The sequence below is a fragment of the Arachis stenosperma genome, chromosome 8 (genome assembly GCF_014773155.1).
Source record: "Arachis stenosperma cultivar V10309 chromosome 8, arast.V10309.gnm1.PFL2, whole genome shotgun sequence".
NCBI classification, from domain to species: domain Eukaryota; kingdom Viridiplantae; phylum Streptophyta; class Magnoliopsida; order Fabales; family Fabaceae; genus Arachis; species Arachis stenosperma.
This window is the reverse complement of record NC_080384.1, coordinates 39,760,234-39,832,322: the sequence shown is the minus strand read 5'-3', so window position 1 is coordinate 39,832,322 and position 72,089 is coordinate 39,760,234. Positions and strand designations below refer to the sequence as shown.

General features: G+C 32.1%; 5 protein-coding genes across 9 annotated transcripts; 3 read left to right on the top strand and 2 right to left on the bottom strand.

The window, feature by feature from the left end:
- Nucleotides 1-4,749: 4,749 nt before the first annotated feature.
- LOC130945982 (uncharacterized) lies at nt 4,750-7,408 on the bottom strand. The gene is made up of 7 exons (XM_057874666.1): nt 7,360-7,408; nt 7,023-7,258; nt 5,672-5,836; nt 5,341-5,397; nt 5,114-5,215; nt 4,902-5,021; nt 4,750-4,773 (listed from the first exon to the last, which is right to left on the bottom strand). Exons 1-7 carry the CDS (start codon nt 7,406-7,408, stop codon nt 4,750-4,752), a joined length of 753 nt encoding a protein of 250 aa, XP_057730649.1.
- Nucleotides 7,409-28,940: 21,532 nt separating this feature from the next.
- LOC130945979 (pentatricopeptide repeat-containing protein At3g62890-like) lies at nt 28,941-33,910 on the top strand. Its single transcript, XM_057874663.1, has 5 exons — nt 28,941-29,054; nt 29,376-29,397; nt 30,543-30,836; nt 31,591-33,467; nt 33,845-33,910. Exons 1-5 carry the CDS (start codon nt 28,941-28,943, stop codon nt 33,908-33,910), a joined length of 2,373 nt encoding a protein of 790 aa, XP_057730646.1.
- A 10,007-nt stretch (nt 33,911-43,917) lies between these two features.
- On the top strand, nt 43,918-47,128 carry LOC130943676 (pentatricopeptide repeat-containing protein At1g20300, mitochondrial-like). Of its 5 annotated transcripts, XM_057871662.1 has the most exons (3): nt 43,918-44,385; nt 44,708-44,755; nt 45,004-47,128. In XM_057871662.1, the coding sequence occupies exon 3, from the start codon at nt 45,196-45,198 to the stop codon at nt 46,786-46,788; it is 1,593 nt and encodes a 530-aa protein (XP_057727645.1). In that variant the 5' UTR covers nt 43,918-44,385; nt 44,708-44,755; nt 45,004-45,195; the 3' UTR covers nt 46,789-47,128. The 5 variants fall into 5 exon arrangements, with proteins under 5 accessions (XP_057727645.1, XP_057727646.1, XP_057727641.1 ...); XM_057871663.1 differs by lacking the exon at nt 44,708-44,755; XM_057871658.1 differs by lacking the exon at nt 44,708-44,755 and having other exon boundaries at nt 44,995-47,128.
- A 9,790-nt stretch (nt 47,129-56,918) lies between these two features.
- On the top strand, nt 56,919-57,513 carry LOC130945197 (uncharacterized). Its single transcript, XM_057873915.1, has one exon. The coding sequence runs from the start codon at nt 57,115-57,117 to the stop codon at nt 57,319-57,321; it is 207 nt and encodes a 68-aa protein (XP_057729898.1). The 5' UTR covers nt 56,919-57,114; the 3' UTR covers nt 57,322-57,513.
- A 4,021-nt stretch (nt 57,514-61,534) lies between these two features.
- LOC130945978 (uncharacterized) lies at nt 61,535-63,545 on the bottom strand. The gene is made up of 3 exons (XM_057874662.1): nt 63,537-63,545; nt 62,978-63,437; nt 61,535-61,638 (listed from the first exon to the last, which is right to left on the bottom strand). The coding sequence occupies exons 1-3, from the start codon at nt 63,543-63,545 to the stop codon at nt 61,535-61,537; spliced, it is 573 nt and encodes a 190-aa protein (XP_057730645.1).
- Between the last annotated feature and the right edge of the window lie 8,544 nt (nt 63,546-72,089).

The window sequence follows — 72,089 nt, the reverse complement described above, 5'->3', positions numbered from 1 at the left end:
GAGATAAATTCTATAGGCCTTGCTTGTGGTGGAATATCCAACAAACATTCCCTCATAGGATTTTGGATCAAATTTTCCAAGATTTTCTTTATTATTAAGAACAAAGCATTTGCATCCAAAAACATGAAAGTACTTAAGATTTGGAGGGGTTCCTTTCCATAGCTCATAAGGAGTTTTCTTTAACCCTTTCCTAATGATTGTTCTATTCAAAATATAACATGCTGTGTTCACAGCTTCAGCCCACAAAAATTTAGGAATTTCATTCTCACATAGCATGGCCCTAGTCATTTCTTGAAGGCTTCGATTCCTTCTTTCAACCACCCCATTTTGTTGGGGTGTTCTAAGGCATGAGAAATTATGAGAAATCCCTAAGTCATCACAGAATTTTTCAAAATCTTGATTTTCAAATTCTCTTCCATGATCACTTCTCAAATGGGCAATTTTCAAATCCTTTTCATTTTGAATTTTCTTACAAAGGGTGGAAAAAGCATAAAACGCATCATTCTTATGAGCAAGGAAAAGTACCCAACCAAATCTAGAGTAATCATCAACTACAACAAGACCATAATGTTTACCTCCCAAACTTTGTGTTCTAGTAGGACCAAAAAGATCAATATGTAACATTTCCAATGGCCTTTTGGTTGAGATTCCATCTTTTAATTTAAAAGAGGATTTTACTTGTTTGCCCAATTGGCAAGCATCACAAGTAAGATCCTTATCAAACTTGATGTTTGGAATTCCTCTAACCAAATTCTTTTTGACTAGCTTAGAAATTTGGTACATGCTAGCATGTCCCAACTTTCTATGCCAAAGCCATTTTTCAGATTCAAGAGAGGTAAAGCATGTTACATTTTGTTCCTTTAAATCCTCAAGAGTTAATCCATACACATTATTGCATCTTTTAGCTTCAAATAAAACATCCCCAGTTTTCTCACAAACAACCAAGCAAACAAACTTCTTAAAGATGACATCAAAACCTAAATCACACAGTTGACTAACACTAAGTAAGTTATGTTTCAAACCATTTACAAGAAGCACATCATTTATACAAGAAGAAAAGTTTTTACCAACTTTCCCAACAGCCACTATTTTTCCTTTTGCATCATCACCAAAAGTAACAAGTCCTCCATCATATTTATCAAGCTTTATGAAGAAGGTTGTCTTTCCGGTCATATGCCTAGAGCATCCGCTATCCATGTACCACATATTTTCCCTTTTCTTGGACGCTAGGCAGACCTACAAATTAAACTCAAGTGACCTTAGGTATCCAAATTTTCTTGGATCCTTTCACGTTAAACCATCTCTTATGTCCCAAATCATTGTAATCAAAAACAACTTTGTAAACTTTGTCACCAATCATTCTTTCACCAAAGAAGCATTGAACTGGAAAGTGACCACTTCGGTTGCACATTCTACAAAATCTTGGAGTTATAGTTTTGTTAAAGTGAGTTGGGTCTTGATATGTTACATCATTTGAAGATGAGGCAATATTTTCAAAATGTGATTTTTCAGATTTATAAAAACCCAACCCAGCTTTATCATAAAGAGGTTTTTGACTTGCCAAAATTTGGTTCAAATTTTCAGAACTTTGAGTGAACTTGGCTAAGTCATCTTTAAGTCTTTTAACCTCTTTGTGCAACTCTTCATTTTGCTTAAAACAGTTCACATATGCAAGAACAGAATGATCACTTTCACAGCTTCTAACTTGGGCTTTTAACAGCTTGTTTTCTTCCACAAGATCACAAGCAGTTTCGGCCTCTCTTAGTTTTTCTTTGAGAAAATCATTTTCAGCTTTAAGAATGAAATTTTGCTGTTCAAGATCTTGATTCTCAGCTAGAAAACATCTAATTTTTTCAGAAAGGTGATCTATCATGAGATGAAGGTCTTCAGTGTTAGAGTTTTGGAATGATACCTGATCTATCTCATTTGCCATAAGACAGTGCTGTGATTTGGTCTCAGACTCTTCATCATCATCATTTGTGTCATTTTCCAAATCTTCCCATGTGGCCATCAGTCCTTTCTTCTTTACCTTTTTCGGCTTCTCTTCCTTTTTCAACTTGGGACAATCAGATTTGAAATGACCCATTTCCTTGCAATTGAAACAGGTTATCTTGCCGAGATCTTTCTTTGTCCTCCTGGAACTGCTGCCTTTGCTTTTGAGCTTTGCCATTTTCCTGAATTTTTTTGCAAACAACACAAACTCATTTTCAGAAGAGTTATCACTGGATTCATCATCCAGAGGGTTAGTCACAGAAGAAAATGCAATTCCTTTCTTTTTTGAATCTTTTTTCAAATAGGAGTTTTCAAAAGCAAGTAAGTTTCCTCTCAAATCATCAAGTGTCATAGAATCTAAGTTACTACTCTCAGAAATAATTAAGGCTTTTGTTTCCCATTCTTTTGTGAGACATCTCAACACTCTTCTCACTAGCACAGATTCTGAATGTGTGATTCCAAGAGCATCTAAGCCAACAGTGATGATATTGAACCGTTCGAACAGTTCATCAATGGACTCTCCTTCCTTCATTGCAAACATTTCATATTCCCTGTTTAACATGTCTGTCCGAGACTTCTTTACAATGGTAGTTCCTTCATGAGTGATTTGCAACTTGTCCCAGATTTCCTTTGCCGTTGTGCACCGTGATACTCGTCGGTACTCCTCAAAGCTGATAGCACAGTTGAGCAGATTGGTTGCCTTGGCATTTAACTCCACTGTCTTCCTATCTTCCTCGGTCCAGCTTGCTTCTGGTTTAAGAGAGACTACTCCTTGAGCATTAGTGGTAGTTGGAAATTTAGGACCCTCCAAGATGATCTTCCAAAGTCTGTAGTCCACGGCTTGTACAAATATCTTCATCCTCTCCTTCCAATAGGTATAATTTTTCCCATTGAAGAGGGGAGGTCTGTTGCTTGATTGACCTTCAGCCAGATTGTATGATAACACATTTGTGCCAATGTTTTCTCCCATGAGGATCTTTACTCCAAGCTGCAAAGCTTGATCTCTTTGAGACCAAGCTCTGATACCAATTGATGGTTTCAGTGGCTAAGAGAAGGGGGGGTTGAATCTTAGCCCTCCTTTTAAAGACTGGCACTTGCTGAACTTCAGAGAAGACTTTTCTGTTTTTGCTCGTCACTTGACACGAGCAACTTTGTTTTGTCTCGTCCCTTGCCACGAGACTTTTTGTTTTGTCTCGTCACTTGGCACGAGATAATTCTGGCTTTTGCTCGTGTGTGGTAGAAAACAGAAATGGAGTAGAAAGAGAAAGAACTTGCACCCAGATATATCCTGGTTCGGCTGCTAAGTGCAGTGCAGCCTACATCCAGTCTCCATCACAAACATGATGGAATTTCACTATAATCAATCTGATTACAACTTGTAAAGTGCTAACCCAACTTACAAGGGGATTCCCACAGAATCATGATACACAACAAAGATGTACAAAGGAACTCTAAGACATCAATGGCTTTTCTTTTAATTTTGCACTCTCTGCCTTTTTCCGCTCTATGGCTTTTTCATTACAAACCTCACTTGTTTGCCTTTTTCCATGAGACTCAAGACATGACAAAATTAAACAGAAAAATACTAAACAGAATACATTGAAGGAGAAGAGAAATCTGTTAGCTCAGGTAGCTCTGAGAACTCTGTGCCTTGCACTCTCAAATTTTCTCCTTGCTTCAAACAGTGGTTGTCCACCCTTATTATAGAAGAGAGGAGCCTCCACATATTGAAGCCAAAAACCGAACCAACCTCTTCCTCCTTCAACAAACCGGTTCGGCCACACAGAGAGAAAGAGATAACCATGCATTAACCAACATGCAATTACCTCTAGTCCTTTCTTGATCATCAACCTTCATCAATCCGGGCTCTCCATCCTTGGCTTGCTCTCCAAGATGGATTTCTGGCCCTTGATGCCTCATGATGATGATGACTTCATCTGCTTCAAACTCTGCCTCCAACCATCACTTCGCCACTCTAGCTACTCCCTGTGGTGGTTGGTCAGATTCGAAGACAAGCCATGCTTCAAGAATCTCCCTTCTGGCCGAATCTTCTTCTTCCATTTTTAGCATGAAAGGCTCAAGATTGCTTCACCAAATCTAACCACATTTGGTAAGTATCTTAGCCACAGCTCATCTTTCTTTTGGTGTGTTTTCTTGCCATCATTTGCTCGATGGTCTTGAAGCATGCAACTCTTTCCTTTTCTTCGTTGAAGAGCTCGGCGTCCATTGTTTCCTGGACAAGGACCGAATAGAGAAGAAGAAAGAGATGAGAGAGAATGAAAGAATCTGAAAGAAAAGCAATACAAAGTGTTTGATCAAATTAATTAGGCATAGCTTGCTTTTACTTCCCTATTGAGTGGTGTGTAAGTCATAATAACCATCAATCACATCAGCTGAATTTTTCTCTCTCATGTTCCCCATGCATTAATTAACAATGTAATAGATTTTGAAATCCATCACTTTGTTAAGGCTTGGTTCCGTTGGAAGCACTATGCTTTCATTTTTCTTTTATTTCGGACCAAGCATGGAACCTATTCTCTTTAGCATAATTTGGGCTTGTGATAATGTGATCAAAGCTGGCCCATTTGGTAAGCATTTGCTTTCCTGATAAAATTGTGTAACGGATCAAGCATGGAAAGCAAACAATAGAGCCTTGGGCTTGCAACATTATTATTTATTCTGGCCCATTAATATGAAATTTCAGCCTCATGATATAATGCATGCAACAAGGCTAATTGTTGGGCTTAAGTCAGAAACTCATTTCTCGGCCCAACATAAAACCTGCCACAAAATTATTAATCAAAATATGTTAAATGAAAATCAGATTAATAATTTTGCAATTATTTATTTTAATAATGTTTAGTCATCACAAGTATTATTTTAGAGTTTTCCAAACTCATCACACTGACTGGGACATGGACCAAAACCGAGTCCACGAACTCTTCCTGGGTGCTCCTTTCCAAGCACTTGTACATATATGAAAATTCCTTGCTGGAGGGGTCTTGGCTCTCAATGTGTTCAATTGCTTCCTGCAAATATGTGAGATCCAGATTTACACTAATTTAAATTCAATGGTACTACTTTAATATAGAAATATGAAAAAGTAAAGAACATGATTTACCCCAACCAGACGCGCATCTTCATTCATATACGAACCATTCTTTTTTTTATGACTCATGGTCCATTCCTCTCCTCTACCAATAGGTCTTCCCTGTCGTAGCTTCTATAACAATCATCAACACAATCATATATCAGACAATACTATATTACCAGAAATACGTCACCATTCTGGAACCGAATTTAAATTAATTACTTCTTCGTGTCTCTTTCTTGCCATCGTTTTAGAACCTCCGGTATGTGTGTACAGTTGCTTTGAATGATTAGCAGCATTTTTTTACACTTCTCCTACACACAAAACGACAAACATAAATGTTATCGAGATAAATTACTATACTTTCAATGGTCTTATTAGTCAGGCATGTACAATATCAAGAAACACAAAAAAGAATAAGGTGATGAACTTTTTGGTAGTAGTTTTTCCACTATCACAATAAATTCAGCATATTTAGTAGTAATTCATGATGATTTAAAATCGAATACAATGAAATTTCAACTAAGCATTTGTTACCATTGTGTCCTCGTTCAACCGATATTAAAGAAACTTTTTCCAGTGATTTGCCTCTATTCCTGCTGGCTTACGCTTGAGGTTTTGGTCAAAAGTCAGTTCTTCGTCATAAACCTTATGGAACAAATGATTCCTTGCGTTCCTCCAGGAATTTCCTATCCTTTGTACAATTTTCCGCTTTATGATCCCTTTTCCATTGTCCTCATAGTGGAAGACTCGCTACAAGTAGTTCAGATCATAAGATAACACAATAAACATGATAACTATATTGACATCAGTGTTTTAACACCGTCATTCTAACTATTAACTTTAACTCCAAATCCATTCCACATCACAGAAGAACCTATATACACGATTCATCAACTCAACACACAAACAAATTTGATTGAGAAATTTTCACAATGAAAACTTTATCCTAAAGGCTAAGTTCAAAATGCAAGTTTCACAACCAATATAAGCATATAAATAGCATGAATCACCTCCAATATAAGCATGAATAATCACCTTCAAAGTATGAACCGAATCCCCCTTGCTGGACCAGCTTAGTAGTGATCAAATATATATCACTTCATTATTTAATGAGTGTAGTTACTAATACAATCTGTTAGAACTTTTTAGCAAAGGAACCCTTCAAATCCTATTAAAGGAATCAGGCTAAATCTCTTTTACAATAGCTTTCTACAAGCATGGACAACAATATCAAAGTTGAAATGTGAAGGTGTTTTTGGTCAGGAGGGTTGAGGAGGAGCATACCAATATAGTAAGACAAGGAAAAAATATAATAATTAACCACCTCAAACAGACTTACATATTATCAAAAGACACATAATTAGACATGAACAATTCTCAGCAACAAAATTCAAAGAAGTGAACAAAAAGAAACCCAACATGCACTATCCTTCTCTACTTTACCAGACTAAAACAAAAAAAATAGAAAACCAAAGAAATCCACCTACTAATAGAGAATTGCAGCATATAAAAATAGCAACCCCATAGCTAGTAAATAATTAAATAAATCTCTCAACAAATAATTAAAACCACAATACATTTCCAAAATTTCAAAGTTAGGAAGGTAACAGAATCAGCTTGTGCGAATGCGTTCCATATTTATCTTCCTGACATTTTCATTTAACTGGAAATCATAACCTATAGATACTCACTCTCTAATTCTTTACAATAGGAGCAGCTTTAACATTCTCCTGAGGTTTCTAAGTTTTATCATTATTATTGTTATTATTGTTATTATTATTACTACAACTATTAGTTACATTGCTATACACGAAGGACCAGATTAATTGTGGCTTAAGTTATTTAATAATGTACTGCAATTTAAGATATAAAAAAAAGCATTTGCGAACTAAGCATTGGTAACGCCTTACTTTATAAAAAAAAAACTAAACATTACCTTAAACTGGTCAAAGGCATGCTCCTTGGAAGCCTTGCTCGTTGTCTTCCAACTTTTTTCACCAATTGGCAACTGTTGAAAATCAGACGCCAATGTCCCCAAGAACCCGCTCAATAGGCCTGCTGCCTGACCAACTTGTTGCAACTCTCTGTTATGGTTTAGCATGATCTTCTTTTCCGGAGGAAGTGCCAATGCCTTCTTAACAGTCAGCTCCATACAATAAGTCACACCATTTTCTAACAGATGGAACAAACTTTAAATGTTAGTTTACTAAGCGAATTAGAATGCACGGAGAAGAGTAATTACACTTTCTAAGAGACAAGCATCAAAAGAATACCAATGACATCAACAACCCAATAATCGGTGTCTTTTTTTGCCGTTGGCATGGCCTTGGCGTTCAACTTCACGTGTAGCAAATAAGTCGTCCACACCTCATCCGCCTCCGGGTCATAGTCTTCATCTTCTTATTGGTCATCTACAACTTCATGTAAATCCGGCTGCTTTTTAAGGCAGCAGTGTAATCTGCAAGTATCGTTTGGGAAGAACCCAACTCTGACAGCCAAAAGAAGACGCATTGGTGAAGATGCAAATCAAGATGACTCGGTTTGGAGAAAGAGGAGTGTGTTCTTTGAACTCTCATACTGGAAGGATCACATGTTGCGTAATAACCTTGACGTGATGCACATAGAGAAGAACATTTGTGACAATGTGGTCTACACTATCTTAAACGATAGCGTCAAATCAAAAGATAATCTTAAAGCTCGCAAAGATTTACAAAGCATGGGCATAAGGCCTGAATTGTGGCTGCACGAAGGTGGTAAATATCATTAAGCAATATTCACAATGTCGAATCTACAGAAGGATGTATTCTTGAAGACTCTACAGAACGTGGTCTTTCCAGATGGTTACTCGAGCAATATTGCTCGTTGTGTTGACATCCGGTAGTACAAGTTGTATGGGTTGAAGAGTCACGACTGCCACATTCTAATGGAACAATTACTTCCAATTTTGGTGAAGAATGCATTGCCAAGTCCGGTATCGAATGTGATTGCGAATCTGTCCTCATTTTTTCGAGAACTCCATGGAAAAGCTGTAAATCCTATCCAGCTTGGTGCCCTTCAGAATCATGTTGTGCAAAATCTGTGCCAGATGAAAATGATATTTTCTCCATCCTTTTTCACTGTCATGGTTCACCTTACGGTGCACCTCGTTGATGAACTAAAACTTGGTGGCCCGGTACATTATCGGTGGATGTATCCAATAGAAAGGTTAGCATGCTACTAAATGCATTTAAGACATATTTTTCCAATTTCGTTACGTATATACTAAGCGTTATGTCGTATTTATATAGAAGGTACTTGGGACGATTGAAGCAATACGTGCGTAATAGAGCACAAGCTGAAGGCTCAATTGAGGAGGGATATTTATCCGAGGAGATTTTGACATTCTGCTCCAGATATTTGGAAAATACTGAGACTAGAATCAACCGACCAGCACGAGTTGACAATCGACCTGTTGATATTACAAATAATACAGGATGTAGTATGTTTCCTGAAATTGGAAAAGCTTCAGGGGTTGTATCACATTTTGTACTAACCCCAATGGAAAGAGATCAGGCACATCGTCATGTGCTAGTCAATTGCGAGGTCGTCGCTCCATTTATTGAGTAAGTATGCACATGAAATCATTAAGCACGATTATAACAATTTCAAATACTCAGTCATTGGATTAATTTCTTGTTATGTCGTAAAGTAAATTTAGGTCAGAAACCAAGCGAAAATTACGGGATCAAACAAGGTCGCACTCTAAGATAGACTGTATTGTGCATGCAGAATTTTCTCGCCGGTTCAAGCGTGAGGTTCGTAGAAATTTAACCTAACCAACTTATTCCTTTTCTAGAATTATAAATTGTAAATTCAAATTTTTTATACAAACAAACTCTAATTTATGGTGCTAGGTTCCAATGGACAGTACTGTACATTCGAAAGAAATGAAGTTGTTGGCATGTGGTCCCATGCTTCAGGCAAGACGGTTTGGGGCATACAATGTCAATGGGTACAAGTTTAGAACTATCACAAAGGAAGACAGGCTGAAAACACAAAATAGTAGAGTTTATGTCTCATCAAATACAAGAAGTTATGCCAGCATGCGTGACAACAGAGTGGCTGTTGGTAGTGTTCCATATTATGAAAAAATTGTGGACATAATCAAACTGAACTACAGCTGCCATTTCACAGTGGTTTTGTTCAAATGTATTTGGACTGATACAACTACGAGCAGAGGAATCAAAGAAGACCATCTGGGCCTTACCAACGTCAATTTCGCTCGTCCAATTCACACCGGTGATCGAAATGAGGATGAACCGTACATATTGGCATCAGAAGCTCAGGTCGTGTACTATGTACGTGATGAAGTAGATCAAGAATGGAGTGTAGTGGTTCATGTAAAACCACGAGACTTGTATGACATGGGAGGAGAGAATGAGGATGTTGAAGCTGCTTTTTCTCCTCAGCCCGGGTTAAACATGTCAGCAGCAGGTGACATCAGTGATTTACAGTTGACAAGGAACGATGATATAGAAGACCCAGTAGCAGATGTTTCTGATAATATAGATTATGTGCCATAGTGAAAATATGGCAAAACATGTGCACCATTTTTAGAGTATCTGTGTGTGTTTGATAAGTTTAACAGTGTTTATGATGTACGCAGTTTGCTGGTTACATTACTATCTGTGTTTTTGTGTTTGAATTAAGTTTTCATTTCAAGTTGATTTTCATGAATGCCACCAGTTCCTCATTTCTTCCAACGATTTTTGCTTTTAAAAGTTAGTTGTCAAGGCTTTGTTGTTCTCATCATCATTGTTATTGTTCTTGACCTCCAATAAAGAAAATTATGACATCCGGTAAATTATCTTGAATTACAATATTATTATCATTGACGAATATAGTTAATCTAAAATGGTGTTGTAATAGGAGAAATGAAAACGGAAGATTTCTCATCATGCTGTGCAGGCACAACATTCGCTAACAAAATGGCTTTGGCCTCTCCATTCTCTTCATTGGAACATGCAATTACGGTTGCCAGAGACATATAGTCCCGTAAGTTGAATGTTAGGTCTTGGTTGGAGGCTTTATCGGGTCGATCTTGTTCTAATGAATACTTGGAAATGGCGAACGAAGCTACTGTGCAGGTATGTTCATTAGCCGTACCCTTAAACACTTGAGTTAAACATTATTTGAAAAATAAGTATTTTAAGTTGCTATATGCTTATGACATTTAACCAGTGATAGTTGTTCCGTTCATGCTAAAATTTGTAGGAACTTCATGAATGGGGATCAAGGTACGAGGAGAAATTTGGATATGTTTTTGTAACATTTGTAGCTGGTTGGACATCTGAAGACATACTTGCTGAATTAAAGGTTGGAAATAAATTTCTAGCACAGAAAGTGAATTACAGAGACACAATATGCTTTACAAAATAGACCATCAACTATATATTTTATTATGGTGCATATGCGTTTTAATAACTCGCATGGTGTTGAGTTGGAGATTGCTTCAAAAGTGGAATTGAAGTATATAGAACGTGCTATTAGAGAGCTTCTTTCCAAGAAATCTGTCCAAACTACTGACAAAGGAGACGGTAATAGTTAATTTTGTATTTGTTAATTTTGAAAGTCCTCTTTTCATAATTCCGAAATTTTTTTCCTTAATAACTAGAATGACTTGGAAGTTATCATTATCTTTTAAGTAGATTAATATGTTGTTGGTTGCATGTTCATATATTCAGTGTCAGCTGAATATTCAGGCGAAATAGTTGCTGACACTCTAGATGGAGCAGACACTGATTCAGAAGAAGATTTAGATGCTATCTCCTCCGGTGGATATGACATCTCCAGGGATGTTGAGCTTAATAGGGTTCCAGAAGAAGACAATGAAACTTTAAACACCCAACACAGAGAAGATGTCGTGCATGCTGCAAAAAGGGGTTTCGATCTGAACAAGAAGCCATGGTTTGGAGATGACTTATCAAATCCGTTATCACGTCACTGTAGCGCTTTTTTGACAGAGTATTTCTGGCCAAGTCAATACGATGTTGATGAGTAATTTTGACTCAAAACTTGTTTGTCTACTTTAGTAATTCTGATTTTTATGCTTCATTGAACTTTGTTTTGAGTATATGAATTCGGACGTTCAGTTGATTTTTATGTTACTAGTTACGGTTAAATACAAACTCAAAACGGCTGATACTACAAGAGAAAACCTGATTCGTAAATTCGTTTTTAGTTATTCATGTATAATTTTTTTAATTAGTGAATTATTTTTTATGTAACACAAAATTGAAAATTTATTTAATGCATTAATTAAGTTGCAGTATTCGAACCTTATTTTTTTATTAAAAAAATAGCGAGGATTAGAACAGTTATAAGAAGGCAATAATGTTTATACAAAAAAATTCAAGTTAAAAAAAATATTGCAGCGGTTGAAAAAAATCGCTGCAAAACGAGTATCAATGTATTCAATAATTGGACATTTAGCAGTGGTTACAGAAAAACCGCTACAAAACGAGATTATTTAGCCACGTCTCCGCAAACCGCTACAAAAACCGCTACAAAACGGATACATTTTACAGCGGTTACCGAAAAAACGATGTAAAATATGATCATTTGGTAGCGTCTCCTAAAACCGCTACAAGAACAGCTGGCATATTGTATTTAGCAGTGATTTAATAAAACCGCTGCTAAATAACCGCTGCTATCTGCCAATTTTCTTGTAGTGCATTATATTTGTATAATCCATGAACCCAATTTCATTTATCCTATCATCAAGAATCGGATGAACTTTTCCAACTTATTTACATTCATGATATTGATAACATAGGCTGTTGGCTAGAATCTCCTCGTTGCAACTTTAATTAATACCCAAAAAGCTAAGATAGATTTTGTAGGAATCAGATGGCGTGGTCGCCCATAAAATTAAAAAAAAAAAACTTAACTTAAGGAGAAAGGGAAAGGATAACACCGTTACGAATAATATTGTCGTTTTACAATTTTCTTTGTTGGTCCTTATTCTTAAATAAATTTTATTAGGTCTAATAATTTTAATTTAATTAGTCTTTTTTATTAATTAATATGTGCTAAAGGTCCTTTAGGATAATTTTTTTCTAAAATCAATTAGGATTCAAGGTCAAATGAAAAAATCAAATTGAATACCAACAATTATTATATAGTTAAAGGAATAAAAATATAGTTGTATTTAACGAAATTCTGATTTTTATCCTAAAATGCTCAACTTTGCTAAAAAAGAGATATTATTATTATTATTATTATTATTATTATTATTATTGTATGAAATACTCAGACAAGAAAAATTAAAAAATTAAACAAAAGACTCTTCGATAATATCATCACAGATTATTGATCTGACACCAATAAACTTTATTACAGTTCTCATCAATTGCAATATCTCACTTCATCAGCCACTACTTTAGAGTCCAATTAGCAACACAAATCCACACAACGACGGGGGACATCTTCACTCCATACGCAACATGGACAATGGTTCACTGTAAAATATCGAAACACAACATTTTTTTGTTTCACCTTATTATATTGATATTTACGGCATTTAATATATACACTAGTAAGAATAATAATGATGATAATTAAAAAAATCAGGATAATATGTTTGAAACTTACCTTCGATATTATAATTCTCACGAGATTCATCATATTTGAACATATGCTTATTTGTTAGTACAGGCCTAGGAACCTTCACAAATATATTATCTCCATTTGTTGAAATAACTAAGAATGCTATACTTATGAAGACGTATGAGAAGAGAACAAAAGCCAGTGTTTCTTTTCTAACCATCTTTAATTTTCAATCCAATACAATTTTTGTTCTGGCTAACCTTTGGAGTATTTATAATGGTAAAAATTTAGGTACACTTAATTAATTTCATATGAAGTTAATAATTAAGACTCATTAAATATTTTATCGTTTGATTAAATTATTATCTAACTTTTAATTATTAAATTTACATAAAATTAACTGTGTATGAATTTCTGCCATTTATAATACTACTAGTATCTTTGATTTGTGGTATATTCAAATATTTTATGACACTAATGGAATGCTTTAATAACATACATGAATGGATGTTATAAACTTTAAATACGGAGATTTTTTATTTTAATAAATAATTTAAATATTTTATTTACGGATATAGATAATTTATAACATCTATCTATCTACTTAATATATTAAAATTGGGTTTCTCCCTAGCTAATAAAGATGGCGTGTGATCTTTCGTAAGTCCGTTTTCCCTTCAAAATGAATGAAATTTTCCATCTATTCTAAATTATTTTATAAAAAATAGCTTTATTATAATTATATTATAATTAATATTTAATAAATAATATATAATTATATTAATTTAGGAATATATCTTCATTATAATTATATCAAATCAATATTTAATACACTATTAAACTACTTTTCAATTATCAATTAAAAATACTTTTAATCATTTTATTAATAATAATAATAATAATAATAATAATAATAATAATAATAATAATAATAATTGTAAGGTATTAATTATCAGATCGTAATTATTGTTATTATTATAATTATATAAACTAAAGTCAATATTTAATGCATTATTAAATTACTTATCAATCAAAAATATTAATATTAATTATTAAATTATTATATTAATTGTATAATACTAATTGTCAATTATTAATATTTTTTAATTATTATTTTTAATCAAACATAATTAGTGACGAATAGATACATACATTAATGGTGAAAAATTAATATCGACATCAATTAATAATAATAATAATAATAATAATATAATAATAATAATAATAATAATAATAATAATAATAATAATAATAATCTATCTTCTATTATATAAAAATTAAGTTTCTATATTTACCGATGAAGTTGACGTGGCATGCTTCTGAGAGTGTTTCTTGGTTTATTTCTTTTAATTCATTAAATTTAATTTATTACAATAAATTAATTATATCAACTAATTGATTTGATTAGATATTTAAATATCACACAATTTATTATAATTTATATCAATCAACTATTATCAATTACTTTAATTCATTACTTTATAATACACATGACAAAATAAATAATTTATTATTTATTCTAATTGAATGTAATAAAATAATAAATATATATTAATTTAGTTAAAAAAAATTACTTTCTCCTGTATAATTTATTATAGATATTTTTATATAAAATTAATAATTAAAAATTATTAAATAATATTAAATTATCAACTATATGTCAGTTTTTAATCATTTTACTACATATACATAATTAATAACCATGATATTTAGTAGCAAAAAATGGATATTATAATGATATTAATAAAAAAATAAAAAATATTCCAAGACAAAATATTAATGATATTATATGGATATAAGAGATTAATTTGTATTATATATATATATATATATATATATATATATATATATATATTAAAAATAAGTTAATCAAGATATATATAAATATATATAAAATAATTAATTTAGTGTTGTAAATATAATATTTTAAAATATTATAATTATCTAAAAATTCATACTTATATTTGACTTTCGTAAATAATAAAAGAAAGAAAAGATATGGGAATAATGAATCTAATTTAATATAATAAATTATTATACCAGAATCATAGTAAGAAATTATAATGTGAATAATAAATTATTTTAATGGACTTTCTTATTCTCGAACATATAAATACCTAAAGCCTCCTAACCGTGGTTCTTCATATTTTTTTGAAGGTGATTTTCTGTTTTACCTTTTTTATTTTTTTGTCCTAAACAATTTCACAAACTATAATAATAGCTGCATACAAAGTTGTTTATTTTACTCTTCGATTCTCATCACCATCTTCTCTTCTTCTTTCTTTTCTTTTTTGGTTTTAGGCTTATTATTAACATTGTTGTTTCGGCAGCACTTTAATAGAAAAGAGGTCTTTTCTTACGATTCTCAATACTTACCTAACACGTAATGATATTTACAAATTAATGTTGTGCAATAAATCAATTTTTGGTCAATTCAATAGTCCTATTGTATTTGTGACCAATAATATATATGTATGTGCTGATGAATATCTTTCTCTCTTTCATTTTATATAATTTAATAATTAATATCAGATCGTAATTATTTTATAGATAATTATTGTAAGGCATGAAAAATTATTAAATTCTAACAATAATTATTAAGAATAAATAATTATTATAATAAAAAATAATATCAATTTAAATGATATACAAATAAATCATGCCAAACATAACAACTTAAAATAGTTATTTTTGAAAGAATATAGTTTATGATATTTAATTTTTTACTATTTATTAAAAAAAAGCATAATTACTTAACGATATTTATTTTTTAAATTCACTATGTATGCAATTTTATTCTTTTTTTAACAAAATTTTACTCATGATGGTAATTCTTCTAATGGTGTAAATGCATATAATTATATTTTTACTTTTTGATATAATCGATACATTATTAATAATAAATAGTAATTAACTCCTCATATTTTTAATCAAAGCATTTTGACGATAATTTTTATCTATAGATATTAATGGATGATTTTTTTTAAATAAAATGCATTATAATTTTAGGTTATTTCATAATTAACAATAATATTTGATTATTTCTTTAAAAATAAATTGCATTATGATTTTAGACTATTTCACAATACTAATTAATGTTCATAATATTGAATTACTCTAAATTTTTTTATTTTCTATCGTTGGTAGTTAATCTAAAATTAAAAAGATTGTGTGAATTGTTGAATAGTCCAAGTATAATCGGAATAAATTTAGTTTATTTATTTATTAATATAATTGATTGAAAGCATAAATGTTAAATAAGACAAGCAAATAATTATAAAAATAGAATGTTAGTAATTATTTAAAATAGATAACAAAATAAGTTATATGGTATTACTTTATTTGAATTATTAATAATTAAAATAATAAAAGGTCAGTAATTATTTTTAAAATGGACATTAAATTTAGTTTTATGGTACTAATTTATTTGAGTTGTTAATAAAAATTTATAATTTTTAGAGTTATATCTACTTATTTTATGTATTTTATTTTATTCTACTTTAACAAAAAATTGAGATGTGCATTTTTAATTATTTATTTAAAAAGTATAGCAAAATGAGTTATATCAATTATAATTAATTATCGATAATAACAATCAATTAATTTATTGTATTAATTTGTAATATGAATAACGTATAATAAATGTTGTGAAATTAATTATAATAAATTAATAACTAATAAATAAAAAACTAAAAGGAAGTTTTTTTATTACTTTTTAATGGCTACACATTTTTATAATTTCACTCTTTTTTTATCTCTTCCTTTCATATTTATTTCTTTTAATTTATTAAACTAAATCAATTATACTAATTATTTATATTAACTAATTAAGTACTTTTTAATGGATTATTATAACTGTGCCTTTAGACCATAAGTTAAAAATATTATAAAAAATATTTTATAAAAATTATTGAAAAATAAATATTTTTAACATGTATCCTTAAGAAACAAATTAACTAAATTATTTTTTAATTTTATGTGTTTGATTCATTTAATTGTATTAATTATAACTAATCAATTATGTAATTTGATTTTATTAGGATAAATATTTCATCATTTAATATTTTATTTGATTTATTAAATTACATTAATTATAACTTCAAATATTTAATTTAATTAGAGTAAATATCAAATTATTTTAAATTTTGTTTGATTCATTAAACCAAATTGATTATAACATTTGATTGAGATAAATATTAAATTATTTAATAAATAATATATAAAGCAATGAAATAAATGAACTCAATTAATTCAATTTATTATCTTATTATTTTATATATTCTTTTTTTCTCTCTATTTTATACTTCAAATAAAATATTTGTAATTTTTTATTTTTAATTTTTTATCTTAATTTTGCTAATATTTTTCTATGATTTTGTTTTATATTAATTTTTTATTTATTTTGATTAATAATTCTTAAGAGTATTATTATTTTATTTAAAGATAATTTAAACTTTTTGTAATATTTTTATAAAAGTTGATTAACATATTTTTTTAAATTTTTTTAATAAGATCGTATTTAGATTTTTCTCTTTCATCCTTTGTATTAATTAATTATATTAATCTTCTATTGCAATACATTTTTTATCTACTCAACACATTATCTTTTATATTTTCTTTTATTTTTTAATTGTTCTTTCTACTTTATTTTTAATTATTTATTTTACTTTTACTTCTCATATATAGATTTATTATAATTTATCACAGGTTATTTTTTAATTTAAGTAATTTTTTGGGTTATATTTTATCATTGATGCTTTTATTTAGTTTAGTGTGTTTATTTTAGTCTGTGTTCAATGTAATAATCTGTAAATATATATTCTATTATATAAAAATTAAATTTATGTACGATAAAACTGTCATGGTATGTTTCTGAAGGTGTTTTTTAATTTATTTTTTTAAACTCATTAAATTCAATTTATTATAATAAATTAATTATATCAACTAATTTATTTGGTTAATTATTTAAATATCATACAATTTATTATAATTTCTATCAATCAATCAATTGTAATTTAAATTAAATGATTATTTTGTTATGAAATTATTATTTTCTAATCTATTTATAAGCAATACATATATTAATTATAATCGTAAATTAAGCTATTTTAAGTTAAATAACTTATATAATGGTCATCTCATTTATTATCATAAATGCTGAATCAAATAAGTCAGTATTACTTTTGATTTAGAATCAAATGAGAATAAAACCAGAGATACTATTTTATTTGGCCTTTAGGATTTAATGGGTGTCACACTCAAATATAAATAGTGACTTCCGGATTTTGGTCTCCAACACATCAAAGTCACCTCCGTAACTCTTTTTCCGTAAAAGGAATTGCGATTCAACTCTATCAGATCAGGAAGACAGAAGGTTTTCAAATAACAAGAAAATGGTTTGAATTTGCACAAATTCTAAATGTTTGAACTTACGATATTATTTCAGTTGGTTGTCGTTACGAAAATGACTCTAATCTATATGTGTCTAAGGACTAGAATTGATTAAATATTATTTAAGTAATTTATTTCTAATATTGGTATTTGATTAAATTAGTTTTAGAGAAATTTAAATTGTTCACTCAATTTATATATTATGTAACACCCTAACCTTTAGCACGTCATGATCGTACCAAAAGTATGGAGTTACTAACATGTTCTCCTTATTCACTATTTAATATTGAGCCTTTAGGTCGATATCGCGTTTCAATTTATAAGAAAATACCATAAAATTATTTGTAGTAATTCAAATCACATAATTATTAATTATTAATAAATGCTATACAAATGAATTCAATATAAAACTCAAATACAATACCTATCCCTCTAGATAAAATAAAACTTAAAGCAACAAGGGCGAGAGAACTCTATAAAAATAACAGGAATCACAAGTAAATCTACTAGTCGTCTGCATCTTCTAACTGAATCTTCGAACCTGTGTCACTGAAAGGGTGGAAGATTTTGGGATGAGAACAAACCACACGTTCTCAGTAGGGAATGTGAATGCCATAAAAGTAATGAATTTAATGCAAATAATTAACTTACTTAGTAAAACTATTTTGTTAACCCTTTGGAAATACTTTTATTTCTACTTTAGATAAATAATTACTTTTCTTTAAATTTCTAAACTCAAAACAAATTTTTAAATATAAAACTAGTCACATTTTCTGTCTCTCAGCCATATAGTTAATCCTCATTCAAATGTCAACTCATAATCACTTTAATACATTCACAAACAAATAGTGCAAGCAAGAGATTCAATTCAATGTACAAGCAAGTCACAACAAGACAAACAATACAATCACAAAGTAATAAAACAAGCAAGCGCAATCAAATGCAAATATGCAAACAACATGATGCATGTCTATCCCTAACGCAGGCCATGAGCTCATGTGTCGGTTGCCTACCCGCTCCCGACATTACCCGGGTACAAGTCCCAGATATGGCTTTCCAGATGCATCAGTGTGCTTATAAGTCGTACGGCTAGGCCGCATCAGTGTGACTTTCCAAATCAATAAGCGTACACCTGGAAAACAGTTCTCAGTGTGTGGGCGTCCCCACTTTACATTTGGCTCTAAGGCCCAAACAATGTCACATCTGCTCTCCTGTGGCAGACGCTTCATTAATTAATATATTCCTTTAATCTTTATTCTCTGCTTTCCTGTGACAGAGATTCATTTTCTTAAAAAAAACAAACTCAAAACAACACTTAGAACAAAATCTCTCCTTACAAAATTGGATTTAAAACATTATGTTTTTCTTAATAAATCTAGTTTAAAAATAGAATACACCTTTTCTCATCTAAATAAATCTCAAATAATTTAATTTTCTAAAACCAAATCTTTTAAATTAACTTTTCAAATAAAACCTCAGATTTTATAAAATTTCGGCAGCACTTCCTTAAAATTCGGGTTTAGCCACCCTTTTTGGGTCCCAACTGAACCATTTTCAACCTCTTTTCAATCAAGAAATCAAATACATATTCATCAAATTCAGTCACAAACACAACTCAAATTCATCATTCAGTCATTCCAAACAATCATAAATTATTTGCAAATACTCACTGGACTTCCATGGCATTCATAGTTTAAAACAGTTAATTTCAAAATAGAATCCCCTACCTTCGTACGGAACCAAAATCCTCGAAAGCTCCGGAAAAGTTTTCTGATTGAGCTGCTGAAGAAAAAAGCGTCAAGAATCGTCTGTGCCTCCTAGAACTCCAATTGGCCGAACCCAAGAGGAAGGGGAGCTATATTATCGTCAGCTTCCACCGAACAAAAATAACATCAACGCGTAGAGGAAGAAGATACGAACACTTTTACCGGATTAAATTTTTTATTGGAGTTACGGATCTCAAGAAATTGAAGCTAAAAACTCATGGAAGGTCACGGTTCTTCGAGAGACACTCTCGGCCTCTCACTTCATTCCCTTTCCCAGTTTTGATTTCGGTGGTGATATTGAATATAATGAAAGCAGGCATGATGATGGTTAATGAATAAGATTATGTGTCATGATAATATATATGTATATAGGCATTGCAAGCCACGTTGCCAATTCTTTCTTTTCTTTTGCCTTAATGACTTTGGCCAAGTAAATGAATCCAAGTTAAAAAAAATATGATTATATATATGTATAAGGCATATGAGCCATGTTTCAAATTTTCTTTCTTTACTCCCTTAAAGGCTTCGGCCAAATTTCTTTCTCTTTTTTTTTAAACTTTAATAATAATAATAATAATAATAATAATAATAATAATAATAATAATAATAATAATAATAATTTATAAAAATTAATTTAGACGGTAACTATTAATATAATTTCTGATAGATAATTTAAAATAATAGAATAAGTCATAATTAAATTCAATTTTATTTTTAAATTCAAAACGTAAAATTCAATTTTAAAAACTCGGGTGTTATATATTACAACTATTCTTTTTTAATATATTATTTTTTTATTTTTTAATATAAAATTTATTTTTTTCTTCTAATTTTTAAGTTTATTTTCTTTTTTTGATATATATCACCTTTTTTTTTCATTTTATATTTCAGATTAGTAATGTACTTATTAAAAAAATATATTTAAAAAAATAAATATTAAAATATCACTAATTAAAAAAAATACATAAAAAAATAAAAAAAAACTAGAACATCACTATTAGAAAAAAAACTGTTAATATACGTATTAATGGGGTCGGAATTTAGGAATATATATGGATATAAAAAATAAAAAATTATTGTACGATTGTAAAATAAAAAATAATCATATATATAAAATAAAATAATTATAACAAAAAATAATTAATATATGTAATTTAAATAATTGGTAACGTAGAGTTTAACAAAATATAATTCATATATTTTTTTATTTATGTATATGTATAGAATTATTTATGCATATGTATATATATTAAGAAAAATTACCGTAATATATATATATATATATATATATATATATATATAATTATTTGACAAAATTAATATATAAGATCATGAAAAGTCGATCCAAATTTGACAAGAACAAGCCGACTTACATAGAAATAGTTCTTATGGATAATGAGGTAAGTTGATTATTTTCTTTGATTTTTTCAAGTGATGCTATGTCAATTTTATAAATATTTTTTGTTCATATTTTAAGTTTATTTGATAAGTAAACCCTTACATAAATCAAAGACAGTGCGATTTTATAGATTTATAAGTGCTAATAGCTTTTATATTTAATTTGTTTTATGGCGTGATAATAGCCAATATATTTGTTGGTGAATTTAACTATTACTATATTATTTATGATTACATTCAGTATATATGTTTGATTTATTGAAAAAATTAGATTATTAAAACCGATTAATAAGTATTTTAGAATTAATTCAATTAACACTAGATTAAAAAAAATAAACAAAAATGCATAACATGATACTTTTTTATTAATCAAATTATTATAATTCAAATTAATTTTAAAAAAATAATTTAAAATTATAATTTTAATCTTATCACGTGCATAGCACGAGTAATTACACTTGTATTTACTAATTTTTATTTTTTTACATATCTCATTTACAGTGTAAACGAATTAATATTGCTTATATCTATTTTTACGGTGTAAACGAGATATGTATATTTTGTTTTTAAAAAAATTCTCTCTTTCTATTCTTTTTCTATTTTATTTAAAATGAGATATAAATATTTGTTAGTATAAAAATATAATTTTTATTAATATAAAAATATAATATCTTAAAATAATAAAAAAGTGTTAATAATTTGACATATTTTATTATTATTTAGATTTAATTAATTTATATACCAGAATTATTTTTAATAAACAAATTATATCTCAATTAAAAATTTGAAGTATAATTTGAATTGATTTAGTGTGAATCCTAATGAAAAATCGTCCATGGGTAAAAATCGATGAGTGAAAGAAGCAATAGTAGTATTAATAATGGGTACTTAAGAAAAAGATAACTATGTTAGTAGTAGGCAGTTTAATATTACCACTTATGTAGTTTCACTCATTTCAACGGTTGAAGAAATAAACGTGTTAATAGTGAAAAGTTTAAATTTAAATTAGTTTAGTGTAAATCCAAAATTTTAACTAACCTATACGCTCATTAATCTAAATTAACAGTCTAACTTCACTGTTATTTGAAATTATCTAATTCAGTACAAACAAACATAAAGAAGTTATTAATTTAAAATTCAAATGAGCTAGTTTCTACCAGAATAATGTACTAATTTTAAATGGACAGTTTTAAATTATGTGATACATCTATTAATTAGTTAATTAAAACTGTATATCTCCCTTGTTATTTTAAAATTGCTCATCTTTCCTGTTATTTTAAATCGTCAATCTTTTCTATTATTTGAAACGAAATATTTTTAAGAGTTTGGTCCAATTTAAATTATTAATATTTTTTATTTTTAAAAATTATATTTTTATATTTATAAATACACGTATCTTGTTTATACTGTAAACGAGATAATTAGGAATGCATCTGGTTTACCGTGTAAACAAGATACATTCATAATTATCTCACTGTAAATGAGATAAATCAATGTGATGTAAATTGGTAAATATACTATAAATTATATATTTCGGTAACAGTCATGCTACACATCCATATAATTTTCTATCCAAGTTCATCTAGGTTGACCTAACACAAAAAAAAACTAATCCCATTAAATGAGTGTATATTACACGCGCCCAAACCCCCGAAAATGTTTAACATTCATTCACGCTTCATTATGAAAAAACGTTCCTTCTTCAATCTTGAAACTGTTACTGGAGAACTTCGAATCTCTCTCAAAATCTCTCAAAGCTCGATCATTTTCTTTGCGAAAATTGCTTCTATTTTGGAATCGCGAGAAGATTTCGAAAGAAAGAACAAAAAAATAAATGAAAACAGCAACAGAGACTGCAAAAGGTATGATAAAAACTACTGTTCATTTAAAATCTCACAATCTCGCGTTTTTCCTAGTTGCATTTTAGGTTTACCAGATTGAGTTGCTTCGTTTAGTAGATCGACTTATTCTGAATCAAATTTTTTTGCGTAATGAGGGCATAGAAATGGAAATGTATTCTTATTTTCATTCAGTTTAGTGGAGTTGGTCATTTTGATTCACTTTATTGTTAGTGAGTTCAGTTGAGTCCTTTGCATGCAAAAATGCTTTTTGTTGTTGATTGAATGTTATTCACAACATTAATGGTGTTCTGTTCAGTGGGCTTAGTGATTTTCATTCACTTGATTATTAGTGTGTTCAGTTGAGTCCTTTTGCATGCAGAAATATTTTTCTTAATGATTGAATATTTATCACGTTTTATTCAGAACATGAATGGTGTTCAGTTCAGTGGAGTTGGACATTTTCATTCATTTAATTGTTAAATGTTCAGTTGAGTCCTTTTGTACGAAGAAATATTTTTCTTGATGATTGAATGTTTATCATATTTTTATTCAGAGCATGAATGGCGTTCAATTTAGTGCAGTTGGCCATTTTGATTCACTTGATTGTTAATGTGTTCTGTAAAGTTCTTTTTCATGTAGAAATGTTTATCTTGTTGATGAATGTTTATCACGTTTTATTCAAATCATGAATAAGGTTCGGTTTAGTAGAGCAGATGATTTTGATTCACCTGATTGTTATGTGTTCAGTTGAGTTCTTTTGCATGCAGAAATATTTTTCTAGCTGTTTGAATGTTTATCACGTTTTATTCAGAACATCAAGGGAGTTTGGTTCAGTGGGGTTGGTCATTTTGATTCCCCTAATTGTTATGTGTTCAGTTGAGTTCTTTTGTATGTAGAAATATTTTTCTAGCTGTTTGAATGTTTATCACGTTTTATTCAGTTTTGATTCACTTGATTAAAATATGCATGCTTGTGCTTGTCGGTATATTAAATGAAGCATTGACCAAATTTTTTTGTCCTTACAACAAAAATGAAGAAGACAATGGTCACAAAGAAGGAGAAGTCGCGCTATAATGTAAGCATACATACACATTAAATATATTTATCACCAAAATCAGAGACTAAGTGATTCGAGCATCTGAAGTATTAAGACTCCCAAAGCCATCTGCTGCCCTCTCCAGCCCTTATTGTAAATTCACATTTGGGGATATAGATAGTAAATAGTATATACTTTGTTTGACTGGTTATAATTAAAACTATTTTGTTTAACTTGTTTAAAAAAGCAAACACTGCTTCTTTCAATGTATATATGTGAATATTAATGTAAATGTTGTTGGAAATCTAATGTTAATGTATATATCTTATTCAAGATGGCTTAGTCCTTATCCTATCGATCTGAGATGTTAATGTATATATCTGTTGGAACTGTCTGGCTGCTGTTTTGTTCCAGGTTCACAGTGAATGGAATCAAGGTATTTATCAAACATTAAGAGCTCCAAAAACATCGAAATTAATATACTACAAAAATGAAGAAGACAATGGTCACAAAGAAGGAGAAGTCGCGTTATAACGTAAGCATACATACACATTAAATATATTTATCACCAAAATCAGAGACTAAGTGATTCGAGCATCTGAAGTATTAAGACTCCCAAAGCCATCTGCTGCCCTCTCCAGCCCTTATTGTAAATTCACATTTGGGGATATAGATAGTAAATAGTATATACTTTGTTTGACTGGTTATAATTAAAACTATTTTGTTTAACTTGTTTAAAAAAGCAAACACTGCTTCTTTCAATGTATATATGTGAATATTAATGTAAATGTTGTTGGAAATCTAATGTTAATGTATATATCTTATTCAAGATGGCTTAGTCCTTATCCTATCGATCTGAGATGTTAATGTATATATCTGTTGGAACTGTCTGGCTGCTGTTTTGTTCCAGGTTCACAGTGAATGGAATCAAGGTATTTATCAAACATTAAGAGCTCCAAAAACATCGAAATTAATATACTACAAAAATGAAGAAGACAATGGTCACAAAGAAGGAGAAGTCGCGTTATAACGTAAGCATACATACACATTAAATATATTTATCACCAAAATCAGAGACTAAGTGATTCGAGCATCTGAAGTATTAAGACTCCCAAAGCCATCTGCTGCCCTCTCCAGCCCTTATTGTAAATTCACATTTGGGGATATAGATAGTAAATAGTATATACTTTGTTTGACTGGTTATAATTAAAACTATTTTGTTTAACTTGTTTAAAAAAGCAAACACTGCTTCTTTCAATGTATATATGTGAATATTAATGTAAATGTTGTTGGAAATCTAATGTTAATGTATATATCTTATTCAAGATGGCTTACTCCTTATCCTATCGATCTGAGATGTTAATGTATATATCTGTTGGAACTGTCTGGCTGCTGTTTTGTTCCAGGTTCACAGTGAATGGAATCAAGGTATTTATCAAACATTAAGAGCTCCAAAAACATCGAAATTAATATACTACAAAAATGAAGAAGACAATGGTCACAAAGAAGGAGAAGTCGCGTTATAACGTAAGCATACATACACATTAAATATATTTATCACCAAAATCAGAGACTAAGTGATTCGAGCATTTGAAGTATTAAGACTCCCAAAGCCATCTGCTGCCCTCTCCAGCCCTTATTGTAAATTCACATTTGGGGATATAGATAGTAAATAGTATATACTTTGTTTGACTGGTTATAATTAAAACTATTTTGTTTAACTTGTTTAAAAAAGCAAACACTGCTTCTTTCAATGTATATATGTGAATATTAATGTAAATGTTGTTGGAAATCTAATGTTAATGTATATATCTTATTCAAGATGGCTTAGTCCTTATCCTATCGATCTGAGATGTTAATGTATATATCTGTTGGAACTGTCTGGCTGCTGTTTTGTTCCAGGTTCACAGTGAATGGAATCAAGGTATTTATCAAACATTAAGAGCTCCAAAAACATCGAAATTAATATACTGGATGAACTGAAAAAGTGCATATATCAATATAACAGAGAGCTAAATTTTAAAAAAATGTTACTATCAGTATTCAGTTTCAGAAACACCTGAGCTCTTTGACATAACAGAATAAATTGACTATTCAATAAAGACTAACACAAAAAAAGTGACTATTCAGAGTTGGAGATATCTTGGATTTTCACCTCCCTTCTCTGCTGCATACAATTAGTTGATTCTTAATCTCGTCTCCCTTCCGAGTCATGTTCCTTATTTTGGTAGAAATACCGGCAAGTGTGGAATAATTTTTGTAGAACGTTCCAGCTTCTTCCAGTATCTTGAAAGTCATTCCAACCTTTGGGACAAATTGTTCATCCACAAAACACCTGGTCTGCATAATGAACCGAACATGTTATTAAGGTGAAACAATTGTATAATACTACATGAACGGAACATTATCCATTATATAAAATCAAATTCAAAATAGCTTTCTACATAATGAACCGAACACGTTATTAAGGTGAAACAATTGTTTAGTACTAAATGAACGGAATATTATCCATTATATAAAATAAAATTTAAAACAGCTTTCTGCATAATGAACCGAACACCTTATTAAGGTGAAATAATTGTATAGTACTAAATGAATGGAACATTATTCATTATATAAAATCAAATTCAAAACACTTGTGTCTACAATTTAGAGATTATCGATTCAATTTAATTTAGAACACCTGCGTTCATTCAATTCAATTCAATTTAGCAATTGCATTCCATTCAATTTGATTGAAAAAATAATCCAAACCTCGTCTACTTGATTCATTTCAGAAGAATAATCCAAGTCGCTCTCATTCAACTGATTTGAAGTTGAATCATTCATTATTTTAATAGCCTATTGAAATCCACATATCGAAGAAGAAAACGAAGAAGAATAGCAAGAAGAACGACGAGCAACAAAAAAGAACAACAAGCAGCAGAGAAGAAAAAAGAAGAAGAACGACAAACAGCAGAGATTGATTTTGATAGGTGAAGGTATAATAACTTTCCAAAATAAAACCTTCCAATATAGATCTTTGAATTAACTAGATCAGTATCAGTATCAGTATCAGTATTATTATATACCTAAACTCCACAAATAAATTGAGATTAGAATGGAGTCACATGAGAGCTCTGTCAGGGTTTCACTCGAAGAACATGATCTAATGCAACGAAGTACTAAAAAAATCAAAACACGAGAGATTGATCTTAACCAATTAGGGGATAGTATGGATCTCACAACTGGAATTGATTCTACTAACTCGACAAGGCCAAAAGTCTCGTATAGAGACTGCTTGCTGGTGACACCAAGAATTATGAAAGAAGACCCAAGCCCACACTTTGTGAACTCTAATGATAGCAAAACAAATTCGGAGGATCGTTGGTATATGGACGAGGAAAACCTCCAAAAGGAAGAAAAATATTTTGATCCATGTCCTGAGATCAAGGTGACGAAGGAAGAATGCGATGATTGGTGTAAGCCCTGGCATGCCTCACTCATTATCAAAGTACTAGGGAAGCGAGTAAATCTCAGTTTTATGGAGCAACACCTTGGAATGGACTGGGTAAAGAAAGGTAAGATTAATGTTATTGATAAAGATCGTGACTATTTCTTGGTTCATTTTTCAGAGGAGGATGACTATTCCTTTACGCTCACAAGAGGACCGTGGATGATAGCTGGGCATTATTTGATTGTGCAAAAGTGGAGACCTTTCTTTTTGGAATCAGAAAGAGCAGTAAAGAAGATTCGGCGTCGATCGGATCCCGAATTTACCTATGGAACTCTATAACCCTCGATTTCTGTGGAGAGTTGGATCAACTTTAGGAACGATGCTGAAGATTGATCAAGCAACATCCATCCACTCCCGTGAAAGATTCACGAGAATTTTTGTAGAAATTGATCTTACAAAGAAATTAATCCCTCGTATCTTTATGCTGGGTAGTACCTTGAGTGTTGAATATGAAGTTCTTCATCTTATCTGTTTCACATATGGACTCTATAGCCACCAATTAGAAGATTGTAATAAGAACTTCTCTGATGATAATAGCCACCGTGCAGAAGAATATTCAAGTGAAGGGGATAATTCAGGCAAGAAAAATGAATTAATGATAATGGAAGAAAATAATATGGAAAGTCCAGTTACGGTGCATGGATCACTGCATAATCAAAAGCCACTAGATTTTGGATTGTGGATGATGATGAGGCGCCAAATAAGGAAAAAAATAGAAACATTAATTATGGGAAAGAAATTTGTTGTCAACGGAAAAGATACTCTTACGGTTAGGGAAGGTGGAAATCCTAAGATGGTGCAATTAAGTGAGACAGGATCATGATATAATGTCCTGTATGAAGATGGTGAAATTGATGGGCAAGATAACACTTTACACGTTGAAAACAATCAAGAGGCCATGTAATGTGGACCAGTGAATCCTAGTTTTCCAAAGGAAAGTGGGCCAAAACCCCAGGTGGCTCAAAAAGTCTTAAGGCCTGGAGCGGGAAAAAACCCACAAATTTCAAAAAAGAAGTAGACGCTCTTAATGGGCCAGGAGCTCTCAATAAAATCAAAAGACCAGGGTGAAAGATGCTACAAGAAAGGAGAAAGTCCAAGAAAGTTCATCCAAAATATCCTATCCCTAACGATCAGCCTCGAGAAATAGTGAAACCATGGCTATGGAGGCCGAGATGCTCACAGATATGAGGAGGTTACAGCAAGAACAAAGGGAATCCTTTGAGGCTTTGAAAATTATGAAAAATATTATAGAGGAGCATGTGGTGTGAAGGATGGGTTTTCATCCCAAATCCCGAAGAGCATCCTGAAAGAAGGGGCACGGAGAAGTCAGGGGAGCCTTATGCGAAAGGAGAAGCCGCCGGATGGCAATTTGGCACCTGCTGGTAATACTGCCAACATTTCGTCGAGACATGGAGATTATGATATGGTGGACATGCCGATGCCGGCTGCTGGGGTTTGTCCCCAAAACTGATTTTGGGTATGTATCTACCTTTCCTTTTCTCATTTGTGGTCATGATGAATTTTATTGCTTGGAATTGTAGAAGAGCGGGAGATAAAACGTTTCTGGCACTTATTAAAGATATTAAAAGAGAATATAGTGCTAGTTTTTGTATTTTGTTGGAAACACACATTAGTGGTAATCGTGGAAGAACTGTTTGTGAGAAATTAAATTAGGCTTTGATAATTTTTTCATTGAGGATGCTAGAGGTTTCTCTAGTGGTATATGGTGCCTGTGGAATAATTCTGTTTGGACTGTGGATATTATTTCTCATAGCTCTCAAATGGTGCACATGGAGGTGAGGCAGGGGCAGTCAACACCCTGGCTCCTTTCGGCCATATATGGTAGCCCACAAAGAGCGAATAGAAGAAATCTTTTGATGATTATACCTTTCTTCATATCGGGTTTGAAGAAGTATCACCATCTTTTGATGATTGTACATTTCTTCAAGGTCTTTCCACAGATCTGCAGGATCTTTTAATGTGAAATATTCATTTTTCAATCCTTTGTCAAGATGACGACGAAGGAAAATTATGACTTTGGCTTTATTCTTCTGAGATGCATTATTTTCAGCCTTAATGGCATCTCCAAAATCCATTGAATCTAGTATCAATGATAAATAGTTGTTTCTAGATATATCAATTGCATTAAATTCAAGATGAGAGAGCTTCGATATAATGAAAATTTGTTACCTGGAGTCTTCCTAAAATTTGATCAAAATCTCGTGTTGATAAGGTGTTGCAAAATAAATAAATAAGGAAGAGAAAATAGATATAAAATAAAGAAACATAAATAGATAGTTTTCGTATTAATATTACATTCACCAATATAATTACTTAATATAATAGAGATAATTCATATATTTAAAAATCTATGTAGCAACATAAAAGAGAGAAAGTGAAATATTAGTAATGTATAGAAAGAAAAGAGTATTATTGTTGTGTATAAAGAGAAAGAGGGAAGTATTTGTTATTGATTGTGTGTTATTAACAGAGGCTTAACCTCCTATTTATACACATACAAAAGGAATATTTTCAATGTTATTAAATTCATTCTCTCTTGAGAATGGACATCCACCTATTCAACCTTATCACAACAATATTTTTTTTAAAAAAAATCGTAATTAAATCAAACACAGCACCATTGTTATCAAACTGGCTCGACCCGACCGGTTCGATCAGAGACCCGGTCATTCGGTCACCTAGCCGGGTCGAGCCACTCATTGAATCGGCTATGCATTAGACCCGGTGGAACTCCATTCGACCCGACGGGTTTACGTAAAACCGATAACCCGGTCGGTTAATTTAACTCGGTCCGGGTCATTTTTTTAAAATGAAAACGGCGTCGTTTAGCTTTCAGTTGCCCCTCCCCTTTGGCCCTTTCAACGAAGCCCTAATGGGCATCCCCCCTTCCCATTACCCTAATATGAGAATCTGATTCCAGTGGAACCCCCCAGCCAACCTCGTCTCTCTGCTCCGTCGTCGTCGGCACTCGCAGTTCCTCACTGTCGCCCTCACCTCGTCACTCCATCGTGTCTCCCCTCATCTCGTTACTCTGTTGTCTCTCTGCTCACCTCGTTACTCTCAGTCTCTCACGGTCACGGCCTCACCTCGTCGCTCTCTCAGTCTCTCACTTTGTCGTCGTTGCAGTTCCGTGCTCCTGTCCTGTATTCACTTCGTCGGCGGCAGAAAGCTCACAGAAGACAGAACCAATCAAGCTCTGCATCTGCTTCCTCAGGTTAGTCGGGTGGTGGTCGTCGTCTTCTTGTGCCGCGGTCCAGGAACCAGTTAACCAGGTGAGCTCCCTTCAAGTTTTTAACCCTGGTCTTTTACTAGAATTGTTGTTGAATATTGAACCTGGTGGTTGCTGTTGTAATTGAATTTTAGAGTTGTTGAAGCTGAGCATATTTTAGTTAGTATTGTTATTGAGTCTGGTGGTTATTACTATTGTACTTGATTTTTTAGAGTTGTTATTGAATCTGGTGGTTATTACTTTAAAATTTTGTTGAACTTGAATCTGGTGGCTGCTGATGTTGCATTTAGTTTTTTAGAGTTGTTGTTTGTTGTTGGTTACTGTGTTATTTTAGAGCTATTGTTGTTTGTTGGTTTTTTTTTAAAATTGCTGTTTGTTAAATCACAAAGTCAATGAATTTTGGTGGAATGGTGGTGGTTGCTATGTTGCTTAAAAATTGACTTAAGTAAATCTTATGTTGCCGAAAATATTTTTTATTTCTTTTGTTAATTACTATTACGAATTATTTTTGATATTGATTTAAATTGAGAATATATTTTGTACTAAAGACTAATTTTTCGTTTTTTTTAGATTATTAGTTATGTTTAAAATTTTATATTAAATTATTAATGTTTGTAAAAACTTATATCTTAAGACATTATATTAGTTTTATTTATATAATTTTATATTTTTTTAATTATGAGCCGGATTAATTGAATGAATCAATAACTAATCGATTAAACCAATAATTCAATATGAGTATATGACGGAATTGATTACCGGTTCGATTTTAATACACTGGCTTCGATTGAGAGAAAGAAAGAGATGATGTTCTGCTCCACCCTGCCATCCACGCCTTCCCATCACCACCAGAAAGTACTTGACCCACCGCCGTCCACCGTCAATGCCACTAACTTCAACACCGTACTCGAACTCAAACAAGTACACGCATTTCTCGTCAAAACCCAAAGCCATCACTCTCTCCCTCTCACTCGCGTCGCTCTCATCTGCGCCCTCACCAACCATTTCTCTTACGCTCACAAAATCCTCCGCCTCTCACCAAACTCCCAAGAACTCGTTCCATGGAACTTCTGCCTCAAACATTTCGCCGAAGGAGAGTCCCCTCACGACGCCATCACTCTCTTCCGTCGCCTCCGCCAAATGGGTACCCCAATCCCTGACCACTTCACGTGTTCCTTCGTTCTCAAAGCCTGTACTCGTGTTTCCGACATTCAAACTGGGAGAATCATTCATGCCTTCGTGGTGAAGCTTGGGTTAACAGCTAATTTGGTTTTGCAAAATATGATTGTGCATTTGTATGCAGTTTGCGGGGAGATGAGTGATGCGCGCCTTGTGTTCGATAAAATGCCTCAGCGAGATGTTGTTACTTGGAACATAATGATAAGTCAGTTGGTTAAGGCGGGTGACTTCCGTGGCGCTTATGGTTTGTTTTGTCTGATGCCGGAGAGGAATGTGAAGACTTGGACGTCCATGATTTCGGGGTTTGTCCGGTGTGGGAAGTCGGAGGAAGCTGTAGGGTTGTTCTTGGAGATGGAGAGGGAACGTTTGAGGCCAAATGAGGTGACCGTGGTGGCAGTTTTAGCGGCTTGTGCTGATTTGGGTGACTTGGAGCTTGGCAGGAGTGTTCACCAGTTCGCAGATCGGAGTGGGTTTCATGGGAATGTACATGTTTGTAACACACTGATTAATATGTATGTGAAGTGCGGATGCTTGGAAGAGGGTTACAGAGTTTTTGAAGCCATGAGAGAACGAAGAACTGTTGTATCGTGGTCGAGCATGATAGCAGGGTTTGCCATGCACGGTTATGGAGAGAAGGCTCTAGAACTGTATGATGAGATGATTGAATCAAGTGTGGAACCAAATCATGTGACATTCATTGGGCTCCTCCATGCTTGTAGCCACATGGGATTGGTCGAAAAGGGTCGAGAGTTTTTCGCCACCATGACCAGAGCATATGGAATAGTGCCTAGGATTGAGCATTATGGTTGCTTGGTTGATCTCCTGAGTCGCGCAGGCCTATTGAAAGAGGCTCATGAGGTTATCATAAACATGCCTATGTTGCCAAATGGGGTCATTTGGGGGGCTCTGCTTGGTGGTTGCAGGCTTCATAAGAACATCGAATTGGCTGAGGAAGCTATGAAACATATTTCGGAATTGGATCCACTTAATGATGGATACTACATTGTTCTCTCGAATGCTTATGCAGAGGTGGGAAAATGGGAAGAAGTAACGAAAATCAGGAAGTTGATGAAGAACAGAGGGGTGAAGAGAACGCCTGGATGCAGTTCAATCACAATAGATGGAGCAGTTCATGAGTTTGTAGCAGGGGACGAGTCTCATCCTGAATGTGATGAGGTATTTGAGATGTGGGAAAAACTATTAGTGAAGATGAAGGAAAAAGGGTATGTGCCAAATACTTCAGTTGTGCTTCTTGATGTGGAAGATAAAGAAAAGGAGAAGTTCCTGTTTCGCCATAGCGAAAAACTGGCACTTGTGTATGGGTTGATGAACACAAAACCTGGAATGCCTATTAGGATTATCAAGAATCTTCGGATGTGTGAGGATTGTCATGCTGCTTTTAAAATACTATCTGCCATTGAAAAGAAAGAAATTGTGGTGCGTGATCGGAGTAGGTTTCATTGTTTCAAAAATGGTGATTGTACATGCAAGGATTATTGGTAGTTATTTTATGCGTTTGCTAACAAGTAAATATAAGCTTTTAATGACAAGAACTTTTCGCTCATGATAAGGATAATTCGGCAGAATTGAAGGTAATGAGTGTGATCATGTGAAACAATATAAAGGAAATAAAAGAAAGGATCTGACGAGATAACTGGTACTCAGTTAAATGCCGATAATTATTGCTAATTATCATTGCTCTAACGCCTCTGATTGTGGACTACTGTTCATGATTCCAAAAGGAGAAATCAATATGGGAAGAACAAATGGGCTTGGTTGAAAATCTTGTTGACTATACACGTTTCATGTTTTAGATGTTTGATGTAACAACTAAAGCTTCTGCTTCAGTGTCGTTGTGGAGTAGAGCCTTGGCAATTTGAAATATGTAACAATAATTAAAATATTAACATACCTAAGTAGAGAGTTAAATTGTAAAATTTGGTAGTGTGTTGGCTTGAAATGTTGAACGTTAATCATTATCAAAGTTAATACAAAGATTTCAGTATGCTAATTTTCGAATCAAGCCTCTAAACCATTTCCAAAGCCAATCCAATTTGAAGATGTTGCATAACTGTTGAGAATGATCTTGGAGAAGTAATTTTTACACAACATAAAAATAAAAATAAAAACATACGAATTTTAGTATGACTAAATGATTTAAGGGAAGTTGTTCTTTCAAAAATGTATTATTACTAATTCTTGAAGGCTTTACGCTGTATATCCTTTGGTCTATTATTATCCTCAAATTCTGATGAAATTAGGGGTGTTTATGGGTAAAGTGAAATTGAATTTGATGTGATCTAGATTCAGTCTAAAATATACATCGGACCTATTTGTTAGACTCGAATCCGATCCTAGATCCAATAAAACCTACACACTTTCGGACCACGATTATACCAGGTACAAACCAGATAAAAATCGGACCGTTAATATTACATTACCTTAATACCTTCTTGTAACGCATGTGAAAATATCTAAATTTTTAAGATTCTAACCATTATTTGACATTGTAAGATTCACTTAAAAAAATATAACAAGAACCAACACTTCTCCAGAATTAAAACATAATCACAATTAATACAAACTAGAAAGATACATATGTTGTGCACGGACAATACAGATGCAGACTATTATAATGATATGAATGTCTGTTTATATTTTATATTTTATTTGATATTAAAAATAAAAAAATTCTATATGTCGTAAAAAAATTTACTTAAATTTTGAAAAAAAAATGGAAAGAGTTTCTATAAAAGAAAAAGAAAAACTAAAAAAGTTTATGCGATGTTTTTATCCGTAACTAAAGATGTGATGAATTGAATATTAGATAAAAATAATTGGTATATATTTTTATCATTTTGATTGATTAAGATTTGATTTGTATTAAATATGACCATTATTAGCAAAAATTCTATTTAAGTCAATACAAAATATAAAAATAATTCTATTTTGCAAGTACATTATTAGCAAAATATAAAAATGTTTACAAAAAATGATAATTTGGTAAATAATTTTTAAAATAGTAATATACTAATGAAAAATTATCCCGTATACCTTTTCAAATGAGCGGAATATCGTATGCCTTGTACGAATAAGTTGCCAATGTTATATTTGTCTTATAGTGAATGATAAAAGGACCAAAATAACCCTACTTTTATGAGTATATTCTCACAAATAACCGGCTCAAAAACGTAGTTATTTAGTTGGGGAGTAATGGATAAAATAACGTGTAAAAGTGAGTTTAGAATTGTTAAACAAAAACTATTTTTTTTGGCTTGGTAGCTTGTAGATGTAAGTTTGGGGGCGGTGTCAGAGGAGAGGTTGACGAGGAGTCGAGGAGGGTTTTTTTTTGTGTTAGTTATTCCAACAATGCTTTTTTTAAAATTTTTTTCATTGAATAATTTATTGAAACAATTTCCTTCCTGCTTATCATTTTCAGAATTTTTAATTTATAATAAGAATATTATTGCTTTTCCCAATTATATGTAATAAGGACAATATTAAACAAGTTTCTATTGTTTTTTTTTTCTTATGAAAATTAAACTCTAGTATAGCATGCATGTGAATATTGGTTATCATTATAGTGATTGGTTGCTATCTTTATTTATATGCTTAGCATCTCTTCTTAATCAATGATAGCCGAACTTCAAAAATATTTTATTGTGATTATAATTTTTTATTTTATTTTATGATTTTTTATCATCTATTTATGAATTATTTTTTTATATTTATTTATTTGGGTATAAATATTTTTTAATATATATATATATATATATATATATATATATATATAACTTAAAAATATTAATTAATGACTTAACATATCATATATTTTTAATAAATAATTTTCACTAATAATATTAACGATTCAAAATTTATTAATTATTTTTTATGAATTTTTATTGTTTGTCCGTTATTAATTTGTATGTTATTATATAACAATTTTCACTTATAAAACTATCAACTACTTAATATTAAGGTTTAGTTAATAAGAATAATGACATTAATATTTTTTCTAAGTCTTATTATTAATTATAATTAGGAAAGAGTCTTAAATAAATTTATTACGGGTGGCAAACATGTTGAAATTTGTCGGACTGACTAGCATATCTCGAAAAAAAAAAAGACGGGTCGGATTAGAAATTTAAGTCCTTTATGATAGAAAAAATTCACCGAACCCACACTGCCTAATTCATAGATTTTGCGGGTTTCAGCAATGCGGGACGGACTTTTGGCTTTAAGATGATAATTGAATTTGAAATGTTACTTTTGTATTTGTATTTGGAATGTTTGTTCGTTTTACTTTGAATTATAATTTAGACTATGTTTGATTGATTAGAGAGTTGGACAATATTTAATTATATATTTTAGATAATGTTTGTTTTACTTTAAACAATATTGGTTTTATTATTTTGTTTTAAAAAATTTGGTTGATCATTATGTATATTAGATATTCAGAATTATAAATACTTTAATGTTTGTGAATTTAAAAATTATAATTTTTTTATGTCTTTAGAAATTATAAATTCATTAAAATACTCATGAAATTATATATATTTTTATTTTAATGGTTTAATAATTTTTCAAAAAGAGAAAGAGAGTCCGTCAAACTGCCATTAGGTAGGACGGGATAGAAATTTAGGACCGCTTCAATAGATGAAAAGAAAGACTAACCCGCTAAATAGTAATCTTTTGGTGGGACAGAATAGGGCAGGGTGGGCATGCCCATTTGCCACCCCTAAAATTTATTTTCTTAATGAATGTTAATTTTGTTGTGAAATTCTATTTCATTAAAAATGTAGTATAATTGAGTCTAATTCCTACGTGTTGAAATGAATTTACTCGAAAAATTTAAAATGTAAATCACTTTTTTTTTACAAAATTTTTTTATTAACATAATTAGTGGTGCTTACTTGAATAATTATATTTAGATTCTAATGATATTAAAATCAACCTATTTTATTGTCTTATGTCTTCAAAAAATTCACAAGACTGACATAAATTTATAACAAATTATATATTTTACTAATAATGTACGTTAGTGATTGATCTTTTAATATTTAAAATAGTAAAAACCTTAAATATGTATGTTATTTTTTAAAAACATTAAAAAGATACAAATTTAAAATTGACCATAAACATAAAGATTTGTATTAAAAATAGTTTATAAATAAATTATTTTATAATTAATTTTTTAATCATAAAAATATTTATTTAAAAAAATGATAGAAAATTCTTTATTATAAAAAAAATTAAATCACTTTTTTTTAATACCATGATTTAACATTTATGCAAATTAATGACTTTTTTATCTTGGTGATATAATCGTTAACCTTTCTTGAAATTGGAATATAATATTTTTATTTAGTCATATTTATGATATGTTATCATGTTATTTTTAGTGGTAAAATTTTTACTGTCATTAAAAATAATTATTCATTTTTTTAATATTAATATCTAAAATTAATAAATTAAACAAATAATTTATTATCATACACTCAATTATAGTTTACAATTAAATGCTATTTAAATTTATAAATATAAATGTTAAAATTTGTAATTGGATGCTTTGATTTATATCCAATTAATTGAAATTTTCGTTTAATCATTGATTTCTTCTAGTTTAATTTTTTTCCTAATATATACCAACTAAATTTAATGTAATATGATTTTAATTTGTGAAACTTATGGAAACAAAGAAGGATGTTAGGAGGGATAGAGAAAAATTGATGTATATAAAATAGAAAACAATTTTTTAATAATGATGATGATGATATGTTTAGTTTACCCAACAAAATGGCTTCGCTTAAAAATTATGCATTCAGTCATTCATATATCTATCGGCTGATTTTTTTAGATATGATTTGGGGGTGTGAGTTATGCTGGAATATGATGATTACGGGTGATTTACACTGTTATGACGGCGTTGCTTTTTTGGAATTTTTGGGGAAGAAATCGGAGGCACCAATTTGAAGCATGGAGGAATCGGTCCCACCGATTTATGTGAGTGAGAGGTTGATGGGTATGAAATCGGTGCCACCGATTTGAGCTAGGGAGAGGCTAATGGTTATTAAATCGGTGCCACCGATTTGTGGGTGCTGGAAGACGTTTGGTAAGAGTGCAGTAATCGGTCCCACCGATTACTGGAGGTAGAGAATTTTATTTTAATCCGGGGTGCACCAATCGGAACCACCGATTTGGGTGTGCAGCGGTCGGTCCCTCTGATTTGCCCTTAGTCAACACAAAAAGCAGATGGTGGTATCACAGAAGCCCCATTTCTTCCTCGTCAGCTAATGTTCATCCTCTTCTCCTCTCTTCTCTTCTCTGATTCTTATCCTTCATTTTTGTAAAAGAAATTCCTGTGAGGTTGAGAATAGTTAGTGTTATGGATGATAGAGTTGTATTGAAAATTTATTATTACGGACAGATCTTATTACAAACATATGAGGGAGTTCAATTTGTGTGTGAAAATCCATTAGATGTTGTTATTCCGTTCACATTGTCATTTGAGGAGTTGAAAGGTGTGATTTGTGAGAAGATAGATTCTCAAAGATGTAGGAGGATATCGTGTATTTTGTACAGGTATCCTTTACCTGTGTTTGGTGGGTTTGTTCAATTTCAGACCAAGTATGTGATGGACGAAGCAAGTATGCAGGAAATGTTTTCAATGTACATAGAAAATCACCACCGAATGTCGTGCATCGAGTTATATATTGAGTTTGAGCAATCTGAAGCGGACCGTAACATTGAATTGGAAGATTATAATAGTGAAAGCGAAGATGAATTTGAAAGTAACTATGAGATCGTCGGTCCAGGTGAGGACGAAGAAGCAGCTGGCGGCGCCATGAACGCAGATGTGGCGGAAGTTGCAAATGCACTAGCAAACCCGCATCCGTTTCAGGAGCCTTCGTTCATGCGGTCGTTGGATTTGGAGGCTTTGCACGCACCTGAGTTTCCGCAATATATGAATCCAGGTGCGTAAACCTAGGTAGCTACGTGAATCTCTGAAGTAGCTGATCGATAAGTCAGATGGGTAATGTATGTGATATGTGACCAGGCATTTGTGACCATAGCGTTTGATTTTTTTATTAATTAATAGTTCTTTGTTGTGAATGATATTTAGTTGTTGTTTACGTAGATGGAATAGCGAAAAATAAGACTATAACGATCTTACATAGTAAAGTGTGTTTATTAATTGAGTTGTAATGAAAGACTTCTTACTGAGTACATAATGAAGCATTTATTACTTTTGATGTATGCAGCCCCTCCTGTTGTGGCGGATGGTGAGTTCACAGTGGGGATGGAATTCAGTTCAAGGGAGGCAGTAATCAAGGCAATGAAAGATTATACCATCCGGAGAGGTGTGGACTATCGGGTATATGAGTCGGAACCGACGACATTCTATGCCAAATGTACAGAATATGGGAATGGTTGTGACTGGTTGATCAGGGTAACCAAAATGCAGAAGAAGTACTGTTGGGAGATAAGGAGGTACAATAGAAGTCATACTTGTACCAGGTCTACTATTTCTCAAGACCATTCGAAGCTGGATTCCAAGACAGTTGCAGAAGCAATAAAGCCGTTGGTAGAGGTTGACCCGTCTATAAAGGTGAAATCAGTAATTGCTGATATCCAGTCAAAGTTTAACTACACCATTAGTTATCGCAAGGCTTGGTTAGCAAAGCAGCAGGCGGTCGAATCAATTTTCGGAAGTTGGGAAGCATCGTATGAAGCTTTGCCGATATGGTTTGAGGCCATGTGCCACAAAGAGCCATCAGCAGTGGTTCACTTTGAAACAATGCCAGCTATTGAACGAAGTAATGGGACGTGGTCTCCTCCAAGAGCTTTCCATATGTTTTGTATCCGGCATATTGAGTCCAACTTCTTGAGGAAGTTCAAAGCACCTTACCTGCAGAAGCTTATCGTCAACATTGGTAAGTTTGTATAGAATGAACTTTGAATTTATTGTAAGTACGATCAAATAGAATGGTGTTCATAGTTGATTGAATGTTTTTCATAGGATACTCGAGGACGACCAGGGAGTACCAGATGCGCTATGAACGATTAAAGGAACAGGGTGAGGCTTACACCAACTGGCTTGATCGGATCCCTCGTGAGCAGTATGCTTTGGCATTTGATGGTGGTTACCGATGGGGTCATATGACCACCAATCTTGTGGAATGTATCAACTCCGTCTTAAAGGGTGCACGCAATCTCCCAGTCACTGCACTTGTTAAGGCTACATTTTACAGATTGAATGAGTTGTTCACTAGGAAAAGAGCTGAGGCTGAAACCCGAATTAGTGCTGGACTTGTATTCTCTGAGATGGTGACAACCAAGCTGCATGCAAATCAACGAGCATCAGGTAACATACAGGTTAGCTGTTTTGATAGAGAAAATAAAGTCTTCGAAGTACGCGAGATGCCTAGTGGGGTTGAGTATGCAGTTGACCTACGCCACCATCGGTGTGACTGTGGTGAATTCCAGGTTGACCGAATTCCGTGTCGGTACGTGTTTGCGTGTTGTGCAAATCAGAGGTTGGATTGGAAAGTGTACGTTAATGACGTTTACAAGATGGACCAAATTCGAAAAGTATACAGGGCTAGGTTTCGACCACTGGGAAATCCGGCAACGTGGCCTGCTTATCATGGACCTAGATTCGTTGGAAACCTGTTCCTCAGACGGGTAGCCAAGGGCCGGCCGAAGATGACCCGCTTCTTGAATGAGATGGACACTCGTATGTTGCGTCGCCCGAGGCGATGCAAGCAATGCGGTGCCGAGGGCCATAATGTAAATGCTCCAAGTCTTCAGATAGAGTGTGACTATATCGATTGGTCCACTGCATCACCCAACGCGAGTGGGTATTGGCCCAATCTTGATTCTTAGGCCCAGTTAGAACTTCGCCGTGTGATGCACCTAGATCCCGCTCTTCACTAGGAACACCCTGTGTCAATCCAAATTGCCTCATGACTCTATCAGTTGCATGCCACTCGATGCATTCAAAAGATATAAGTGGCATTGTGGCACTCCACATAACCGAATTATGACGGATGGCTAAAGGAATTACGTCTGGGTCGATATATCTAATGCCATAAGCCTGCCAAACAAACTGGACACATCGAACCAGTCAGATGATTACACAACAATTACTTCACTTAAGAAGTTACATAAGGTACTTGTATTTTACACAATACCTGTCCTTCTTGTAGATCATCCAACAACCTCCTGTAGTGCGCAAGCGTTTTATATCGGTAGGCATAGTTTTGACGGTCCCAGTTATGCCACCTACAGACGGACAATCCATTTGTTAACTTATCTTACCATAAACAGAATACAATTTCTATCAATTCTTTCAATGCATACTTTAATCAAAATTACCTGTTTGCAATTGGAAACACTCGGGGATTGCCAGGAATCGGCGCTAGAAATGGTAGCCGGATCCAAGCCCAACTGACCAACAGTGTCAGTGGACCGTCCATCTCCTTGCAGTCGACACGAGTTGCCCTACACAATGATCTATACAAGTGTGCCAGGCATGCCGAACCCCAACTAAACTGTATGATCCCACCGAAGTTGCGGAGCAAAGGTAAAAATTTCCAGTGCACCCCTGCACCCGACTTATCTGCAAACAGAATTTTTCCAAATAACAACATTATGTGACACTTTACATACATCTGCATGTGCACATCATCATTCAACACTATACGATCTCTCACACCCCTAAACCACGTTAATTTTATAAAGCTCCCTCTACAGTCATTTTTGCTGGGTGCAATTCCAAATTGGTGCAAGCACTCGGCTTCCAATGCCTCAAAGCTACTCATGGTCGGACATGTAACTGGAAGACCATTTGTTGGAAGACCGAGAATTACCGCCACATCCTCCAAGGTCACGGCACACTCACCAACCGGAAAATGAAAAGTATGAGTCTCGGGCCGCCATCTCTCAATCAGAGCATTAATCATTGCTGACTGGCCTTTAATAACTCCAATTTGGGATACATAATAAAATCCAGTCTCGCGTAACTGTGCCTCAACAATTTGGTTATATGGATCCGGCGGGTGTAAATGATCACACATCAACATCCTTGAAGCCTACAATACCACATTTTCCAGTATAAGAACAAGTATAATATAACTATATTATTCAAAAACACAATTATGCTTAACATGTCCATTAAAACTAATTCCCAGCATAATTACAATTCAAACATATACATTAAATCTGTTATACAAAAATTCTTCAATCATATGCATTACCTTATAACAAAAATTAATTAACCTTACACAGTAAATCAGCCTCTATTATTATTTTTATTATTATTATTGTTATTATTATTATTCATATAAAAAAACAGCATACTAATTTATTATTATTATTATTATTATTATTATTATTATTATTATTATTATTATTATTATTATTATTATTATTATAAAAAAATAGCATACTAATTTTTTATTATTATTATTATTATTATTATTATTATTATTATTATTATTATTCAAATAGCATACATACTAATTTTTCTATTATTATTATTATTATTATTATTATTATTATTATTATTATTATATAAACCAAACAACATACTAATTTTTTATTGTTATTATTATTCAAACAGCGTACATACTAATTTTATTATTAATCATAATAATTAACGATCATAAATAAAATAATTAATAAAATTTTTATTATTAATCATAATAATTAATTAAATTCAATTACTAATACTGATAATAACAACAACAATATATTAATATCTCTCTATTCCAATCTAATATGTACAAATCTTATTTTTTTTCTCTTTCATTCATTATTATTTTTTACAAACATTTATTTTTTTTAAATAATATACATAAAAAAAACCCAGTTCATCCTCACCGGTACAAACATTTATCTCTATACATACATACATACAAGGTTTATTCCTATTTTTATTTCTATTTCTAACCACCTAATAATAAAATTATACATACATACATGTTTAATTTCTAATTTCTACTTAGTGCCATTATAATATATATTGTTAATAAAATATAAAATTATCACTATTATTATCATTAAATAAAATTATTCAAAAATAAAAACTTACATAATTTGGATCTCCAAGATAATTAACAATATGAAGTTCCAGTTGATTTACTTCCTTGATTTTCTTTTTTTTTGACATTTTTATTCAATTTTTTCACTGAAATAAAAGTGGTCCAACAATGATGAAATGGTGGGGTTGAGAGTAAGCAGAAAGGGAAAGTTATTGTGAGAGTGAAAGAGATAGTGTTGGAGGGTGAAAGAGATAGGGGTATCCGATTTTGAGTGGGTGAAACACGCATAAGGAGTCACGGGTCACCCAAGAGCCAGCTGCATGCGCGACGCGTGGCAAGGGGGTCACCAATCGGTGCCACCGATTTGCGCACCTACCCCTCCCTGAAATCGGTCCCACTAATTTCCTTCTCCCCCATCGGTGCCACCGATTTCTTCAACAACGCCGTCACATCTCCGTCAAACACCCCAAAACCCCATAACGCTGCGAAACACTAGCACCTTCCCCATATCAAAATTAAAAAACTCTATATCTATCTTTTATCTTACATCAGTCACATGGGTCATGGCTCATGGATAGAAGGAACATTGTGTGCATGTATATACTTGTCAACTATAAAACCCATTGCAAATTCACCGTGAACTCCTGGATTTCACGTACACTCAAAGTAGTTTATCAAGATTTTGACCGTTCACATTAATTTATGTTATATCTCTGTGGTCAAAATGAGAGAAACATCACATTCCGTTACATACATTGCTATACCAGAACACCTTCCTATACTAATATTTCAATTAAAAAATCAAATTTTATAAAAGTACTTGCAATGATATAAGAAAAAAAAAAGTAAAAAAAAAAAAAGAAAAACCCCTAAATGGGCACCCCCAACCATCCCCAACCTCAGCGCCCTCGCCGCACTTCACAGAGCTTCACTCAGACACTTACTCTCACTTCTCTCACTCATCGCACCGTCACCGACGGTCATCACTCGACACTCTCCTCGCCGGATCCTCTGCCTCGTCCCCGCGACGTCAGTGTTTGCTCGCCTCTTCCTCCGCGCGTGTGCCTCCTCCGTCTGTGCCGTCCCGGTCGCCTTGGCTCCGCCGTGCCTCGCCTGTCGCTTCCTCCGCCTCTTGCCTCGTCTGGATCTGATTCCTCTGTTGTCATCGTGTTGGCTCCTCTGCAGGCTCTGCTCTGCGTCAGCCAAGCTCTGCTCTCTCGCTGGCGGCTTGCTTTGCAACCGTGCAATGCGGCGACGACCCCAAGTTGGAAACGTCCCTGACTGTGTCTGGGTTTCTGCTTCTGCTGTAGGTGAGATTTTCTTTTTCTTTTTTTATATAGTATTTTTTATTAATTTTTTATACTGGCTTTTTGCTCTTTCAATATATTCATGCTAATTGTATTTGTATGTAAAACTGATTGATTTAATTTGTGATATTGTATTTGTATGTAAAACTAATTGATTTAATTTGTTGGTCTCTTTGTTCTTTTTCCTTTCTTGAGCCTTGTATACCATTTTTCCTGTTATTTTAAGATATTTTGTCGTTGTATCAACCCGTTTTTGTGCTTGAGGTTTAATTTCTAACTGTTTAAATCCTTACTCTTTTACTCCGTGTTGGACAAATTTGACAAGATCATCAATAAGGAAATTCCTTCTACTGTGGTTTATGAGGATGATAAGGTACTCTCTCAGCCTTTGATCAAATCCTCAACTTAACTGTGTCTACAGACATAGGTTAAAGCAATGGAATAAAGATTTAAAGATGTGCATTGGAGTTATCTGTTTTGTCATGAACTGATCTCTGTTGTTTTTTCTGTCTGGCTCTTCTATATTGATTTAAAAATCTTATTAACATTTACATAAGCTCTTTAGTTTATACTTTGTCAAATATTTTATTCACCTAATTTACCCTCGTCTAGCTTATGCAGAATGAGGAGGTTTGCGAACTATTGATGCCGAGGGCGTTGCCATTCTAAAGCGCCGCCAATAACTCAACCAGGGAGCTGCTCTCAGTTATCATGATCACTTCCCAATTTCAAAAGTCATCGGAGAAGTTTCTGTCACCTTGAAGTGTAATATTCAGTTAAATTGCTCAGTGGCACTGCGTGCCATCCCTCTTCATGGCCCTCATCAAACAAAGGGTTAGCTTATACAGCTCTCTTTCCCCACTCTCACTCCGTACTTTCAAACTCTATTCTTCTTCTTCCGAAGCTTTGATTTCAAAAGCTCATGACACAGACGAAACCACAGAAACTGCCCAAACCACTAACCTGTCACCCCAAGAGACCCTTATAGCAGAAAAATTTCACTCTCTCATTAAAGACCACTACCGCAAAAACCCTAATCCCAACGCCACCCCACCCACCCCTAATCTCACCATACCCGATCTCAACATCAGTTTTTCCAAAATCTCCGCCACAGAAACTGTTTACCCCGCCGTCGCCCGCAAGGTTATCGAGAAATGCGGGGGTGTCCGCCATGGCATCCCCTTGCTCCAGTCTCTCGCGTTCTTCAACTGGGCCACCTCCCTCGAGGGCTTCCCTTCATCCCCTGAGCCGTACAACGAGATGATCGACCTTGCCGGAAAGCTGAGGCATTTCGATTTGGCATGGCATTTGATCAATTTGATGAAAGTTCGCGGAGTCAAAATAACCATTGACACGTTTTCTATCCTTGTTCGACGATACGTGAGGGCCGGATTGGCTGCGGAGGCGGTTCACACCTTTAATCGCATGGAAGACTTTGGTTGCTTCCCTGATATTGTTGCATTTTCAATTGTGATTAGTAGCTTATGCAGGAAGAGAAGAGCAATTGAAGCTCAATCATTTTTTGATAGTCTTAAGGATAGGTTTGAGCCTGATGTTATAGTGTACACTAGTTTAGTTCATGGTTGGTGCAGGGCTGGGAATATAGCGAAAGCCGAGGAGGTTTTCAGGGATATGAAACTGGCTGGAATCAAGCCTAACACATACACTTACAGCATTGTGATTGACTCACTGTGCCGGTGTGGTCAGATTTCTCGTGCTCATGATGTTTTCTCAGAGATGATTGATGCCGGCTGTGATCCTAATGCGGTTACTTTCAATAGTCTCATGCGAGTTCATGTGAAGGCTGGAAGGACTGAAAAGGTCTTGCAAGTTTACAATCAGATGAAGAGGCTGGATTGTCCTGCTGATACGATTACTTATAATTTCCTAATTGAGAGTCATTGCAGGGATGAGAATCTTGAAGAAGCTGTGAAGGTTCTCAATTCAATGGTTAAGAAAGGGGTTTCTCCTAACGCGTCAAGTTTCAATTCAATTTTTGGATGCATAGCTCAGTTACATGATGTTAATGCTGCTCATAGGATGTATGCTAGAATGAAGGAGCTGAAGTGCCAGGCTAATACATTAACTTACAATATATTGATGAGAATGTTCGCGGACTCAAAATCAATTGATATGGTTTTGAAATTGAAGAAGGAGATGGATGAGAATCAAGTTGAGCCCAATGTGAATACTTATCGAATTTTGATTTCAATGTATTGTGAAAAGGGGCACTGGAACAATGGCTACAAGTTTATGAAGGAGATGGTTGAAGAAAAAGGACTAAAACCTAATCAATCTGTTTATGAAATGGTTTTAGAGCTGTTGAGGAAAGCAGGGCAGCTTAAACTGCATGAGGATTTGGTGGAAAAGATGGTTGCCATGGGATTTGTCTCTCGCCCTTTGTAGAAGTAGCTTCACTTGTCACATCTTAGTTTATATTAAACTATAAACTACTTGTATTACCTGCTTAACTCATAGTTTAGTTGGTTAAGAAATAGTTGGAGAGTTCTTTATTTTATTTTATTTTTGTGAACTTGTTAAATTCATAGGCATCATCTATAATTTCCTTGATTTATGGCCGAAGTTTTGTAGTACTTGAATAACTTGGTGGAAACGTTGTTTGAAGCTAGGCATTTAGCATGTAAACATACACTCTCAATAATAGTAGCTGATTTTCTTCCCCTTTTTTTCTTTCTCTCGAACCAATGTACTGTCTTACACTTGTCAACGGTCTCTCATAAATCTTTCTGTAGCTACCCCCTAATGAATGCCCTGTGAGCCTCATCAACAAGTTTAGGCATAATATGGAAATGACTTATTCCCCACTTAAAGTTGAATTATTCAGTTGGTGCGTATACTTCTAGGAAGGATTAATACCAAAGATAGGCTCTCAGGCTTAATATCTTTAGACACAAATTGTAATTCGTATGTGTATGTATTCTGTGTTTTATGGAGCAGAGTCTTCTTTGCTGTTATTTATTCTAAATGGTTAGCTAGGAATATATTAAAGTTTAGTATATATTACAATACACAATAAATCTTGTTCACATGCTAAGGCTTCTGTGTTCAAATTGCATTGGCAAGGTGCATTATCAAATTAAATTCAATGACGGAAAAAATAGAGCAATAGGACCATTATTGATGATGTGGGATGGGCGATATGCTTTTCAAGGTGAAGCGACGTATATCAATTCAAAGTTAGAAGTTAGAACTCTCCTTAGTTGTTAAGTTTAAGAATATGCCATAGCTATCACTTATGAGTTATGACTATGCTATCTTAATTAAGTCTGCACCCATATTTACAGGAAAACGACATGACAATTATTATGATAACAAACATATATTTCATTCACATGAATAATTTTTTCAACCAGATTATTATGTGTAGGAAAACTGCACAATATAAATGTTTTATTTGTAAGAGTTGTAATTGAATTTCAGAAAGGATATATAGTTTATGTCAATAATTAATGAAAAGAGCCTTAGAAATTAAAAAATGATATCATGTTTTGCCCATTTAGACAAATGATATATGCATAAATAATTGTAACTTTAATTCATCCATTTACATCTTAAAAGAAAAAAATGTAACAATTTTGATTTCATCTAGGGATGTGCACGGCTTGATCCGGTCTGAAGATTCGGTCCGAGCCCAAAGAATTTTAGACCATGAAGACATGAGTCTGAAGTGATCTGGGGTTAACTTTGAAAAAAGAAATGAAATCTGAGAAGTGAGTGAAACCGGGACCGAGTCACCCGGATCCGGTCCGGTAGTCCAGTCATCATACACAATTAATATTTTGTGTTATTAGTGATGAATGATGGCTATTCTTATGTGAAATTTAAGTATTGTAAACATTAATATTTTGTATTATTAGTTATTATAAGACTATAAATTAATTGTTTATGTTTAGAATGTATAAGACTTTAGACTAATGCATAATATTTAGTTATTTGTATTAATTTAAAAATTTGACGTTAATATAAAAATGCTTACAAAAAATGGTAATTTGATAAATAATTTTTAAAATAGTAATAGACTAATATTTCAGTTAAAAAAATCAAATTTTATAAAAGTACTTACAATGATATAAGAAAAAAGTAAAAAAAAAAAAAGAAAAAAAAGAAAAAACCTTAACTCAACGGCACCCCCAACCTCAGATTCCTCATCGCACTTCACAGAGCTTCACTCAGACACTCACTCTCACCTCTCTCACTCATTGCACCGTCACCGCCGGTCATCACTCGTCACTCTCCTCATTGGATCCTCTGCCTCATCCCCGCGACGTCAGTGTTTGCTCGCCTCTTCTTCCTCGACGCCTGAGAGAGCAGAGCTTCGGCGGACGCAGAGCAGAGCCTGCAGAGGAGCCAACACGATGACAACAGAAAAAGCAGATCCAGACGAGGCACGAGGCGGAGGCAGCTACAGCCGAGGCATGACGGAGCCAAGGCGATCGGGACGGCATAGACGGAGGAGGCACAGGCGCGGAGGAAGAAGAGGCGAGCAAACACTGACGTTGCATGGACGAGACAGAGGACCCGAGTGACGAGTGATGACCCGCGGTAACAGTGCGATGAGTGAGAGAGGTAAGAGTGAGTGTCTGAGTGAAGCTCTGTGAAGTGCAGCGAGGGACCTGAGGTTGGGGATGGTTAGGGGTGCCGTTGAGTTAAGGTTTTTTTTTCTTATATCATTGCAAGTATTTTTATAAAATTTGATTTTTTTTAACTGAAATATTAGTATATTATTATTTTAAAAATGATTTACCAAATTACCATTTTTTGTAAGCATTTTTATATTTTGCTAATAATGTACTTGAAAGAATATATATGTATATACTAATGATATTTTGTCAAGTGATGGAGAAGATGGAATCTTTGATTTTTTCTTAGGAAAAATAACACTATTTCCAATTTTCCTCTAAATAGTGTGCTAGAACATGAAGTTTCCGTTTACAAGGCTGCTAAAAATGTCAGGAGATTTTGTGATAACCTTCCTAGGGCATACCATGCTGGATTTAGTCATGGTTAGATTTGCTTATTTTCATACACTTTTATTTTAAAAAATATTAGGCCCTGCTACCTTTTCCACTCAGTCAGTTAATACATGAAAAATTAATGTTGCATATCTTAATTTAAATTATAGGTTTTAATTGTGGAGAAGCTATGAACTTTGCAATTGGTGATTAGTTTCTTTTAAGAGATATTGCTAGTCGGATATTACACTGCTTAATAGGATTCCTTTGCTTTTTCATGAAGAACTTCTATACAAAGAAGTAATGTTTCTATATACATCCATGGAGCTTGAATGTTCACATATCAGCATTTTATTAATGTTTTTTTTTTGTTAATTTGATTCGTTTTTAGCATTGTGCCCGTTAGTTACTAATGAAATCAAGAGCATGTATAAGTGTCTTTTCTCATTCCCATGGCGTAATTCTTTGTAGCACCTGCAAACGTGATTGTTATGTAGTTTTTGAACTGCTTTGATAAGAATAATGTCTTGAGATGGAGACTAATTATGTGTTTCTATGTGTTTGATTTTAGAAAAAATAAGTTGAAGGCAATCTTTTCTCATTGGGATTGTCTCCATGGTTCCTTTGAAAAAAAATATTAGCTTACTAATTATTCTAATTAATAACAACTCAGTGCAATATAACATAAGGTTATCAAAATTTTGAGTTATTCTCAAAGTTCATAATTTTGTGATGATATGGAAGCAAGCCAAGATTCATTTATTTGTCAAATTATCTCATCACAATTCAAATATTTGGTGCATTACGTAAATTAAAGGTATGAAAATTGAATACTAATCAACCAATTTTGTAAACATAAAAATTGAAAATCAAATTATTTTTATTTAAATTCCAGAGAAGAATCTTATTTAACTATATACGTAAATTATGACCATTCTTTCATGCTACGTATGGTTGAGTTATGACCATTCTTATTTAATTATATATGTAATTTATGACCATTCTTACATATGTAAAATTGAAAGACAAATATATAGAGTGTCAAATGAAATTTTATTTTGATTTGGTATATTCAAAATTTTAGATCCGAAGGTTGTTATATAAAGGGATCTTGCAACTTAGCTCTTCAAAACAAAAAGATCAATTTATTTACCTGTTTTCTTTTCTTAATGAATCATTCTTAGTTTGATTTTAATTGCCCCTTTAGATGTCTTGAGTTGTAGTATTTTCCAATTATGCATTTAAACTTTTATTATCAACTATATAGAATGAATAGAAAACTATTTTCCCTAATCCTTTTACTTTTATTTCCCCATAATAGATGGATAATGCTTGATTTTCTATCAGAAAATATATGTGAATTTTGAGTTAAAATGTTGAAAAATTGTGGTCACAATATAAGAGGAACTAGAAGGGCAAATAGCATTACGGCAGTGTTCTGTAATTGTAACTTTTCTTTTGTAATCTCGATGCCATAATTTATGATTTCAGATTATGGATGCGTCAAATGTGATTTTGCAAATCATATTACCAAGAAGAGTAGTAATAGATTTTCAATGAAATAACGAGCAAAAATTTGTTTTGAAGGATAATAATATACAACAAAGTGCAGATAACACCAAGTCTGTACATATGATTATATATTTCTATATAATATTTTGGTTATGTGATTATGTTTACTCAAATAAGTGACAAATTTTATGGTGTGAATGTGATGGTATTTGATAGAGAAATAGACTCTCAATATTAAATCTTTTTAATTGTTTGTTATTATTTTTGCTCATAAATTATGCTTTATTATAGTAGTTATTTTTTTCTTTGTTGAATGCATTTTTAATTAGTGCCAAGGGAAATAAATCACAATTTTTTGTTGGAAAAACACTTAAAAGATTATATTTATATCGACAAAATTATTTGACTTCTAAAAAAGAGATGATGTAACAATCTTATACATTGTATAATAAATTTTTAATAAGAGTAGTTTTTAAAAAAAATAATAATTATTAGTATAAATAAACATATTTAACAAATTTTTATAACAGATTAATGTTTGGCCCGTATGTAGCGCAAATTTTACACTAGTTTAATTTATAAATTGAAACCAAATATGATCAACATTTAAGGGCGTCATTTACTATCATGTGGCCTGCCTTATGGACAATGGATGCCGCATGTACCCAATATATGAATCCAACTTATCAGAATAAGGAAAATGTGTGGAGACCTATTTTTGGAATTAGCAGTTCACATTCTTGGTATTTCACTCATTTCAGCACACCATAGATTGGGATTAGAGTGATAATTCGATATCTCTATCTTATTTTTGAAAACAAAAATAGCACCAAAAATTAAGCAAACTGCAAACTTAATAGTCAGCGAAAATAAAGAAAACGTAAAAAGCACAAAAAAGCTTTTGCTAAGTAAAACAGATATTTAATACTGTCTACACTAAAAATAAGACATAAAGTACATACAGTACAGAGACACAAAATTTAGCATTTTTTATTCTATTTTGTAATAAAATAAAATAAATTATAAAAATTTATTTTATTTTTTTATTTAAAAAATTAAAATAATAATAATAATAATAATAAATTTATAAGAATAATAAAAGAAATAAATTATATTATTTATTAGTATCTCTGTATCTTTTTTGTCAGAATAAACACAAAATACATTAATCTAGTATCTCTAGACACAATATTTTTATTCATGTCTCATCTATTAAATACGATTTTAATTTATGTCTCATCTGTCAAATACGATTTTGTGTCTTTATGTTCCTATCTCAGTGTTCTATCTCTATAAACAAATAGAGCCTAAATTTATCTTTATCCAATTTTTTTGTCTATATTCATACTTTCACTTTACACTCGTTTTTATTTATATTGTTGAAAAATTTGGAAATTAATTTAACTAATAGAGTTAGAATGTTTAACCAATTTTTTTTGTTACGAGAAATGTTAGAATATTAACAAAATTTATTATTTTTTATTAATAATTAGTTATTAATATTTAAAATTTTAAGTTAAAAGTATGTCCTTAAATTATTAGATTAAAAAAATTGGTTTAATGACTAAAAGTGATAATAAAAAATAATAAATTTTGGTAAGACAAACTGAAAGTAGCTCTTCTTATTTATCATGTCTTTCAAGAGGAGGAGTTTAAAGAGTTAGTATAGGTCCGAACCTTTGAGCATTTCTTTTTTTTTTTTGGCCATTACATAACTCACACACTTATTCCCTCGCTCACATTGTTAGGAGTATTTATGGATCAGATTTAGTCTGTATATGTGTGATTTTTATCCGAATTTGATCTAAAAATTATGAATATTAATCCGATCTGCAAGATTATAAGATTCGATCCGCATACTAATAGAATCAGATTGCAAATTTTAAATAAGTATCCATATATCTACGGATCCGCAAAAAATAAGTAAATATTTTTTTATGTTTTATTTCAAATAATAATTATGATATATATATATATATAGTATTATTTTATTTTTATTATTTAAAAAAATATGTTTAATAATATTCTAGAAATAAATATGTTTAAAAGAATGGAAAAAAAGGACTCTATTGATATTTTTCAAATAAAAATAAGCTTTTTCAAATATTTTTATATTTTGCGGATATATCCGATATCCGATCTAATCCAAAAATCGGATCCAAACTTAAAAAAGACATATTGGATCCGATTCAATAATTTTAATATGAATCAGATCAAAATTTTGATCATATTCTATCTGAACAATTTGATCCGCATTTACCCCTACATACTATAAGATTATTAAACCTCTTCTCGGTCTTAATTAGAATTTAAACTTAATACAACTCTTTAAGAGACGGGTAAATCTACCATCTCATTCAAGTCTCGGTTACTTAATTACTTTAAATATAGAGATTTTTAACTCCAAATAAATAAGTTTGTTTACAAAAGAAAAAATAACCATATGTACCCATAAACTTTGTTAACGTTAACAAAAGTATCCATTAAACAAAGAAACTAACATTATACCTCTAAAAGATGAATTTTGCATGACAAAAATATTCAAATTCTAATTTTTTGTTGACTCTTTAATAAAATTTCTAAATTACCCACACTCTTTATCTTCAACCTCAACTCCATCTTCGTTTCTTCTTCCTAAAATCCCAAACTTTCATGCCCCTTCCTTTCTCTCTTCCAACCTTCTTTCCAAATTCTCGGCTACTGCTATCATCGTTTCCATTCTATATTTTTCATATACCATACATTGCCACTGCATCTAGCTCCTCCATCGTTTGTTGTCACTACAACCACCTCGGTCTTTAATTTTTCACTTCTCTTGCCTCGACCATTATCCACGCCTGTATCAACCTCATCCACCATTCCTCGCCCCTAATTCTTCTTCCTTTGCCACTCCCACTTTGTCTTCTTCATCACTCGTAATAATAATTTTTGCATATGTTATTATTTCACTTGTTGTTGTCGACCTTCTCGCCATCCATTTCTGATTTGTTTCTATTGTTAAAAATCTATTGCTAAAATCTATATTAAGTGGTGATGTTGGTTATTGTTGTTGTTGTTGGTGGTGAGTTGTAGGAATGGGAGAGTTTTTGGAGGGGGTGGCAGTGAATAAAAAGGGTGATAATAAAAGTGTGGTGTATGACAACAGTTGAGTGAAGGTGATAGGTTGAGTTTTAGATGGGGCGAAAGAGTTCATGGTGTTGCGACCATTATGAAAAGGGAGCAACTATACGATGATAGCGGAATGGTGTAAGATTCGATGTGGGGATTTGAAGGGATAGTATTGGACAGTAGACCGATAATGAGTGTGAAGCGTGATAATTGTGGTAGTGGCGATTAGGGGTGTTCGCGGTACGGTTTACTTCGGTTTTAAGGAAAAAAGTCATCAAATCCGAATGCTTAATTTATGTGCGGTGCGGTTTGAATTGGATGAACTTTTTTGAAAATCCGATCCGATTACAAGCGGTTTGGATCGGTTTATATTTGCGATTTTTTAAATAAAAAAATTAAATACATATAACAAATCTCAACATCAAATTTTAAATAACCAACAATAACATAACAAGTTTTAACAATATCTTAAAACGTCAACGAGAACATAACAATAGAAATAAAATTATAGGTTAGTTAAAATAAATAAATAAATAATATTTTGAACATAAAATATTTATTAAATAATAATAATACATGAATAATAGAAAAATGTATAACAAATTGAACATGTTATAAGTATAATTGTAAATATAATAATAAAATAATAACATTATAGCACATTGTACGGTTTGGATTGGATTGGATCCGTTATGAAAAATAGATCCGAAATCCGATCCAATCCCGCGATTTGCAAAAAATAAAATCTAATAAAATCCGAATTAGTGCGGTTTTAATCTGTTTTCGATTTGGATTGAATTGAATGAGCGGTTTAATTTGAATCGGTTTGGATTTAAACATTCCTAGTGGCGATGTCAGGTGGTTGATAGAAGGAGAAAATAGTGATAATGATTATGAGAAATTTATGTTAAAAGTTTGGAATTTTAGAAAAAAAGAAACAATAATGAAATTAAGATTGAAGATAAAAAGTGAGAGTAATTTAAAAATTTTATTAAAAAACCAACAAAAATTTAAAATCTAAGTACTTTTGTCATACAATACTCATTATTCTGATTATTTTTTATATTTTAATATTTTTAACAACTTTATTAATGATCTTAATTCAATAACTTGTTAAACGGGTCAAATAATGGATCGAAGTTAATATTTTAATCCAACAATTAGTCTTTTCTTTTATTTTTAATTAAAATTATATATTTAAATAAAAAAACAGATTAACTTTTTTAAAATACTCATATCTATATGAGATATAATTGATTCAGACATTTAGCAAATAGATCAAACTAAACATTTACACTCTAAAAGTAAAAACACAAAAAAAATAAAAAATAAAAAACTCGAACCTACAATTTTTTAAATGATTATAGAAAGAATATGTTATTTAAATTATAAGTTCTTGACCACAAAACAAAACACTTAACTGATAGATAAAAATTGAGAAAAATATTTTGATTATTAACCGTTTGCTTTTATTGTACTATTACATACATTCTCATCAGTATTGATTGATGTCTTGGCTATAAGTTCATGGAAGCATATATTACATGGGACATATGTGTGTACCCTTGAACTAATGAGTCATGTGGCTTTGATTCAATTGGAACAAAAGTACAAACATGCACTACTACTACTGCTGCTACTGTTCATGAGGTAGAAAGAAGGAAATATATATCTCTATAAAAAAGGAAGTGTGAAATTGCAAAGTCATAGTTGAACTTTTTGCCCCAATTAATTTCACCTGTCATACTTATTTCATGGCGCGTCCATATCTCACTGCTTATTAGTGCTGGTGAGTTTTCACAATGAAACCCGTACTGTATTGTATTAAATGGAAATTTATTTGGATTCTTCATCTAAATGGTATTTCGTAACAAACCAAACTTCAACTATCACAGTAAAATTAAATTTAATAATCGGCAAAAGGTGCTATGCTTTAAATACTTTGCTACCTACTCCTTTTATATTTTTTTCTTTTTTAATTAAAAAATCACCGTCTCTTCCCTTTAATAATTATATTTTTTCCTTCAAGATAAATGTAGGTACAGCTAGCATCCTAGTGATTTTAATATCTTGTATTCTTGTTACACTTTACTCTTATTTTTACACATGTATTTCCTCTAATTTAACACAGTCATTAACACAGTCCTAACTGTGTAAGTACACATGGCAAAGAGATCAAAAGCAATCACCATGATTGAAACCAAGAAGTCCCCCGTTGAGCTTCTCTTTGACAAGTGTCCTTCGTTTGAGGGGAAGATAATTTATAAAATTCCTACGCTTTAGAATTAGGAGCTTCTAGATCAATAAGAAACGAAAACATATAAATCCAATTCAGGAACAAACAAAAAAACCAATAAACCATCAACAAACAAATAAATTCAATTATTTACAATTTTTTAAAATTATTTTTTTATTTCTTTTTTTTCTTCTAAATATTATTAATTTCATCTATCTACCATTAGCGAATAGCCACTAGTCACTATTGCGCTTATCCGTCACCTACTATTATTATGATTTATGAGCAACTATACCAAATATATACTAATAAAATTAATTATTAGTATAAAATATATATTAAAATATAAATATATATTAAAATAATTAAATAATATATATTTATACATAAATATATTAATAACAAATTTTAATAATTAATTTTAATATATAAATAATATTTTTTATTATTAATTATCTTAAATTTTAAAGATTAAATTATAATTTTTAAAATTTAAATTTTATATTCTAAATTAATTTTAGTTTGTTTTATTTTTTTTACTTAAAAATTCTAATACTTTTATTGTTTTTAGTTTTAAATACTTTTATATTTAATTATTGACAGAAAAGTGTTGACTTCGGTATATATATATATAGAGTTTTGACAATAAAGTAAGTATATAAATATTTTGTACGTTTGTATTGTTGTATGAGTATACATGTACGAATTTGATTCCATATGAAATTGGGGTGAAGCAATGCATGCCCCCACTATAAATTGAGGAAGAGTAGACAATGGCATTTTGGGGGACCTCTAACCACAAGACAAATAAAAGTAAAAGAATATCTTTGGGAGTTAAGCAAAGGGAATCATCATCATCACAATAATCTTGTTACCCAGGTGGTTGGTTCAGAGTAGTAATAAATGGTGTGCTTTTGTTTTCTGGTGGATCAGAGGAGGAAAGTGCGGCGGAGCAAGCCGGTGGCAGGGTCGTGCTCACGGTGCGGCCGGGGTGCTAGCGTGGTTGATATCATCACACAAACCAGGTTTTGTTATGTTCCCTTTTACTGCAAATCTTGGAAGGCTATTATGTGCACCTTTTGTGGTGCCATTCTCAAATCTTATGCATGATTCATTCAACCAAACCGTATAATTAAATCCCTTCTCTCCACCTTCACCACATGCATGTTTTCCAATTTTTACTGGATTAGTTGATTTTCTTATGATTTTGCCTACTTAATTAGCTTAAACATATTTGGATTAGTTTTTTTTTTTTTTATTGTTAGGTTTAATTTCTTCTTGTTATATATATACACTGATGGAGTTGTAGTGGATATGTATATATTAAAGAAGATAATGAATGTTCACTTCTTCTATTCTATTATTATTAGTTTCTCCTCTATATATGTTTCTAAGTTTCTTTAATATCCTCTAATCTGAAAATTTGATAGGTATATCAAGCAATGAAAATAATACAGTGTGATTTTATTTTCACTATTTTTTACGGTTGGATCTAATATAAGAAACTATAAGGTATCACTTTATTTAATTAATATTATTATCGCCATAATAAATCCATTGAATATTAAAGGCGATGTTGATCATGGGACTAAATCAAGCATTAATGATTTCCCCATTTTTAATCCACTTCTGTATGTATGTGGGAAAATAGAAAATATGAACGTCGGTGAAATATGTACAATGATTGTTTTGTGAGAGATAAATTTTGAAACAACATAGTAATTAAGGGACAAAATTATTTATATTCAGTGGGGTTATTATTTTGATAAAAAAAAATTTGTTTTAAATGAAAAAAGTTTTTTTTATATATTTTTAGTGTGTTTGACAAATTTTTATTAGTAAAAGTAAAAGTACTAAAAAATTAAAAAAATATTTTTTTTGAAAAGTTGTAATTTAAAAAAAAAAAAGATGTTTTTCATGTAATAAATAAATAAAATAGTACTTTTTATATTGTTATATCTAAATATAATTAATAGATAAATGATCTTTTTACATGAGATATTCAAACATAAAATTACTTTTATTTTTATATAAAATCTTCTAAAAAAAATAAATCAAGAAAAATCTTTTTCTTAAAAATTCAACCAAATAAGTCCTTAATATATTTTTTAAAAATGAGGATATCAACATTAAAAATGAATATAATTTTTTATTATGATTTTGTCATAAAAAATATTTAAAATTTTATTTTCTATCTGAAGCATTTTATTGTCAAATAATTTAATTTCATATGTGAATTTGATAGGTAGGGTCATCTACCTACTCATCATCCAATGTTTCATGAGAATTTAAATCTTCATCATGAAAAAGAATGAAATATGCGTGCAACTACATTTCCTTATAAAACCCAATGGAAATCCCAAGTTTCGTTTAAATTGTAATGTACTCACTTGTCATTTCTAGAAATAGTGTGATGAGAAGAGGTGTTGCCCTGTCACTTTTATTTGGTTCATCCAAGTCGCTTTCAATGCTTCTTTAATTAGCATTATTTTCCACCTAAAAAATGTACAATACACTTTTATATTATCACGATTTACTTTAATTTACCCCGTAAAGTAATATTTTAGTTTTTAATATTCGGATTAAATTTTAGTTTATTTTTTAGTATTTTAAATATTTTATTTTAGTTTAAAAAATTTTAGTTAAGTTTAATATTGCTCCATAATTAAATTTAATATGAATAATTAGTATAATATAACGTTTGATTTTAGTATTGGATAAAGTTGATCTATTAATAATTATTAATATAAAAAATTTTCGCTAATTATTCAAGTTAAATTTAAGGATAAATTTAAAATTTTTAAAATTAAAATAGAATATTTAAAACATTAAAATTAAAATACTTTATTCTATTTTATATTTAACCATCTCTATTAACACTAGTTGAGACGCCTGCTACTGTATATTGTTAGATTAATCATCTAAAAATTTAGGCTAAAAAATTTTGATATGGTAGTAAAATGGGTGTTATACTTTAACATGGTGATTTTTTGTGTTTTTCAAAACTATGGGAGTACACAAATCAGACCCACCGATTTGTGTTGAAAAAATTTTAAAAAGTTGGAGTACACAAATCGGACCCACCGATTTGTGTTGAAAAAATTAAAAAAAAAATTTGGAGCACACGGACTCCAAATTTTTTTAATTTTTTCAACACAAATCGGACGGTCCGAATATAGAAATCGGACGGTTCGAATATAGAAATCGGACGGTTCGATTTGTGTACCTAAAAATCAGACGGTCCGATTTCTGTACTTCTTAAAAATCAGACGGTCCGATTTATACTCCGTACATTAAATCATCCCACATTTTAGAAAAATACCACATTAGATCACATTTTTAAAAAATACCATTGTTAATCCAATATTAAAAATAAAAAAATAAAAATTTATTAATTAGTTAGGAATGAGAACACACAATGTGAACATTTTCTATTGTCTCATATATTGTTACACTTGTTTAGTTGCCGTCACCATTGATGTCTCCAAAAGAACCATTTATGAACTCCCAACTGTAATTCCATACATGTGGCAAAGCATATTCGGTATCTAAAATCATTACTTGTGGATTCTATTTTTAGTGTTTTTTTTAAATAATATATTTTTATTCTTAAAATTGAATAATTTTATATTAAATAAATATTTTTTTGTCAATAACAAAAAAATAAAAAAATAAAGATTGAATTTTATTTCAAATTTTATATATATTTTTAAATGATTAGTCGAATATATACTTTTTGCAAAATTTCAAATCAAATACACAAGTAATTTGATAAATAAAAAAATATTTGTGACTTTTAAAAAATAGTATTTTTATTATTTTTGTCTATTTGTAAAATATTTTTATTATTAATAAATTTTAAATATTTTTATCAATGATTTAATAAATTGTCAGTATTTTAATGATTTATTTTTAATTTTATACTAATTAAGTGTAATTTGCAAATGACCGAAGATCAATCGCATATACGTGCTTTTCACTCGCGAAATGTGAAACTTTAGAATAAATAGACATTTTGGCAAAATGAGTTTTATATTTATTTTTAATAAAATAAATTTTCAAATATTTGTTTCGTTTGATAAAATTGTCTAATTATTTAAAGTAATGAGTTAAATAGAACAGATATTTAAAGTTTATTTTATCTAAAATAAATATAAAGGTTTATTTTGTTAAAATTAAAATCCTTTAAATGTCAAAATAACTATTTATTGAAAACTTTAATAAAAAATTAAAATCAATAAAATTTATTATTCTTGTTATTATTTTTAATTATTAATTTAATTTTTTATTCTTGTAATTTAATAATATATTTTTAATTTATTTTTTTAAGTATTATTAATTAATTACTAATAAAAAATAATAAATTTTGTTAGTTCTATTATTTTCTCATCTTAATATAACTTCAACATAAAACCTACAACAAGTCTAACCCCCTACCTTTATTTCATATAATTAGGTATCCATCATAATTCATCATTTAATTAGTTATTATCTATTATAATAATTATTTTTTAAATCATCTCTCATGTATTTAAAATTTAAAATTATATCTCCTTAAAATTAGAATATTTAAATTTAAATCTAATATAAGTAAAGATAATAAACCAAAATTAAAGTCTAACAAAATTAAAACAAAAATAATACTATTAAAATTAATCTTTTTCGGTTTTAAGATTGGCATATATAATTTTTTTGTTCTAATTAATAAGAGTAATAAACACAATTATTTTTAGATGATGAGTTTCGGATATATTAAGAAATTATTTAGTATGCAATTTTGTAATTTTAGATGTGTTATAAATATTGAATGTGTTAAAAATTATTTATTTTAAGAAAAATATAAACACAAATTTAAATAAATTTTTAATGTGTACTAAAAATATTTTATGTATTATCTTATTATTTTAGATGTGTTATAAACATATATAAAATAAAAAAAAATACCACAAAAATAATCATACGAGAAAAAGAAAAAAAATAATGCTCAAACACAAGCATATGAATCTAAAATATACTTAAATACAAAAGAGAATATGTGATATTATTTAATTGATAAATTAATTTTATTATTTGTTATTGTAAATTTGTGGTAAGCACATTCAAATTACTACATCAAATCTTTATAATACATCTAAAACAATATAATTATTACACAAAATAAATTATGAACATACACATTTGAAATTAAAGTCACATCTTAAAAAATACATATAATAAAACTAGATTTATTGAAATAAAATGAAGTTAGAAAATAATTTGTTCTTCTTTTTAAGAAAACTTATCCCTCTTGCTATCAAAGTCTTCGTCGCCTTCACTCGGTCACTCATTGCAGCTTAAACGTCGCTGCCTCTGATCCGGTCTTTGTCGCCGCTGCAGCAGCATCTTCGACGGTCTTCGTTGCAGCTCTTCCGCCAACATCCTCGTTTGCTGCTCAATGATGATGATGAACAAGAAAGCTATTCCCCCGGTCTTTAACCTTGATCTGTAGTAATTATTTATTTGCACCACAAATCATTAAGTTTTGTTTAATTACTTTTGTTTGGTTTTTTATTAATTTACTCTTTTATGACTCAGTTAATTTCAAGTTTACATGCGAAAGAGAGTTGAAAATTTTGATAAACAGTGCAGGTTAATTATTTAAATTATTTTAAAATAAAAAACAACTTTTTCTGTTTTTTGAAGTTCTCTCACTGAAATAGTTATAATAGTAATTTAAATTAAACAAAATTGATAAGGGTTCCTAGAAAACATAATTAATTAGTTGATTAAAAAAGTTAATATAATAAAATAGAGTAACGATGTATATTCAAATTTTTTTACCAAAAGTTTAACTAAGTTAAACAATAAAACTTAAAATAATGTTAACTAATAACTAATTTAAAAAATATTTAAAGGTTAAATCATTATTGGATAAATAGCATTTTCATTCCTAATCATACAAAAATAAAAAAATAAAATTATTAAAAAAAAAGAAAAACACTCGTACAATTCAAATAGCTACAATATATTATAATATTATTATTGAATAAATATTTTATATTTAAAATATTATTTTTTTAATTAATTTATAATTTTATTTTTATTTTTATATTATGTTAATTTTTTAAGATTTTGTTAAAATTTATTATGTTATTATTAATTATTTAAAATTTAATATTAAAATTTATTATATATATTTAATTTTTTAATTTATAAAATTATAAATTTAATCTAATTCAAATTATTTAAAATTAAATCAGATTAGATTAAATTTTTGTTAAAAAAATCATCTAATTTAAACTTTATCTCAAATAAAATTAATATTCAAATCGAATAAATTTTTAATTCAAAATGGATCACCCCCAACTACAAATGATACATCCCAAAGCAAATGAAAATTAAAGGATCCGAAACACGTGGCAGTATCCAATAAGCTAAGCAAACTTTCATCACTATTCTGAATTGTGTATAATTCATCTATGGAACTTGGAATTCTTCCTCCAACCCGCCGACTAGTTCGACCTTAACCAATTTTCCACACTATAAAATAAACTTCAAAAAACGAAAAAGCCAAAACCAAAGAAATATTTTTATTAATTTATGGAAGGGATAAGTATTGTTTTGGTCCTTCACGTTGAGGGTCGGAATCGAACCCGTCCCCGATCTAATTTTCGATTTAGAATCGTCCTTAACGTTTTTTTTGTATTAAAATCGTCCTTTTTAATTTTTATTCCTAAACTACCCTTCCTTTTTAATAAAATTTAAAAAATAAAAAAAAATAAAATACGGTCGCCCCTTCCCCCCTCCCCCACCCCTCCGATCTCCCCTTTCCCCCCACCATCCACCCCCACCCCACCCCTACCCCACCCCCGGTCTCTCCCTCCCCGTCTCCCCTTCCCGCCACCCCCACCCCCGGTCTCCCCTTCCCCCCTCCCCCACCCTCCGGTCTCCCCTTCCCCCCACCATCCACCACCACCTTTACCTCCACCACCAAGAAAAACATCAATAAAATCAACATCATCATCAACACCCACTGCCACTCCACCACCACCAACGCTGCCGCCGTCCCCCTCCCCGCTTTCCTCTTTCCCCTTTCCCCTCCCCTTCCCCCCACCCCCACCCCCACCCTCCCCCTCACTGCCTCCCCCTTCCCCCCCCAGCGTCCCCACCCGTCCCCTCTCCCGCCCCCTCCCCGTCTGCCCTTCCCCCACCTCCACCTCCACCTCCACCTCCACCTCCACCTCCACCTCCACACAGAGAAGCAGAAATAGAAAATCAACAAATCATAAACAGAAAGCAACAATTCAGAAATCAACAGCAAACAATTCAGTCATCAATTAACAAACTTCTTCCATCAACAGCAAACAATTCATAAATCAAGAAATTCAGAAATCAAGAAAACCAACAACTCAAAACCAACAATAATTCAACAAATCAAGAAGCAGAAGAAGTAGAAGACGAAGCAGCGAAGCAAGAAGCTCAGAGGCGGCGAGCAGCAGCGGCGAGGCGGCGACCAGCAGCGGAGCGGAAGCCGACGACGACGAGGAGGTCACGGCGGCGACCTCCCTGTTTCTCCCCCCTTCTTTCTCTCTCCACCCCCGGTAGCGTGGTGAGGACGACGGCGGCAGCGCGGCGAGGACGCGGTGGTGATGAAGACGCAGCGGCTTCAAGCCCATGACCCCCTCACTCGCGATCCATCTCTCTTCGTGGTTCTGCTCACGATGGCACGACGCAAACGGTGCGATGGTGGCGGCGACTGAAGCACGAACGGCGGCGACAGGGTCTGACGGCAGCAACGCGAGCAGCAGCGAGCTGCTCCTTCCCCGGCGCCATCCCCCTCCCCCTTCCCTTCCCTTCCCCTCCCCTCCCCTGCCCCTGCACCTTCGTATACCCCCCCCCATCCACGCGTTTTCTTCCCCCTCCCCTCCCCAAACACGCGTTTTTTTTAATTTAATATATTTTATTATTAAAATAGGAATAGGGGTAGTTTAGGAATTAAATTAAAAATTTTAACAAAAAGGACGATTTTAATACAAAAAAATACGTTAAGGATGATTTTAAATCCAAAATTAGAAGAGGGACGATTTCGATTCTGACCCTTAACATAAGGGACCAAAACAATACTTATCCCTTTACGGAAATACTTAAATTAGGTACACGGTGTGCTTCTGTTTGATGGAGTATCTGTCTCTAATTAGATCGCCGGTTCTGATGATATGTGTACTACTGTACCGTATAAACACAAAAGAAATTTATTAATAGAGTCACTATCTTAAAGTCATTATATATCTAAGTCTACTAATTAATGAGCCATGTATTTTTGAAAATATGCAATAAATATGATCTATGTGAATTAAAAAAGTAGGTACACTTGAGAATTTTTTTTATTTAAATTAAATAATTATATAATTTATCGATATACATAAATTATAAAATAATTACTTAAATAAATAATATACCATCTTTCAAATATTGTGAGACAAATATGTATATAGACGTATTTAGAATATCAAAATCTCAAAATATGATACGTAAAAAATTCGACATATCCAGAATGTAGTCGAATTATGTTACAGACAGTCCGAAATACATTTAGAAACTTATACAAATCATAATATTTAAAATATGGTCAAAATAGAAATTAGAATCGTACACTCGAAATATAATTTGACTCTTTCTTTAAATAACAAAATTTCTGTATTATCGCATTATATTTTTTAATAAAATACTGAAACAAACAAATATTCCACATTTTCTGACCCTCTCCTTTTAAAAATATTGTATGTTCTCACTAGTTAATGTTATTAGTACTACAAAAATGTGAACGAATAAAAAAACGATTTATAGATCATATTAATTTTATAAAGATTCATTTTTTTAAAACAAATATTATATAATAATATATACTAAAATATCTTTGTCATTAATATATTCTTTGGATTAATTTGATAAAAAAGACTAAAATATATTTTTTTCACAAAAATATTTAATTTTTATTAAAATATAAAAATACTATTTTTTTATTTTTAAAGGGATAAAATACTTTTTTTAAGATTAATTTATTTAATTATAGTATAAATTAGAAATTTAATTTTAAAATTATTTAAAGTAATCTTTTTAGTTAATTCTAGGACTAAAATATTCTAAATTAATTTCAGAAAGACTAAAATAATTTTTTTTGGATTAATTTTGTTTACTTGTATTATAAATAAAATTTGAATTTAATAATAAAAAGACTAACATATGCCTTTTAAGATTGAGGACTTGAGGTGTTAATATTTTTAAAAATAATTTAATAATATATTAGTTAAATTAAATAACTATATTAGATATACAAAAAACATACTAATCTAAAATTACTCCTTCTAAAATACGGTCACATGGACCATGGACCAATGGACTTGCTCTTAGATTTCTTTTTTCCATTTCTCTTATCGCTATTTTATGTTAGTTTTTTTCCTTTGTTTTATTTTCATAATTCTCTCTCTACAGGGAAATGAAAAACTAAAATAAAATAAAATTAAATCAGTACTTCTTCGGCTTATCACTTATTTTTTTACTAAAATGGGGCCTGAGTCCAAAGTAGAACAGCGAATTTCATAAATAGTCTGGACTTAGTGGATTATAGGTTAGCCCAATACGCCGAAAATATTCTGTTTAATTTTCGTTAGCCCAGTCATAGCCTCATAGGCCTTAGACCATAATAACGAATTAATATTCAATTTAGTCCTTTAAAATAATATTGGCCTCGTCATGTATCCAGAAATAGATTGGAAGAAAAGAGAGAGAAGCACTATAAGACCTGATCTGTGAGTAGTGACATCTATATAATTTGCTTTTGTTTTTTGGGATGTAACCGAAGTTTAAATTGGGAGACTGAATATTATATTTGATAATTAGAAAAGAAACTAAAATTTCAATTTCAAAACTCAAAATTTTAATTTTTTTAATACTTCTAGAAAGTATGAACATAAGAACTAAAATTTTTATAATATTTTTTTAAAAAATTCTTTTATTTAATTTTTTAAAATTTAAATTTATCTCTCAATTTTTATATTTATCTTTAAACAAATATAATATTAATATATAATTTAATTCAATATATTTTATTCTAAATATAATATAAAAATTTTAATTCAATTTTTCTCTTAATTTTTATTTTTGAATCTTTATCTTTTAATTTTAATCTTTTTTTAAAATACACTCTATATGACTTATTATAACTAATCTAAAAGAAAATATGTAATGAGTGAATGTTTATACGAAAATCTATGCTGCAATTGCCCGTAAATAATGCAGTTGAGCATATGTCGTAATCTATATAAACGAAAAAGAAAGATAATGACGTTGTTATTTTTATGTTAATTGAAAATCAGTGTTATGATTAGTAAGTAGCATGGAGGGTGTGACGTTAAGCACATGGTGCCTGAGCATGACAGTGATTCTGACCCGCTGCGGCCGTCAGCCAGTCACACTTTCCTTTCTAGTTTCTACTACTCTTTTGTCTTCTCTCTTTGAAGGTCATTGATATTGATAATTGATTTAACAATTGTTTTAATCAAAATTATATATAAATATAGGATAATTCACACCCATAAACTATTTTAGCTTTAAAATTATATATAAGAATGTGACTTAAATTCAAAATCTTTAAATAAATATTAAAAAATTATGTCATATGAATTATAATTTGTTGGCATTATATATAGGAGTAGAAACAGGTCAGGTCAGATTATCTGATTATGTCAATTAGGTATGTAATAGAGTATATTAGCCTAACCTGACTTATAGCTTGGTATAAATTTAGACTACCCCTCCTGTGCCTCCTTTTTTTTAGCTTAGTTCCAAAAAACGTAAGATTTCTGAGTCTGACAGTGTGTATGATCAAGGTTTTAATGCCGTGTTCTTGTGTCTAGAACATATCTTTCCTCATATCTTTATAAGTATGGATGATGTCTAAATAAAAAAAATCTTTAAATGTTGGCCCAAAGCAGAATTCAGACGACTGGGGTTTGCTCTACTTTGCTAAAACAACTCGAAGAGACTCCCTTTGGTGCTACTCAATGAGTCTTGACTAACCTTCGAGCTGAAGTGTCATCTTTATGGGAGGCCAAGTGTAAAACCCGGTTAATTAACGGCTAATTAACCCATAAATGAGAATTTATTCTAGAAAGCCTAAAATGTGATTTTTATGGCTAAATGTGATAGAGGAGACTGAGACGAGAATTTTGGTACCAATTTTATAGAATTCGGACCAAGATTGGGCCGAACGGGCCAAACCGGGCCAACCGGACCCAAAGTGGGCCCTTGGCCCAACATAACTTAACCAAAACCCTAGTTTTCAGCACTCTCTCTCCTCACAACACACTCAAACACGCTGAATTGAAGAGAGGGGAGGAAGAACACACTCTCTCAAGTTCTTTCTCTCACTTGATCTTCAAACCACCATAACTTTTGATCTAGAGCTCCGATTGCCGCTCCATTTGCGGCCACGCGTTCACCGCGGAGAGCTCTACAAAACCCATACAATTAATCTTGAGGTAAGCCACGTGTTTCTGTTCGAAATTCCAGCCCTTAATTTCGAGTTTCATGGGTAAAATATTGAGATTTTGGGTTCTTTGATGTTATAGGACCCAACTCTCTTGAAGGAGAAGGTTAATCTTGTCTCCTTGGACCTTGGGTGTGGTAAGATTCTCAACCCTAGTGTGATTTTGTGATTTTATGATGTTTGGGTTTTGAGATGTTGTGTATGGGTATGATGGTTGTGGCTTAGGTTGTGTATGTGTGGATATTGGAGCTTGATTGGTGATATTGAAAAGCTTGGAAAGGGTTTGGTGGTGAAAAATCTGTTCTTGGAGGTGTTGAGGCCTTGAGAGCTTGTGGATAAGTGGTTTGGAAGTGCTCCGGTGGAGCTTGGGAAATTCGGCTAAGGTATGGTTTCGGTTTCCCGTATCTAATATGTAATGTGGTAGGAAATACTTAGGCTAGAGGCCCTAAGATAGGCATTAAATTGTGGATGTTGTTGAATGATTGAGATATATGATGTGGTCATATATGTGATGATGATTATTGATGCCTTGGTGGTATGATGTATGAGAAATATGCATGTTGTGATATATGCTTGATGATTGGTTATGGTTGAATTGTGGGTTGAACCATGTTGATGGTGAGTATGATATTGATTATGTACAATGATGGTTTATTGGAATTGATGTTGTTGAGAATTGGCATGAGGAATAGTATATGATATGTCAATATGTTTGAGTTTAAGCCACTTGGGTGAAGTGGGCTAAAATGATGAGATAGTGATTTTGTATATTGTGGTAATGTGTCAATGTGTGAGTTGAGGAGGCTTGATGTTGAATTTGATATATTTTGATTGATTTCAAAGAAAAGGGATGAAATTGGCATGTTTTGATTGATTTTGAAAAGAATTGGAAATGGCTTGTTTTGAAAATGGCACTTTGTGGTTTTATGAAAAACATGGTTTTGGGCATACTTTGGTGGGACATAACTTGGACTACGGATCTCTGTTTTGTACCAAATCTGTTTAGAAATGAAATTTGATCCGGGATGTCCATGCCGTTTGAAGAACGGGTGAAAAACGATTTAAAATGAGGAAGTTATGTCCGTTGGAAGATTGGGGTTTAAATTTGTGAATTCTGCAGCTTTTAACTTAGAAAATTTTTAGCAGAATGACCCCTTGCGCGTGGGCGCACCTGGCGCGTACGCGCCGATCTTCCAGAAAGCGCCATCCACGCGTGCGCGTGATGTGCGCGGGCGCGCCGATTGTGCTGCACCCAATGCCCAGCCATTTTCCAGAGAGTTATGCCAAAACTGTGCCAGTGTTGTGCCTGGGGCACGAGAGCACCCGCGCGTACGCGTGGTTGACGCGTGCGCGTCGATTGGCAAATTTGTAATCCACGCGTTAGCGTGCATGACGCTTGCGCGTCGATGAGTTTTTGAGGCCATCCACGCGTGCGCGTGGAGTGCGCGTACGCGTGGCCCTGTTTTCATCCCAAAGTTGATTTTTGAGTTTTAAAAGCCAAATCTCATACTTCTAAGCCTCCGATCTCACCATTTATGTCTTAAATCATTATGACATGCCTAGCTATTAGAAAGGGGCTAGTGAATGAGGTAACTTGCGAGTGAAGCAAGGAAAAAATGAATGATCAATGAGGATCAAGATGATTATGTGAGATGCGGAGGATGGTGGTGGAAGTGCTTGTTATGCCATGGGCCGAAGGCTGTAATTGTTAATGAAATGGCTGGTTATGGATTTAACCGTGAGCCGGAATAGCTGTGTATGCTATGAATAATGGCTGGTTATGGATTTAACCGTGAGCCGGAATAGCTGTGTATGCTATGAATATTGGCTGGTTCTGGACTGAACCGTGAGCCGGATGGCTGATATGGATGTTGATCCATGGATGAGGATTCATGCATGTTTATGCTGAATTATTGATAATTGTGATTTGCACTTCCACTATCTGAGATACGAGTTTCCCTGGGTAGTAGCAATGGCTAGCCACCACGTGCTCCAGGTTGAGACTTGATACTGGTGACCCTATGTCGTAAGTGTGGCCGGGCACTGTGGATCATGTTTGATCAAGTTTATAACGAGTATAACTCGAGTTGGGGATGCGCGACAGAGGGACAGTCCAATGGTTAGCGACCAGGACTTGTCGGGTTGGCTCTATAACCGACAAGATGATATCATCGGCCACTAGGAACATGCATTCATCATATGCATACTATGTGAATTGTTTGAGATGCCTATTTACTGAGCATATTACTTGCTAATTGTCTAAATGTCTTAACTGCTCTTATTTGTATATTCTTTGTCTGATATAATGTGTTTGCTATAATACTCCTGCTGGTGGTTGGAGGTTTGAAGGAATTGGAAAGGGAAGTATTGTTAGACTGAAGAATCTTAGTCAGATGCCCTTATATGGTTTAGCTTGTTTATAAGCTTGATATTATCTGGAGGAAGTTCTAGGATTGCCTTTGGCTTTCCTCTATTATATGTATTATATGTGGAAGTTGTTACCATGCTGGGGACCTCTGGTTCTCACCCATGCGGATTTGTGTTTTTCAGATGCAGGACGTGGTTTCCCGCTGAGGCATGGAGACTTCTAGATTTGCGAAGATCCTTTGTTCTCGGGACTATGTTTTTGGGTTATTGTTTTGCTTAGATACTTTTATCTCCATTAAATATACAAACTGTGATGACTCCCTATGGGAGATTTGGAGAATAGGTTTTCTGTTTTTGTGTCCCTTTGGGTTTCCTTTGGGGTTTCATTATTCTATCATATGTATATATTGCTATGCTCGGACCGTTATCTTCGCAGCCGGATCTTGAGTCTTGATATTCATGTTTTTGACACTCCTTTGTATATATATAATCTCGCGTTGGTTTACCCTGGTTCGTTACATTATCGATCGGTGTTGCGCTTTTGAGTTGCGATTTTGTTTACCCTTTTCTACAAGGCTCCTAGTTATAATCAATCATTCATACTACTATACGTACTAAATTTTATTTTAGAGGTCGTAATACCTTGCCATCTCTGAATTATGACTTAAGCATAAGACTCTGTATGGTAGGGTGTTACATTATGGTATCAGAGCAGTTCGTTCCTGTAGAGCCTGAGGAATGGACTGACTATGCTTCTGTGCATTCTCTGTGTGTGTGTTATGTGCCATTAGTATATCTGCTTGATATAATTGCATAAACGTTCATGAGCATGCATTTGGAACTTTGAAGCACTAGACTTCCGATATTGAGACTGATCAACTTAATATCGATTGTTTGGTGTGTATTAGAACCAGATGGCGCCTCGTGGATGCGGTAGAGGTAGTGTGAGAGGTCGTACGAATGCTCGTGCGCCGAGAATAACTCGAATAACCCGGTAGACCTTATGGCGGTATTGGGGAACATGGCTGCGGCTTTGTGGGCCACTGCAGAGGCTCTTGGACAACAGATGAGCAACCATGGCAACGACGGAAATGGAGCTCAGGGACCAATAGAGATCAGAACTTCCGTTGTGTTGGTGAACAAGTGTGGGGTTGCTGAAGAGTATGTGAAGAAGGCAGCTGCTGAGAGAGGGAGTCACAAGGGATCATTCCCACGGAACCGAGAGAAGAGCTTTGCACCTAGAGGTTCGCCTTTCAAGCGGAGAGGCTCTTTTAGGAGGCCCAATAACAACAACTCCCAAGGAAAAAGGTTTGGGAAGCAGCCACAGAATGAGCAAGCTTGCGCTAGGTGTGAAAGTCACCATCCGGGAGCACCATGCAAGGCCGGATGGGGTTTGTGCTACAACTGTGGAAAGGCAGGACATAAGCTCCCATGGTGTCCGGAGCGGCAGAAGCAGGGTGCTGGGAAAGCACAACAAACTGGTCGGGTGTTCACCACTTCAGCTATAGGTGCTGAGGGATCCGAGACACTTAATCGAGGTAACTGTGAAATGGCTGGTCAAACTTTAATGCTTTATTTGATTCGGGAGCATCGCATTCATTCATTGCATTTGAGAAAGCCCATGAGTTAGATTGAAGATTGCAACTTTAGGTTATGACCTAAAGGTGTATAATGCTACCCATGAGGCATGGTAACTAGGCTAGGATGCCCGGAAGTTTCCTTTAGGTTCAAGCAGCGGTGATTTTGTTCATAATTTAATCTGCTTACCGATGATCGGTCTTGATCTTATCTTGGGATTGGACTGGTTATCTAAGAACCATGTCCTGCTGATTGTTCTACAAAGTCGGTGTACTTTATGCCGGAAGATACAGAAGGGCCGGTCGTGGTGAATAATTATTACTTGAATTCGATGATGGTGAACTGTTCCGGAACCGAATGTCAGGGTATGTTTGTTAACCGCGGGCGTTTCGGGAGATGATCAAAG

What these genes read in the sequence shown, in the direction of transcription:
- LOC130945982 (XM_057874666.1), bottom strand. Translation starts at nt 7,408, where the DNA reads ATGCCAACGGCAAAAAAAGACACCGATTATTGGGTTGTTGATGTCATT. An exon ending in GTAAGCCAGCAGGAATAGAG is followed by an intron (nt 5,398 to 5,671) that starts GCAAATCACTGG and finishes TTTTGTGTGTAG; the next exon opens with GAGAAGTGTAAAAAAATGCT. An exon ending in ACTGTACACACATACCGGAG is followed by an intron (nt 5,216 to 5,340) that starts GTTCTAAAACGA and finishes TGATTGTTATAG; the next exon opens with AAGCTACGACAGGGAAGACC.
- LOC130945979 (XM_057874663.1), top strand. Translation starts at nt 28,941, where the DNA reads ATGCGAAAGGAGAAGCCGCCGGATGGCAATTTGGCACCTGCTGGTAAT. An exon ending in CTCAAATGGTGCACATGGAG is followed by an intron (nt 29,398 to 30,542) that starts GTGAGGCAGGGG and finishes ATCTGATTCCAG; the next exon opens with TGGAACCCCCCAGCCAACCT. An exon ending in CTCTGCATCTGCTTCCTCAG is followed by an intron (nt 30,837 to 31,590) that starts GTTAGTCGGGTG and finishes ATTCAATATGAG; the next exon opens with TATATGACGGAATTGATTAC.
- LOC130943676 (XM_057871663.1), top strand. Translation starts at nt 45,196, where the DNA reads ATGGCCCTCATCAAACAAAGGGTTAGCTTATACAGCTCTCTTTCCCCA.
- LOC130945197 (XM_057873915.1), top strand. Translation starts at nt 57,115, where the DNA reads ATGGTGTGCTTTTGTTTTCTGGTGGATCAGAGGAGGAAAGTGCGGCGG.
- LOC130945978 (XM_057874662.1), bottom strand. An exon ending in GGAGGGGGGAAGGGGCGACC is followed by an intron (nt 61,639 to 62,977) that starts GTATTTTATTTT and finishes ATCATTGAGCAG; the next exon opens with CAAACGAGGATGTTGGCGGA.